Below are 72089 nucleotides of genomic sequence, written 5' to 3'. Positions count from 1 at the left end.
CGGGTCAAATAGCTGTTGCAGAAGCAACGAAAAAGCATGCCAAATATGAAAGGATCCAAAATCCCCAAGACTGGCGAAGTTTTGCAGAAGGTCTAAATATAGCGGCTACTTCAGTGTGAGATGCTCTTAATAATTTCCGCAACAAAACTCTGTTTCGAAATCTGGCGAAAAACCCAAAGACATTCCGGTCATACATGAAGTACACCAATGTCAATACGCAATGAGAACCTTCACTGCGCGAAAATAATGGTGAAGTCACTGATGACAGTGCCACTAAAATAGAGTTACGAAGCATGGTTTTCCGAAACTCCTTCAGCAAAGAATACGAAGGAAGTATTCCTGAAGTCCAGTCAACAGAAAGTGCCAAGATGAGAAGCATAAAAGTAAATATCCTCGGTGTAGCAAAGCAGCTTAAATCAGTAAAGGCAAGGCTTCCGGTCCATATTGTATACCAGTCAGGTTCCACTGAGTGTGCTGATACAATAGCTCCATATTTAGCAATTATATACAACCGCTCACAGAACGATCCATACCGAAAGACTGTAAAATTGCTCAGGTCACACCAATTTCTTAAAGTACTGCCTTTTGTGATGTTTAACAAAACTGTTTGCAAGCGTACTTGTTATACAAATGGGCACGGCAAAGGCTTCCAGTCGTAAAAAAGATTTCAGCGTTAAACTGGAAATAGTTATAGTAGAGTATCAGAAGTAATAACCTAATGACATCTTTAATTTCTTGTACGTTAGCTTTTTGTGTTGGAGAAGATTCTCTTCAGTAATTTTAATAGTCTCATAAATGTGAATGTTAGTAAGTAAATTAACTACGTTAAAGGATACGAAATTACCATAATCAGGAATGGAAAAGTTTTTAATTTTAGCTGTTAGTTAAAGGGAATTTTTGACAGTGTAGTTTTCTTCAAAAAAATATTATTCTTTAAATGGTGTATCTAATTTTTTGCCGATTTCATAGAAGCGCCGTCTGTATAGTTAACACTGTGCACTGGAAGCGAAGGCGGCATGCAGTGGGAGGCGATGCTGGGTTCGTAGCGGTGGGCACCAATTGTTGGCTACGACGGGACTGCCCGGGGAGGCACACTTACGTTAGAGTAGCCGCACGTGTCACGGTGGATGCAGCAGAAGGTCCGTAGCAGGAGTGACCCTGTCGCGGTTGTGTGCACCACCTGTTCTAGTGTCTCGTGTACACGAAGGACCTCTGCGGACCGAGCTGCTAATTTCTTAGCTCGCTGGACTGTGCAGTTAATGATTTACAGGGGCTGTGTTCGATGCAGCCTGCCTGGCAGAGGTGTGTTGCAGGGTGGCGTCAGCGCCTGACGGCTTCCGCGGCTGGACAAATGAACTGGCGGTAAAAAAAATCACAGCAACAACAACAACATAATGTAGAGTAATGAAATTTCGGGAATTCGTCTGTCTATATAGGATATTTGAGTGATTAACATTGCAGCATCACAGGGCAATGTAAGTGCGAAATAAGCAGTTGCAAAAGTGACATGCTGGTAAATTAATAACAGATGTAACGATCAGAATGTTGAATGCAAGCATTGAAACGGACACGCATTGTGTTTTAAAGGTGTGCGATGTCAGTTTGTGTCGCAAATGGCGGTGCTTTGGGGGGTCAGTGAAATGCATGCTACTGGGCGCCTGGCTCGGGGCTGTCCCTGAAGTAATCGATTTTTAACATTTCGTTACGTCGCCAACTGCTGTTCAGATTGCGGCTGCAGAAGAAATATGATGCGTCAGAGCCGTACGCCAGACACGATTGCCTTCCCTCTCGGTAGAGCCACGTGACCGGTCGGAGCCCGGGCTTTTTGCAACCGTACATTCTCGTGGTCACCGCTGCCAGTAATCGTGTACAGTGCTACATTTCTGCCGAGTCTTCCTGCGATATCGCTGAAGGAATATCCAGCTTCTCGTGGCCCTGTTAGACGACTTCGTTCAAACTCAGTAAGGTGGTCATAATGGCGTCTTTGCCTCCCCAAAGGCATTCTTGACTAAGATCAAATCTCCACGTCCAATCTAAAAGGTGACTAACGCTCACAACCGTCACAGCGTGTATTTACAGCAAACCTGATTTGCACCCTCATAGTGCCGCTACTAACACCACTCTTATGCGACTGGCGCGAAATTTAAATAGACATTATTTTTCAAATTTAAAAGCACGCCTACCAACTTTCGTTTATCTCGCACAACTGCTTGTAGTGTTGCGATTTTTTCCGTCGATCTATGTTCAAGAATTTTGCAGCAAACGGATGTTAACGATATTGGTCTGTAATTTTGCAGGTCTGTCCTATTACTGTTCTTATACACTACTGGCCATTAAAATTGCTACACCAAGAAGAAATGCAGATGATAAACGGGAATTCATTGGACAAATATATTATACTAGAACTGACATGTGATTATATTTTCACGCAGTTTGCGTGCATAGATCCAGAGAAATCAGTACCCAGAACAACCACCTCTGGCCGTAATAACGGCCTTGATACGCCTGGGCATTAAGTCAAACAGAGCTTGGATGGCGTGTACAGGTGCAGCTGCCCATGCAGCTTCAACACGATACCACAGTTCATCAAGAGTAGTGACTGGCGTATTGTGACGAGCCAGTTGCTCGGCCACCATTGACCAGGCCTTTTCAGTTGGTGAGAGATCTGGAGAATGTGCTGGCCAGGGCAGCCGTCGAAAATTTTCTGTATCCAGAAAGGCCCGTACAGGACCTGCAGCATGCGGTGTCGCATTATCCTGCTGAAATGTAGGGTAGAGCCACGGGTCGTAACACATCTGAAATGTAACGTCCACTGTTCAAAGTGCCGTCAATGCGGACAAGAGGTGACCGAGACGTGTAACGAATGGCACCCCATACCATCACGCCGGGTGATACACCAGTATGGCGATGACGAATACTCGCTTTCAGTGGGCATTCACCGCGATGTCGCCAAACACGGATGCGACCATCATGATGCTATAAACAGAACCTGCATTCATCTGAAAAAAATGACGTTTTCCCATTCGTGCACCAAGGTTCGTCGTCGAGTACACCATAGCACGCGCTCTTGACTGTGATGCAGCGTCAAGGGTAACCGAACTGATAGTCCATGCTGCTGCAAACGTCATCAAACTGTTCGTGCAGATGGTTGTTGTCTTGCAAACGTTCCCACCTGTTGACTCAGGGATCGAGACGTGGCTGCACGGTCCGTTACAGCCATGCGGATAAGATGCCTGTCATCTAGACTGCTAGTGATACGAGGTCGTTGGGATCCAGCACGGCGTTCCGTATTACCCTCCTGAACCCACCGATTCCATATTCTGCTAACAGTCATTGGATCTCGACTAACGCGAGCAGCAATGTCGCGATACGATAAACCGCAATCGCGATAGGCTACAATCCGACCTTTATCAAAGTCGGAAAAGTGATGGTACGCATTTCTCCTCCTTACACGTGGCATCACAACAACGTTTCACCAGACAACGCCGGTCAACTGCTGTTTGTGTATGAGAAATCTGTTGGAAACTTTCCTCATGTCAGCACGTTGTAGATGTCGCCACCGGCGACAATGTTGTGTTAATGCTCTGGAAAGCTAATCATTTGCATATCACAGCATCATCTTCCTGTCGGTTAAATTTCGCGTTTGTAGCGCGTCATCTTCGTAGTGTAGCAGTCTTAATGGCCAGTAGTGTATATAGGAGTCACTTTTTTCCAGTCACTTGGGACTTTGCGTTAGGCGAGAGATTCACGATGAATGCAATCTAAGTAAGGGGCCAATGCCGTAGAGTACTGTTTGTGAAACCGAATCGGTATTCCGTCAGGACCTGGCGACTTATTTGTTACCAAATCTTCCAGCTGCTTATCTAGGCCAGGGATGTCCATTACCATGGTGTCGACACTAGAGTTTAACGACTGTATGTTTCTACGATCCTCCTGCGTGATAAATTTCTTAAACATGAAATTTAAAACCTCAGCATTCCTTTTGTTGTTTTCTACTAGCACACCAGGCTGGTCAACGACTGAGCAGAAGCTTCGCTCTACTTAGCGGTTTTACGTAGGACCAGAATAGTCTCGCGATCTCTTCAAGATAATTTGTTAAGGTATGACGGTGACAGCTGTATGCTCGAGCATCGATCTTCCCACACACACACGAATCCCTACTAACCTTTACTTGTCGTTATCCCGCTCTCTGTTGAAATGAGAGTGCAACAGTCTTTGCTTCCTCATCATTTTCCGCAATGTATCTTTTCCATCCTTCATTCACTTACTAGGCACATACTTTTGCACAGCACGATTTACAATCTGTTTAAACTTCGCCTATAATTACTCTACATCCATCATACTGGAACTAAATAATGTCCATTCACTGTCTGAGATTCTAACAACCGCTTTTCTGCTCTTTCTAGCAAAACTACTCTCCTAGTTTTCTTGATTGATTTAATAACTTAAGTAACCATCGTCGCTACGATGACGTCATTATCACTAACGCCTGTCTCTGTAGTGACACCGTCGGTGAGTCCAGGTATCTTTGTAGCTACATGCTCTAAAATACTCACATCAAAAAATGTTTTCAATCACCTCGGTTCCTAGAGTTCCGCAACCTGTACAGAAAATTGGAATAGAGATCAACATAAACATCGTTTCCGCCCTTTTTATTGCTCATAAAAACCACACATTGTATGTTGTACCACCATACAGCGAGACCTTCAGAGTTGGTTGCCCATATTGGTGTACACACCGGAACCTCTAATACCCACTACCACGTCCTCTTGAATTAATGCACGCCTGTATTCGTCGTGGAATACTATCCACAAGTTCATCAAGCCAGATTGTCTCACTCCTAACGGCGATTCGGCGTAGATCACTCAGTGTGGTTGGAGGGTCACGTCGACCATGAACAGCCCTCTTCAGTCTATCCCAGGCATGTTCGATAGGGTACATGTCTGGAGAAAAATGGTTCAAATGGCTCTGAGCACTAAGCGACTTGACTTCTGAGGTCATGAGTCGCCTAGAACTTAGAACTAATTAAACCTAACTAACCTAAGGACATCACACACATCCATGCCCGAGGCAGGATTCGAACCTGCGACCGTAGCGGTCGCCCAGCTCCAGACTGTAGCGCCTAGAACCGCACGGCCACTCCGGCCGGCACATGTCTGGAGAACATGCTGGCCACACTAGTCGAGCGATGTCGTTATCCTAAAGGAAGTCAGCCACAAGATGTGCACGATGGGGCCGCGAATTGTCGTCCATGAAGACGAATGCCTCGCCAAGCTGCCCCCACGGGGTTATGAATAGGAATGCTTCCTGTAAATTGTGTGTTTTCTCTTTCCGAATCGCTTATTTGTTGGTATGAACTGTACGTAATACTCTCATTACCGTACACGTTCCTAACAAGCGTGCCACACTTGTTAAGCATTTGCAAATGTGCACCCTCGAGTTCAGCAAGCTGCCGATATCGTTGCACTAAAAATAATAATAAGGCCCGGGAAAAGAATAGGACTCCGGTATGTTCTGCCAGTTGTAAAAGGCGATGAAAAGAACAAGCCGCTAATAGGGCTAACCCCCCTTTTAGTGTGATTAGTTGGTTCAGGACAGAACTAAAGAAGCCTCGGACAAGCGCCGTCATGGTCGGGGACGACGCTTGAACCCTATGCCCGCCCACAATGGTAACGACACTGCTATCCAACTGGAAGATGATTTAAATCCAAATAGCGGTGTTTTGCAGGATATGCTTCCTGCAACCACACTAGAAGGAAAACAAAGACAGAGGATGAGATGGTCAGATGAAGTTAATCGACATCTCATGTTCTGTTATTACCAAGCAACAAACCTAGGAACCAACACAACTGGATACAGTTCACAAGTATACACAACATTTATTACCAGATACCCAGAATTAAAATTTTTAACAGAACAACGATTAGCTGATCAGATTCGTGTAATAATCAAAAATAACAGGATACCCCAGTCAGAATTAGAAAACATCAAACAACAAGTACAACAAATACTGGAACAAAATAATGTGCAATCAGAAGAAGAAGAAAATACAGTAATGGACTCAAACATCCCAGAGCAAACAAGCAAAGAACAACACACATCAATTAAACAATCAGAGGACAACGAAATCTTAAGACAGCCACCAGGACAAGTACAAATAGAACACGAAGTGACACACATGTTAGATATAGAAGAAAAATTTCAGCTGACATATATAGAATACAAAGACACAAATACAGACATTAGACCATTCTTGCATAGACCGCCAAATAACCCACAAGTCGAAACAACAATAAAAACTATCAACACAATCATACACAACAAAATAAATGAAAACACGACTATGGAAGAGTTACAACTACTGGTTTATATAGGAGCACTCACTACACTAAATATACACACTAGGCAGAGATCAGAACCAACCAACACACAGAAGAAACCCACAAAACCAGCATGGCAACACAGGTTACAGATCAGAATAGAAAAACTGAGAAAAGACATCGGACAGCTAACACAATTTATAAGAAATGAAATGTCAGAAAAAAACGAAAAAGGTTAGGTAAAATCTCACAAGAAGCAGCGATAGAGCAATTAGATGAAAAGAAGCAGAAATTACAAGCATTGGCCAAACGACTTAGAAGATACAAAAAAAGTGAAAATAGAAGGAAACAAAACCAAACATTCAACACAAACCAAAAGAAATTTTACCAGACAATAGATAACACACACATTAAAATAGACAATCCACCAAACATAACAGACGTGGAACACTTCTGGAGCAACATATGGTCAAACCCGGTACAACATAACAGGCATGCACGGTGGATACAAGCAGAAACAGACACATACAAGATGATACCACAAATGCCTGAAGTGATAATTTTGCAACATGAAGTCACCCGAGCAATTAATTCTACTCACAATTGGAAAGCCCCTGGAAAAGATAAAATAGCAAATTTATGGCTAAAGAAGTTCACCTCAACACATTAACATCTAACTAAATTATTTAACAGTTACATTGCAGACCCATACACGTTCCCTGATACACTTACACATGGAATAACTTATCTGAAACCTAAAGATCAAGCAGACACAGCAAACCCAGCTAAATATTGCCCCATAACATGCCTACCAACAATATACAAAATATTAACTTCAGTCATTACACAGAAATTAATGACACATACAACACAGAACAAAAAGGCTGTTGCAAAGGAGCACGAGGATGTAAAGAGCAACTGATAATAGATGCAGAGGTGACATATCAAGCTAAAACTAAACAAAGGTCGCTACACTACGCATACATTGATTACCAAAAAGGTTACTACAAATATTGGAAATATACGAAGTAGATCCTAAATTGATACAGTTCCTAAACATAGTAATGAAAAATTGGAAAACCACACTTAATATCCAAATAAATTCAAATATCATCACATCACAGCCAATACAGATTAAGCGTGGAATATACCAAGGAGACTCATTAAGTCCTTTCTGGCTCTGCCTTGCTCTGAACCCACTATCCAACAAGCTAAATAATACAAATTATAGATACAATATTACTGGAACATACCCACACATTTGCTATACATTGATGATTTAAAACTACTGGCAGCAACAAATCAACAACTCAACCAATTACTAAAGATAACAGAAGTATTCAGCAATGATATAAATATGGCTTTTGGAACAGACAAATGTAAGAAAAATAGCATAGTCAAGGGAAAACACACTAAACAAGAAGATTACATAATGGATAACCGCAGCGACTGCATAGAAGCAATGGAAAAAACAGATGCCTATAAATATCTAGGATACAGACAAAAAATAGGAATAGATAATACAAATATTAAAGAAGAACTAAAAGAAAAATATAGACAAAGACTAATAAAAATACTGAAAACAGAATCGACAGCAAGAAACAAGACAAAAGCTATAAATACTTATGCTATACCAATATTGACCTACTCATTTGGAGTAGTGAAATGGAGTAACACAGACCTAGAAGCACTCAATAAACTTACACGATCACAATGCCACAAATATAGAATACATCACATACATTCAGCAACAGAAAGATTCACATTAAGCAGAAAGGAAGGAGGAAGGGGATTTATCGACATAAAAAACCTACATTATGGACAGGTAGACAATTTAAGAAAATTCTTTCTAGAACGCGCAGAAACTAGCAAAATACACAAAGCAATCACTCATATAAATACATCGGCTACACCACTGCAATTTCATAACCACTTCTACAACCCTTTAGATCACATAACATCAACAGATACGAAGAAAGTAAACTGGAAAAAGAAAACACTACACGGCAAGCACCCGTATCATCTAACACAGCCACACATCGATCAAGACGCATCCAACACATGGCTAAGAAAAGGCAATATATACAGTGAGACGGAAGGATTCATGATTGCAATACAGGATCAAACAATAAACACCAGATATTACAGCAAGCATATTATTAAAGATCCCAATACCACAACAGATAAATGCAGACTTTGCAAACAACAAATAGAAACAGTAGATCACATCACAAGTGGATGTACAATACTAGCAAATACAGAATACCCCAGAAGACATGACAATGTAGCAAAAATAATACATCAGCAACTTGCCATACAACATAAAGTAGTAAAACAACATGTTCCCACATACAAGTATGCACCACAAAATGTACTGGAGAATGATGAATACAAATTATACTGGAACAGAACCATTATAAAAGATAAAACAACACCACATAACAAACCTGACATCATACTCACCAATAAAAAGAAGAAATTAACACAACTAATCGAAATATCCATACCCAATACAACAAATATACAAAAGAAAACAGGAGAAAAAATTGAAAAATACATCCAACTGGCTGAGGAAGTCAAAGACATGTGGCATCAGGATAAAGCTGACATCATACTAATTATACTGTCAACTACAGGAGTCATACCATACAATATCCACCAATACATCAATGCAATACAACTACATCCAAACATATATATATACAACTACAGAAATCTGTAATTATTGATACATGTTCAATTACCCGAAAGTTCCTAAATGCAATATAATATATACCGTACAGTTAAAAGGAAGTGACGCTTGATAAAGGTCCGCGTCACTCCATTCTTAACCAGACGTAACGTCTGAGAAAGTAAAGATAATAATAATAATAATAAAAATCGGTCGGAGGATGGCATTCACGCATCGTACAGTCGTTACGGCGCCTTCCATGACCACCAGAGAGTACATCGGCCCCATATAATGCCACCCCAAAACAGCAGGGAACCTGCATCTTGCTGCACTCGCTGGACAGTGTGTTTAAGGCGTTCAGCCTGACCGGGTTGCCTCCAAGCACGTCTCCGACGATTGTCTGGTTGAAGGTAGATATGACACTCATCGGTGAAGAGAACGTGATGCCAATGCTGAGAGGTCCATCCGGCATGTTGTTGGGGCCATCGGTACCGCGCTGCACGGTGTCGTGGTTGCAAAGATGGACCTCGCCATGCACGTCGGGAGTGAAGACGTGCATCGTGCAGGTTACTGTGCACAGTTTGAGTCGTAACAGGACGTCCTGTGGCTGCACGAAAAGCATTATTCAACATGTTGGCGTTGCTGTCAGGGTTCCTCCGAGCCATAATCCGTAGGCAGCGGTCATCCATTGCCGTAGTAGCCCCCGGGCGGCCTGAGCGAGACATGTCATCGACAGTTCCCGTGTCTCTGTATGTATTCTATATCCGAACAGCATCGCTTTCGTTTACTCCGAGTCGCCTTGACACTTCCCTTGTTGAGAGCCCTTCCTGGCACAAACTACCAATGTGGACTGCTGTATTGACGGTCTAGGCACGGTTGAACTACAGACAACACGAGCCGTGTACCTCCTTTGTGGTGGAATGACTGGAACGGATCGGCTGTCGGACCCCGTCTGTCTAATAGGCGCTGCTCATGCACGGTTGCTCACATCTTTGGTCGGTTTTAGTGATATCTTTAAACAGTCAAAGGGACTGTGTATGTGATACGATATCCACAGTCAACGTTTATCTCCAGGAGTTCTGGGAACAGGGGTCACGCAAATTTTTTTTATGTGTGTATTTCCATTGTATGTGCGCTCTCGAACTAGCTGCTCAAGACAGTTTTCGGAAAAAACGTGTTCAACAGTACTTCGCTAGGCTACTTATGTGGAAACCTTGTAATGAATCCATAGGTGTTCTAGTCTACGCTCGGAACTAATACTGCACGGTTTGGGTACTTCCGCACTACTGAGCGTAGACTTTCTTTGAATAACTCTGTCTCTACGGAATCGGGAGGCCGGTAATAACATCAAACAATTACCTTCTTTTCACCTAGACCTGTCATACATTACCAGATAACTTCACAGCCACACTCAAATCCGACTTCAGTAGAAACATTTTTGTAGCCCTCGGTAAACGCTTACCCTTCAGTGGCGTTTAATGTATCTTTTCGATACACGTTTCATGAACCGCTAAACATTTCAGAGCTTTATACTTCGAGTTTCAGACATTTGAGTGTGACGAATTTCCGAGAGGGCAGTAAAGGCGAAATATTAGGGATACGCGATGTCTGTTCTTTCTGACATGTTTGAATAAACAGACAACACGGCTTCATATAACTGATTCGCCTCTACGAGCAGTGAATCTACCACACTGAGTGCGGACGCACGGTTGCGTTCGACCTGCCGCGGGAATCTCAGAGTAGGGAGAGTGGAGGGCACGGGCGGGGACTGCCGGTAGGGGACGTGGGCGGGCTGGGAGGCGTGCCGAGGCGGGACTCGACGCTGCGTCCGGCTGCCACAGTGGTTAACGCAACGGCTAGTCAGCAGGAGACCCCGGGTTCGAGTCCCAGTGTGGCATACATTTTCCCTCATCGCCGCTGATTCCGCGTAAGGTCCCAGTGCACCTTACCTTAATAGTTCCTTCCGTTTCCTTTCTCCTCGCTTCACCTTCAGGCTACATAAAAAGGCGAAATAGCCTGCGGCTTTTTGGCGTAGCGAAGATGAGCCGGAAGACACAGACAACCTCCTCATACAGGTTGCACGAGAAATATTAGGCGTTGACATACGTAAGGTAGACGTCCAATAGTTGTTAAGTTTGTCTCACATCGAAAAAGAACGCAGATCTTCAGCCACAAGAAAAAAATTAGCAACGACAGGGCTTACAGTAAGACAAGATCTTACAAAGGACCATCTAAGGATTTAAAACAGCGCCACACCCCATTTCGGCCTTTCGAATGTACGGACTCTGGAACGGCAGCGTAATTAAGACCGCCCCTGAAAAGAATGCATTTACAAACATGTCAGAACTGAACAGCATTAAGAGAAACTACGCGAGCCAAAGCGAAAACTCAACACCTCTCACCTTAATTTAATACTAATCTTTTGCAACATCTCTCCTTGTATCTTGAAATTGTACCAACTCTGCAACTATCTCTGTTTCTGTGCCTTTACCTATTGTTCTTGTAACTGTAACTCCGTAATTATCTTCCTGCTAGTGTCTTCGACTGTTACCGTTAACTGTAGTATTACTTAATCTAACACTGTTTGCCTGAAATTCTTTACATTGTATGCTATAGCACAATTGTAGTTATTGTTATTTTCCTGGTTACCTTACTCGCTCACCTACTTGGTTGAAACTGCCAAGAGAAATATCGCAATCACTATTATTGCAGTAATTTCTAACTTGTTAGCATTCTTCGTTAATGTTATAGCGAACTGCTTTTCATCCCCTGACACAGAGGACACGTTGTATCTACAGTCGTCGTTATTCTCAATGGTACCCCTTTACAACGAATACTCTCTGTTCCCCGCTACTCCGTATTGTAACTGGGTTTTCTCTGTTGGTGCTGGTCAACTATCGGGATGAGCATTACTGGAAAGGGTATTTGATTCTGAAGCATTATCTCAGGGTGAAAAACACTAGATAGATTACTTTTCCTCTCTTAACAACATTTGTGCAGGGTGGGTTCTTCCTTGGCTCAGGTATGAGGTAGAATCAAAAAGCATTTTTACATAAGATAACTTTTATCGAAAGTTTTGTACAATGGTTTCCTTACTGGATTGTTCTAGCTGGGATAGCGGCAGCTGTGTCGTTTGCAAAGCCTTCTGCTTGCGTAAGCGGCGGCGTCTGATTACGTGTGGCGGTGTGTATCTCGTGTCGCCGTTTCGTCCAGTTGACTGGAGACGCGCATCGCGCGGTGGCCCGTTTAATTATTGAGAAGTAAGTCGTGAATCGGACGGTGATACCTCGGATGTGGCGTCCCAGTGTTTCTCTTCTCTAAGCGGCCGCGTGTGTCGTGTGTCGGCCAGCGGAGCGGCGCGGCGGGAGAAGGCCAGTGTCCCAGACTCGAACGACGGACTCCCGCTTGCCAGTCTTCGGCTGTCAGATCTTCGTCCCAGGTCACACGTGACTGCTGATGTGAGGCCGTCTCCTTCCCGTCCTCACGAGTCACCTGGGTACATAAAAATCAGGCCTCAAATACCTTCTGACGTCTGTCTTCTGGCGCCGAGGCTGCTGCTTGCTATTCCATTACAGCAGCGGACTCGGTGCTTCTGTGTACGATGTACTCTCTTTCTGCATGACGGTCTTCAGCACCGACTGTACCGGAACTGAACTGGAAGCTACTACTGTCAGGCCCACTGCGTCTCGCGTATTTATTCTCTTCAGTTCGCTGGAGGTGAACGACTTCACGGTCATTGCCTCTTCTGTCACGTTGTAAAGCTTCTCGAAGAATCTTCTTAACGTCGGTCATTGGCTCTCGGAATTTAGGCGAGGGCCTTTGATCACATGTGACAATTGAGAAACACGTGAGCCGAACGGGCGATGCCCTGACGGCTGAATCGACAGCTTCTGCTTATGTGGGGAGGGCGATGGCTTCCGAACGTGCTGACTTCACGGTCATTGCCTCTGCTGCTCTGCCCGCTGTTTGCCAGTGTGTAACTCTTCTAAGCTAAACAAAGTTTTTCATTTATTTTCTAATTTCTACTTCACATTGATTTCACTAATTTATTTACCTATCTTAAGTACCACTCAACAGTATTTGCGCTGATCTCCACGCATTGTTCTAGGGAAGCGTAATGCTGTCACTACACGGACGGTCTTGTGAGTGCCAAGTTCAAAGTGCTGCTGAACGCCCTGAAACGATGTGACTCGTGCATACAGCACGTGCGTCTCATTGTGGTACACGCGATCGCAGCGCTCGCCAGCGGCAGCTGTCAGCTGCATCTGGCTCACACATCACCCGGTTGTCCACCCCTGGTAGCTGAGTGGTCAGCGTGACAGACTGTCAATCCTAAGGGTCCGAGTTTGATTCCCGGCTGGGTCGGAGATTTTCTCTGCTCAGGGACTGGGTGTTGTGCTGTCCTAATCGTCATCATTTTATCCCCATCAACGCGCAAGTCCCCGAAGTGGCGTCAAGTCGAAAGACTTGGACCAGGTGAGCGGTCGAGAGGCCCTCGTCACACGTTTCTCTCTATCACCCACTTTACAAAATGGATGGGTGTAAAATTCTTAAGCTAGCGCTATTAAAACGCGCCTTTGCTGTCTTGCCCATGTGAGAGTCACGTTGTTCTGCCTATAGTATCCGTGGACATGTTATAAGGCAGAAAGAGAAGTGTCAAGTCCAGTCAGAAAGGACATCGGCTTCTAAAAGTTCCGTAACAAATAGCGCGATTCAAAGTCTTACTTTATAACTGTTCTTATTCAGCAGCAGAATCTTCACAACATGTGAAATAAAACTCCTTCCTCAGATGGAACGTACTGTTACTTATGTAACATCGAATATTAGAGGATATACTTTTATTGCACTGAAAAGAAAGTATCAGATCCTAATAGAAAAAGCGAAGACTGGTAATAAAAATATTCGGATCCACTGAGCCGCAAACAAGAATCACATTCCAGCTACCTTATCATTCTGCGACGATACTCATTTCACTCTACCGACTGTGACTGTTGAATGGCCATACTTTGAATCTGACCGTCTACTGAAAGTTTTGGTAGATACGTTATTAGCTGACATTGAAATATGACAGATTGTATCAACGGCAATGCGTTTCTTATGGATCCTCACTGTGCCCGTTTATAGTCTGTCGGTACACTGAAGAGCGAGCGAGTCCCCACTCTGCCTACCCAGCCAGGTCACACGGCGCCTCCACAGGTTGTTTCACAACGCAGTACCGGCCCTGCCGCGGCGCGCGCTTTAAATCGGTTGCAACGCCGTGTACATATACGGCCCGGCAGCGTTCATTTTTAGACAAATGTTTTAATACCGAAAAGAATCAAAAGGACGATAGCTTCTTCCGAAACACAACGCTATAGAGTAAATAATATTAACATATGAACGTAAGTCATGATTCTACTACGAACATGGAACCGAATGCCTGTAAATGTGAATGTATGCTCCTCTACTGCTACCCCATTAAGCGCAATGATTCTGTAGAATTTAAGAATTATTCTCACCTTGTGTTTCTACTAAAGAATAGAAGTTTTCTTTAAGGACTGCGTTGAAACTTAACAAGTCTTGCAACACGATGAATGTTTAAAAAGTAACAAGAAATTTACAATTTCGTGTGTTGTACTAGTCCGATTTGCACTACATTTTTTGTCACTGCCTTCGTAAATGTGTCTGAAAAGTATGTGTGCAATGTTATACACATTGGCTATTTGCTCTGTTGTCAGCTATCAAAAAGGATACATGTGTTTTGGTAGCATCAACGATTATTTATTTTGTGTAAAAACAGATTATCTAATCTTTATTAAATTTTGTTTTAAGAATAAAGTGTATGGAATTTTAGAAAAGTTAAATATTCCTTTTGGTGAGTCTGTTATGAGTGAAACTGGTGTAAACATGGAAAATGGATTTTTTTGTTTCACGGCAATAAGTAGTTTCCGTTATGTCGGCACTATCTTTTGGTTTATGTAAAAGTCCTCCATCGTTTGTGGAAGGATCTATTTTATGAAATTGTCTACGACGACGGGTTTCCTCCCAAAATTACTAGTTTTCCTTCGTGGCGATCCCTGTAAACCACGCGGTTTATTTTCGCGTTCCGTCCTTAAGTGTCCTATTGTGGTGAGGCTGACGTTTCCATAAACTGGAGCCCTTTGCTTAGAACGGTTAACAGTAGCCAACAGTTCTCTTCGTGTCACCTCCTTAACACACGCTGTAACATAACATTACAGACGATCGAACGCTCGTTACATCTACATCCATACTCCGCAAGCCACCTGACGGTGTGTGGCGGAGGATACCTTGAGTACCTCTACCAGTTCTCCCTTCTGTTCCAGTCTCGTATTGTTCGTGGAAAGAAGGATTGTCAGTATGCCTCTGTGTGGGCTCTAATCTCTCTGATTTTATCCTCACGGTCTCTTCGCGAGATATACGTAGGAGGGAGCAGCATACTGCTTGACTCCTCGGTGAAGGTATGTTCTCGAAACTTCAACAAAAGCCCGTACCGAGCTATTGAGCGTCTCTCCTGCAAAGTCTTCGAGTTTATCTGTCATCTCCGTAACGCTTTCGCGATTACTAAATCATCCTGTAACGAAGCGCGCTGCTCTCCGTTGGATCTTCTCTGTCTCTTCTATCAACCCTATCTGGTACGGATCCCACACTGCTGAGCAGTATTCAAGCAGTGGGGGAACAAGCGTACTGTAACCTACTTCCTTTGTCTTCGGATTGCGTTTCCTTAGCAATCTTCCAATGAATCTCCGTCTGGCATCTGCTTTACTGACGATCAACTTCATATGATCATTCCATTTTAAATCACTCCTAATGCGTACTCCCAGATAAGTGATGGAATTTGCTGCTTTCAGTTGCTGACCTGCTATATTCTAGCTAAATGATAAGGGATCTTTCTTTCTATGTATTCGCAGCACATTACACTTGTCTACATTGAGATTCAATTGCCATTCCCTGCACCATGCTTCAATTCGCTGCAGATCCTCCTGCATTTCAGTTCAGTTTTCCATTGTTACAACCTATCGATATAGCACAGCATCATCCGCAAAAAGCCTCAGTGAACTTCCGATGTCATCCACATGGTCATTTATGTACATTGTGAATAGCAACGGCCCTATGACACTACCCTGCGGCACAACTGAAATCACTCTTACTTCGGAAGACTTCTCTCCATTGAGAATGACATGCTGCGTTCTGTTATCTAGGAAATCTTCAATCCAATCACACAATTGGTCTGATAGTCCATATGCTCTTACTTTGTTCATTAAACGACTGTGGGGAACTGTATCAAACGCCTGGCGGAAGTCAAGAAACATGGCATCTACCTGGGAACCTGTGTCTATGGCCATCTGACTCTCGTCGACGAATAGCGCTACCTGGATTTCACACCATCGTCTTTTACGAAACCCATGCTGATTCCTACAGAGTAGATTTCTAGTCTCCAGAAAATTCATTATGCTCAAACATAATACGTGTTCCAAAATTCTTCAACTGATCGACGTTAGAGATATAGGTCTATAGTTCTGCACATCTGTTCGACGTCCCTTCTTGAAATCGGGTATGACCTGTGCCCTTTTCCAATCGTTTGGAACGCTACGCTCTTCTAGAGACCTACGGTACACTGCTGCAAGAAGGGGGGCAAGTTCCTTCGCGTACTCTGTGTAAAATCTAACTGGTATCCCATCAGGTCCAGCGGCCTTTCCTCTTCTGAGCGATTTTAATTGTTTATCTATCGCTCTGTCGTCTATTTCGATATCTACCATTTTGTCATCTGTGCGACAGTCTAGAGAAGGAACTACAGTGCAGTCTTCCTCTGTGAAACAGCTTTGGAAAAAGACATTTAGTATTTCGGCCATTAGTCTGTCATCCTCTGTTTCAGTACCATTTTGGTCACAGAGTGTCTGGACATTTTGTTTTGACCCACCTACCGCTTTGACATAAGACAAAAATTAGGATTTTCTGCCAAGTCAGTACATAGAACTTTACTTTCGAATTCATTCAACGCCTCTCGCATAGCCCTCCTCACACTACATTTCGCCTCGCGTAATTTTTGTTCGTCTGCAAGGCTTTGGCTATGTTTATGTTTGCTGTTAAGTTCCCTTTGCTTCCGCAGCAGTTTTTTTAACTCGGTTGTGGTACCACGGTGGCTCTTTTCCATCTCTTACGATCTTTCTTGGCACATACTCATTTAACGCATATTGTACGATGGTTTTGAACTTTTTCCACTGATCGTCAACACTATCTGTACTTGAGACAAAACTTTTGTGTTGAGCCGTCAGGTACTCTGAAATCTGCTTTTTGTCACTTTTGCTAAACAGAAAATTCTTCCTACCTTTCTTAATATTTCTATTTACGGCTGAAATCATCTATGCAGTAACCGCTTTATGATCGCTGATTCCCTGTTCTTCGTTAACTGTTTCAAATAGTTCGGGTCTGTTTGTAACCAGAAGGTCTAATGTGTTATCGCGCCGGCCGAAGTGGCCGAGCGGTTCTAGGCGCTTCAGTTTGGAACCGTGCGACCGCTACGGTCGCAGGTTCGAATCCCGCCTCGGGCATGGATGTCCTTAGGTTAGTTAGGTTTAAGTACTAAGTTCTAGGGGACTGATGACCTCAGAAGTTAAGTCCCATAGTGCTCAGAGCCATGTTATCGCCACGAGTTGGTTCTCTGTTTAACTGCTCAAGGTAGTTTCCAGATAAAGCAATTTAAAAAAATTTCACAGGATTCTTTGACCGAGCCACCCGTTGTGAACGTTTGGTGTCCCAGTCTACCGGATGAGCTAAAAGTCAGTATAAATTTGAAAACTAATAAGCCACGGAATAATGCAGATAGAGAGGTAAAAATTGACACACATGCTTGGAATGACACGGGGTTTTATTAGAACAAAAAAAGAAAAAAAAGAAAAAGTTCACAAAATGTCCGACAGATCTCTTGCACGCGTCGTTTGGTGACGATCGTGTGCTCAGCCGCCACTTTCGTCATTCTGGGCCTTGCGACTATTGGCTTTGGGGTTACCTGAAGTCACAAGTGTATCGTGATCGACCGACATCTCTAGGGATGCTGAAAGACAACATCCGACGCAAATGGCTCACCATAAACTCCGGACATGCTTTACAGTGCTGTTCACAACATTATTCCTCAACTACAGCTATTGTTGAGGAATGATGGCGGACATATTGAGCATTTCCTGTAAAGAACATCATCTTTGCTTTGTCTTACTTTGTTATGCTAATTATTGCTATTCTGTTGAGATGAAGCGCCGTCTGTCGGACATTTTTTGAACTTTTGTATTTTTTTTTTTTTTTGGTCCTAATGAAACCCCATGCCATTCCAAGCATGTGTGTCAATTTGTACCTATCTACATTATTCCGTGATATATTCAGTTTTCAAATTTATACTGACCTCTTGATCACCCAGTATATCTGGCAAATTAAAATCTCCACCCAGAACTATAACAAGGTGGGGAAATGTACTCTGTAAATAGCTCCTCTTCGTTTTCTGCATCGCAAGGCAGTTATCCAGCACTTCCGGATACTGGAGTATATCAGTGAGTAGGGTCTACACAAAGTTAACTGACTGACACTGGTAACTAAGATCTCACGAACAGAAACAACGTATTGTACATCACTGCACGCCGATCTACGCCGCGAGACAGGTAATGGGCAACTGATTTTGGGTGCCCCTGTAGGGCAGTGGCAGGGTTCTTCCGGAAAAGGCCACTTGCCCCACCAAAAGCGCTGTTCGCTCTTGGGTTTACAGACGGACTATACCTTGAAACCAACATCAACTGAAAGCCAGTATGACGTATGGCGAGTCTGTACTGAAGAAAGATGGCGTGCATGTGACGTACACAGCGTTCTTCCATCTCGTTGGTCAACGATCAAACACACTTCCAGAATATCTGTCTTGCTAGATATTGCTCCGCACGTTTGGAAATACTCCCCAGCGTGCGTTTACCAAGCTATGACGATAGAAACTCGGCATTGTGAACGCTCTACGTTCGAATGAACAGTCTGTGTGCCGACGGCATAACCGACACGTGCCCTTAGCGCCAGGATTTCACCCGGAACAAGTCTGGCCCAAAGGGCCTCCCCTAAACGACCGCCAGTTCCGCAAACTGGAAGCTATATCAAAGTTGTTTCCGTATTGTCACAGTCCAACACGTTAGACTGTGTTGAAATTCAGTAATGATAAGAAATTCAAGTTTTTCTGGATATTAATATAATATGAATGTGCTTGAAGGTCTCTCGGGCATGCAGCTATGATTAAGTTATGCTCTGTGCAAAATTCTACCAGGCGGCTTCCTCTTTCATTTCTTAACCCCAATCCATATGCACTTACTACGTTTCCTTCCCTTCCTTTTCCTACTATCGTGTTCCAGACATGGCGTAGCGTGCCATCATCATCAGGTTAATCCTGTTGACTGACGTCCTAAGCCGGCGGATGGTGTGGTACATACAGGGTGAGTCACCTAACATTACCACTGGATATATTTCGTAAACCACATCAAATACTGACGAATCGATTCCACAGACCGAACGTGAGGAGAGGGGCTAGTGTAGTTGGTTAATACAAACCGTAAAAAAATGCACGGAAATATGTTTTTTAACACAAACCTACGTTTTCTTAAATGGAACCCCGTTAGTTTTGTTAGCACATCTGAACATATAAACAAATACGTAATCAGTGCCGTTTGTTGCATTGTAAAATGTTAATTACATCCGGAGATATTGTAACCTAAAGTTGACGCTTGAGTACCACTCCTCTGCTGTTCGATCGTGTGTATCGGAGAGCACCGAATTACGTAGGGATCCAAAGGGAATGGTGATGGACCTTAGGTACAGAAGAGACTGGAACAGCACATTACGTCCACATGCTAATACCTATTTATTAGTCTTTTTCACTGACGCACATGTACATTACCATGAGGAGTGAGGTACACGTACACACGTGGTTTCCGTTTTCAATTACGGAGTGGAATAGAGTGTGTCCCGACATGTCAGGCCAATAGATGTTCAATGTGGTGGCCATCATTTGCTGCACACAATTGCAAAAAAAATGGTTCAAATGGCTCTGAGCACTATGGGACTCAACATCTTAGGTCATAAGTCCCCTAGAACTTAGAACTACTTAAACCTAACTAACCTAAGGACATCACACACACCCATGCCCGAGGCAGGATTCGAACCTGCGACCGTAGCAGTCCCGCGGTTCCGGACTGCAGCGCCAGAACCGCTAGACCACCGCGGCCGGCACACAATTGCAATCTCTATCGTAATGAATGTCGTACACGCCGCAGTACATCTGGTGTAATGTCGGCGCAGGCTGCCACAATACGTTGTTTCATATCCTCTGGGGTTGTAGGCACATCACAGTACACATTCTCCTTTAATGTACCCCACAGAAAGAAGTCCAGAGGTGTAAGATCAGGAGAACGGGCTGGCCTCCACGTCCTATGAAACGCCCGTCGAACATCCTGTCAAGGGTCAGCCTAATGTTAATTGCGGAATGTGCAGGTGCACCATCATGCTGATACCACATACGTCGACGTGTTTCCAGTGGGACATTTTCGAGCAACGTTGGCAGATCATTCTGTAGAAACGCGATGTATGTTGCAGCTGTTTGGGCCCCTGCAATGAAGTGAGGACCAGTGAGGTGGTCGCCAATGATTCCGCACCATACATTTACAGTCCACGGTCGCTGTCGCTCTACCTGTCTGAGCCAGCGAGGATTGTCCACGGACCAGTAATGCATGTTCCGTAGATACACTGCCCCGTGGTTTGTGAAACCCGCTTCATCGGTAAACAGGTAGAACTGCAACGCATTCTCTGTCAATGCCCATTGGCAGAATTGCACTCGATGGTTAAAGTCATCACCATGTAATTGCTGATGTAGAGACACATGAAACGGGTGAAAGCGATGACGATGCAGTAAGCGCATGAGACTACTTTGACTCAGTCCACCGGCTCTCGCAATGACCCGTGTACTCGTGTGGGCTCATGGCAACAGCAGTTAACACACCAACTGCACCCGCTTCTCCTGTGACGGGCCTGTTGCGGGCCCGTTTGCGTGCTACGACCATAGCTGTTGCATACAGTTGGCGGTAGATGTTTTGCAATGTGCGGCACGTTGGATGCTCTCTGTCCGGGTACCGTTCTGCATACACCCTGCAGGCTTCAGCTGCATTTCGTCGATACTCGCCATAGATGAGTATCATCTCCGCCTTTTCAGAGTTCGAATACACCATGGTCACAATTCCTACAACACTACACTATCACAGATGCCTGGTAACATGGTGTACTGCAGTTGGTCTGCGTGCGGAGACGGATGCAGAATAACAATAGCAGCAAGCGCTACATGCGGACACTGCGACAGCTAGACCAAACCACAACAGTGCACTACAGCCACACTCGTAAACACGGTCGTCATCGTAAACATGTCCCTGCAGATGTTGCTCGCCGACCGTGGCCCGTGATTGTTACAACACGCAACTGAACGTCGGAGATTTCAAGCGTCAACTTTAGGTTACAATATCTCCGGATGTAATTAACATTTTACAATGCAACAAACGCACTGATTACGTATTTGATTATATGTTCAGATGTGCTAACAAAACTAACGTGGTTCCATTTAAAAAAGCGTAGGTTTGTGTTAAAAAACATACTTCCGTGCATTTTTGTATGGTTTGTATTAAACAATTACACTAGCCCCTCTCCTCACGTTCGGTCTGTGGAATCGGTTCGTCAGTATTTGATGTGGTTTACGAAATATATCCAGCGGTAACGTTAGGTGACTCACCCTGTATACCTGTCGCCTCTCCGCTCCACTGACTCCTCGTATGGACCGAGGGATGTGCAGGCCGCGGTGGTCTTTCAAATTTCAAAGCTTTTTGGTTCAGCTTTCATCAAAAGTGCAACAATGAAAACCGCTATTAAAGGTTTCGAAGCTACTGGAGTATGGCCCACAGACCCATCCGTATTCACCAATACAGATTTCCTCCCGGCAGACAAAACTGACATCGGACTTGATAGGCCGTCAGATAAAGAGGTTATTATATCTGGAGCTGAACGATTGGAATTGCCTTCACCTAGCACACTAGCTAAAAAAGACGACGCCAACAGGTTGGATGATCAAGCTGGAAGGTTTCAGCGAATTGTAACAATGAACTGCTGCCTAAGAATGACAAAGTTATTGAGGCTAATTGTCCTAGTCCGGCAACCGCTAGATCGTACATTTATGGGTGCACTTAAGACTCACTACAGCGAGAATATTTGGCAGTGGATGCTCCGTGAAAGCAAACCTGTTGGATCCTATGATATACTGTGTCTTTTTGGCAAGGGAAGGAAATACAGTAGAAGAAGAATGGGTAGCTTTGAAGGATGAAGTAGTGAAGGTAGCAGAGGATTAAATAGGTAAAAAGACGATGACTATTAGAAATCTTTGGGTAACAGAAGAGATATTGAATTTAATTGATGAAAGGAGAAAATATAAAAATGCAGTAAATGAAGCAGGCAACAAGGAACACAAACGTCCAAAAATGAGATCGACAGGAAGTGCAAAACAGCTAAGCACGCATGGCTAGAGGACAAATGTAAGGATGTAGAAGCTTATCTCACTAGGGGTCTTTGGCAAAGTTCTTTTCGTCTTTTTTCTTAATAATGGCTTCTAACTCTTTTTGTACAGCAAATCAGTTGAAACAATGGTCTTCCCCCTCTTCCGTTCCCGGGAATATGAACATCAGGGCAACATAAGAACCTCCTGCACTCAGCAAACAGATGATCATTACTAGAGACCCACACTCTGCAGCAATCAGAGAACAAATTTGGCGTTTACCTCTGCTTGCAATTACTTGTGGTATCTTAGTCTGAACTACACTAAGGCCTGTTTTGTCAACGTTCCATACACGATCTTCTGGATATTTATGTTTCCAGTATTCAGCTTGTAGCAAGTCGTAGAATGAGTTAACTCTCTCGAGGGAAAAGCCTTTTGCCCGAGCATATGATGTTCCAGTTGGCTTTCTAATTGAAAGCTTATCTTGATGACGTCGTAGAAAATGGTCAAGACAAGCCCTTCCAGAAATTTCATTTCTGAAGTTTGTTGCAATTCCATTCCTAACTGCAAGTTGGTAGGCCATTTTCTAACATCCATACTTGTAAAAGCATAGAATTTGGCCTCCATATACTGTAAGTAATCCACTAAATCACTTTCTAGGGCTGCTGGTAGAGCTGGTATTCTTCCAAGATTTTTAGTTTCAACACCTGCCATCTGTGAGGTATTAGCCTCATACACATAGTGGCGCAGAGTTGTTTTTGGGACAGTAAAATGTTTCGATGCTTGCTTTTTTAACTCCCATCATTTTTCCTACAACAGCAGACACTGCCTCTCGCATTTTGGTATTATCCCACACCTGCCTTTTGGGGGTTCATTTAGGTGCCAGATTAGTCCTAGGCATCTGAAAACAGAAATAAAAACATTTTACGGACTGCTTAAAATATGGACCCTGGGGTCCACATTACAAGCACCAATGGGGGCCATATTACAGTCACTTACACCTAGTAAACTAGTGTAAATAGCTTAAAAATGCAATAATACCACACCTTTTAATCTATTTGCAACTGTTGCCAATATTTACTAGGTTGTATGCATGGTGCTTGCGTCTAAGTATTAACCAATAATGGTACGTTAATAAAGTGAAATTCACATACCTCTCAAAGATTTGACCAGGAGCTTGTAAAATATAACCTCACTGTCACTCAGCCACTGTACTGACCTGCTTCCAGTGCTCCTACAGGCCAGTGAGGATACTAGTACACTAGTTCCAGCTATCACCACTAAAGTTCAGTCAAATGTTATTAGGATATTAAGGGGGGGGGGGGCATATTACCACCACTTCCTCTACATGGTAATGCAAAGCTGGTGAAACATTTGGATAAAAGTATATTTGCATTCACGTTGCTTGTAACAGCAAATCTGTTTGACAGGCTCATTGTCATTGTGAAAGAAAAACTAACAAGTAAAATGAAAAACATTCGCCGTAAGCACAAATCCAGTATTTTGATGAATAAGGACTCAACTAGAAAGGTAGGCAGAGGTTGGGAAGTACCAGCCACAAAATCACTTGAAGTTTGCCTTGTGGAAGAAAATATTATCCACTGTAACTCCAAATTAGTGTGCACTGACTGTAAAGTAAGCATTCATAGATATTACTACACATGTATTGATTATAGCATTAAGTTAAATATGTGCAAGCATATACATAATGTTTGCCAAGTAGAGAGTACAGAAGAAAATCCGTTTGAAATTTCTGAATTACCAGATGTACTAGTTACAAATGTTGGAGGCATTTCTTTCATTAATGAGAGAGAAGAAAATTCTGAAGCCAGTCAGTTCCTGTGACACAGAGGTACTGGCAGAAATTGTTTCTGGTATGTCAGTTACTGAAGTTCAGCTGGCCAACAAAATGGTAACTTCATTGAAGGCTAGTGTAGGTGCTGTTCTTGCCAGTAGTGGTATCTCTTTCATTAGCCCACAAAGGAGTCGCAAGAGAAAACTTGCACCACTGAGGAGACTGTTTTCAGCAAAGAAAACAAATTCCTCAAGCTGCCTACCCATGGCAGTTCCTGATACAGAAGAAACAAAGTTACTGAGAACACTTCTGGATGAAGGTTTACACCACATTAGCTAGTGTGTTGATCTCATATTCAGGAACATGATGGCTTTATTCCGTGTTCTGCCATCCAGTTTTAGGTTTTCCATTATTTCCCTAAATCAGTCAAGGCAAATGATGGGATGGTTCCTTTGAAAGGCCAAGCCCGATTTTCTTCTCCATCCTTGAAACCATCAGAGCTTATGCTCTGTCTGTGTCGACCTCACTGTTGACAGACTGTCAAATATCGATATTCCTTACTTCTTCACCAGCCTCTGGTGCGGCAGTTCTGCTGACACGTGGGATCACCAGGAACTGATGCGGCTTGTGCCACCAGCCTAGAATGCTAGCATCGCTGGGTCAATCCCCTCCCAAGACGTGCTGGGCAGTGATTGAGGGTTAGTACACCGCTGGTGATGACCTCACATTTTACAACCATCCCAAAATTACAACAGAGTGAGTTGCAATCATCAACTTGTAATATATATTTATTTTTGATCTAGCTAGATGAGTAACACTAGTACAACTGTTAAACAGATTAAATATTTTCATATTCTAGCAAGGAATATACTAACATCTGATTGTTCACAATCAATTTTCCTGATAATGTAACTCATTCACCAAAAATAAATTTTGTGAATAAATAATAATTTCAGTATCAGTATAAACACATGCAGTTGGAATTAGGAATGAGTAATTCTGAATGTAGCAATATAACTCAACTGAAAGCCTTTTTGGTTCCAATTTGCAGTATAATTTTACTTTTTTTTTTTAAAATCCCCCTATTTCAAAAGTTATCTGTAACCAAACCTGTTTTTAACTGGTCATTATTTCCTAAATTTAGGCATATAGTTTTGTAGTTCTAATTTATCAGGGAACAAAAATGCCTGTTTGTATTTGGAAACATGTAATAATTTCAAACTTGTCATTAATGCAAGTAACACCCTGAGACAGATGCTAACAGAGCAGATACTGAGTCTCACTGCTTGCCTGCTGGCTGCAGATGTTGATTGATTGTCTGAATGCGGAGAGGGGCCAAACAGTGACATAATTAGTCCCAACATCCAAAGTGGCAGAGACTGTGGGAGCAGCAAACCAACAGCACAATCTAGTCGATGGCAAAGCAAAACAGGCAATTGAAGATGCAGACAGGACACTGGGGTGGCAGGAAGAGTAAAGAACTGGAGGGAGGAAGGGGGAGATCATAAGACACCCCAATAGTGCTATGTGTGACATGATGCTGCAATCACTGCTAACCCGCCCCAGTTCCCACTTCATACCAGGACTGCGACACAATGGGGACAGGACACGAGAAGAGGGGGTGGGGACGAAACAGCACAAAATACAAAACAAAATGGAGAGGAAAACCTGACCAGCATGAAAGCAATGATGGAGGCCTTCCAAACTGAGGGCCTCCAATTATGGAAGAGAATTCAGGTACTTAAATCTAGGGGACAAACCACTTTTATGATGAAAACCAAAGACAGATGTAAGGTTGTCTGCTACCATCTGTGACAATGGAGAATGGAAGAGCGTATTTAGTGTAAAAGGCCAAATGATAGGGGAGTCTCATAAAATATGGTTGACAGTGAGGGTACAGATCATTATGGAGTAAGAGGCTATGATTCAACCTTGTATGACCAATACAAAGATAGCAGAGGATGGTAGATCCCCAGTGGGCCATGCGGCGAGAGTCCCCTTATCGCAGTAAGTTTATTAGGCAGGGGGTTGGCCTCCAAGAGTCAGCTCAAGGCTGAGCAAAAAGGAATTTGACATGAAGCTGCAAACCCAGCACCAGAGAGGTCACAGAGAAGGGCTACACGCCCAAGCCACAGGATCAGCAGCTCATTACCTGGGGTATCCACATGAGTGGGAACCCAAAGAAAGTCAACTGAACAACCAGCGTGGTCAAGATCGGTGAGGTGGTCTTAGATGTCATAGACCAAGAAGAGGGAGGGAAAACCACTGTCTGATAGCCTCAAGGGCACTTATCGAGTATGCACATAACATGGGTGAGAGAGGACTGTTTAACATACTAAAGAGTCTGGTAAATGGTCATTAGCTATGCAGTACATATGCAACATGTTGCAGGTAAGAGATGGTGTTACTTGCCAGCAGAAGGCATGAAGGCACATCCCTTGCGATTAGCAGATTTAGAGCCTAGAGCCATTACATTAAAACACAACAGCAGCCTCAAACTCCCATAAAAGCTGGCAGAACAAACAATGAAACACAGACCCCCCAGGAGAGATCCCTCTGAATCTGGGATTAAGGAACTAACCAAGGGGGAGGAGGTGTTTGGAGAGAATGGGGAACAGGACAAAGAGGGAAGATAAAAATCATGGCAAAGAGCAGCAAGGTGGAGCCCAACTGTTAAACTCACCTGAAGGGTGGGCAATGTCCTGGAGCTCCTAAAATATAAAATAGAAGGGGTGTGTGGGGAAAGAGAAGATGGTGATGGCATAGGAAACAAGAAGCTTAGACTGTTGAACCAAAAGGGCAGTGACTGGGGGCCAACCCCAGCTTCAACCAGGAAACAATAGGGCTAGTGCAAAAGGTACTGATGATCAGACAGATACCACAATGGTGGACCTGATCCAGGAGGTTCAGTATGGAAGGAGCAGCTGAGCCATACATTTGGCAACCATGGACCAGAAGGGACAAAACTAAGGCCCAACAAAGATGGTGAGGAGTCAAACAATCCGCAGCACCCTCCCATCCCCCGGGGTGTGGGAAAGGAAGTGGAGGACATTGAGTTTATGGAGACAGCCAATCTCCAGAAGGCGGATATGGGGTGACCAAGTAAATTTCTTGTCGAAAAGAAGACCCAAGAAATGGAACTGGGGGACCACAATCAGAAATTGGGTCTCAAGATAGCACTCCAGTAGGTATCGAACACAATATGGTGACAGAAATGCACCACCCACAATTTAAGAGGAGAAAACTGAAAACTGTGTGAGAAGGTCCATGCAGAAGCATACCACATGGCACCCTGGAACTGTCATTTCACAAAGGCCACCAAGTGTTAAATAACTCAGACACAGAAGTCATCCACATGCAGAGCAGGGGTGACCAACAGTTTGATGGAGGTCACAAGTCCTTTAATAGTGATGAGGAAAAGGATACTTAACACTGTACCCCATGGAATTCCATCCTCCTGGGCAATGGAGTGTCCTCATCCCAGGACTTATGTTCCTTCTTTTCTTTCGTAAGTAGAGGAGGACAGAGGCAAGAGGATGGGGAGAGAGACTCAGAGTGTCCACTTTGCCAAACTTGTCTTTGATAGTTTCTACCAAAAATAATGGGTTTGTGGTGGGAAGGTGTCCTTGTCAGTCTTGATGCAGACCAGGTAATGGGGAAAAGATTTCACCCGAAGCCAGCGAGTCTGACCCTCCTCCCATGAGGGGAAAGTTGTTGAAAAGGGGTGCCATGAAAAGTCGTTCTTGACTAAAGGGGCAGCCAAAGAACGGCTGTTTTTTTTTCTTTTTAAGTCTGATGCGTTTGATACACAAAATGTTCACCCTGATAGCACCAAAACCAATCAGGGGCTCTCCCCTTGTGCACTACTCAGCCACACCAAGGGCCACCTGGCATAGAGGCTGTTGCTGGAAGTTCCAATGCTCCAGAATGACAAGCCACTACTCCTACGCATACACAGAGAGGTAACAGCTCATGTATCAGAACTGTCATCCCTGTGTTTTCAGAGGACTCCATGAAAAGAGTACATAACACCCCAAGCACACGAAATGACTACTGTGCTAGCTATATAGCACAAAAACGACAATGGCTGCAGGTAAAAAATGGAAGAGGTGGTAAGGCCACATGCCAAAGACTTCATGTATGGTGTTGTACCCCAGCTGGCTCACACCAAGGAGACAAAATTTAGAAGAGTTAAATCCCCAAAGAGGGACCAAAAACTCCAAAAAGGGAAGTGTAAAGCAAGAGGAATAATACTGTAAGGGATAGCAACAAAAAGAAAAAAGATAGTCAGGCCAATGTAAGCAAGGAAACAGAGATGTAAAGAAGGGGAAGGATTGAGGACAAGGATGGACGATCATGGGAAAGTTAATGCAGATTTGAAAAGTAGAAAGGACCCAATTACTAGGAGCCTCATGTGCTCCATGCACAAACTCACAAAATAATTGTGACCCCCTTCCACTGGGGAGTGGGGAGGGGGGATGGAGCAGATATAGAAACATGATTCCGTGATGTTAAAGATAAACAAATCTTCATATCTGACTATTACTGGATTTGCTCCGAATACCCACTGGCCAACATGTAAAGCTGTGGTTCTGAGGTCAGACTGGCCATCGTGACAACTCTATTTCTCATGCACCACCCAGTGCTGTTGACACCGTTACAGTTGCATGCTGTATTGCCATGGTAGGTGTCACGACAATGCACCTTAGTGCACACAACTACACACTGCTTACTCTAGAGCCCTGCAGATTAATATTAAACTGACTGAGCGTATACTAATTCAGAGATGACTCACAATGCATTTCAATAATGTGCATAAGAGAGAATCAGTTTCATACCTAGTGTGAAATGAAATGACAGTATGGCATTTCTGGCCAGGAGATCGTATGCAGGAGCAATCGCCCGCCTACTGCAAGTCTACATCAGTTGTTACTGCTTTTTTTGCATCTAAAGAAAAGGTAAAATGGTGATAAGTGCAACACAACACCCATCCTCTGAGATAATAAATTCTCCAAATCGGCCAGGAATTGCACCAGGGCCCCTGCATAGCTGTCGGTCTCTCTAACCAACGGCCACAGCGATGGACGGAGCTAGCCTCCAACACAATCATTCACTGACAGTCCTGTAAGGCATTGTGTATCAGAACAGGAAAGCAACATTGGGCATATGAATATAGGGATGACTCACAAGGCATTTCAGTATTGTGCGTAACACAGAATTAATTGCATATCTGGTGTGCTGTGTGGATGCTCTTGCTGCCATGGTATGCCAAAAGCTTGTCCCTCACACGCAGTGATAGGTCCTGTAAGCAAATAAGTAAACACGAAATCAGAATGTAGGCATTGTGTATTGGAACAGGAAAGTAACATTGAGCATATTCGAATTTATAGACGTCTCGCAAGGCATTTCAGTATAGTGCATAATACATAATTAATCTCATACCTGGTGTACTGTGTGGAAGCTCCTGCTACCTTTGTATGCTAATAACTTACCCTTCACGCTCAGTGACAGGCCTTGTAAGTAAACAAACATTGAAACAGACAGGAAGACAAGATGTCTGGCAAGTGAGATCACAGATGTTTTCTTCGTCCACTAAAAGAACTTATTTGAGAGGAAATAGTGTCAAACTTAAATTTCCTTTGTTTTGTATATTTGCCGTAGTGTCCATTCTTGTCACACAACTGAATATTTGTGTCCCCATAGAGCTTATTCTCGGGGAAAAAAAAAAAAAAAACTTCGTGTAACCTGAAGTCCTGATAATTGCGACATAACGTGAAATTTTGCATCCCAAAACACAAAAAATTCTATTCAAGTTTTCTTGATAGTGCAAAATTCATTTAAGAAAGACAGCTACTAGTTTCATCAGTGTCTATTGTCACAATAAAAGTATAATTAAAAATTTTTAAATTGTATTTAACTAACACATTTCATATTGTTTACTAGTTAGAGGTGATCTAGGCATAAATTTTGGAGTTATAAACATTTAAAACCTGACCAAAATTCTCTAAAAGCAAAGTAATTACTAATACATTCTTCTGTCATTGTATCTCTAAATCAGTACAAAAACAACAACAATGGCACCTAAGACCTTTGTGTTGTTTTTGTTTACATATAGCCAATCTCGTGCCCTTGACAAATTTAAAACTTAATTATTCTTTCGAAACTGACCATGAGTGAGAAATGTGGAAGCTGTTATAGCGTTGTGAGTAGAGGGATTTGTTGCTAATCTTGTAGGAAATATTTTCACTGGGGGAGGGAGAGGTGGGGGGAGATGCAGTGGGGAGAATGTTGGGAGAACAGAAGAGGCTCTCTCCTGGAACTGCAGAGCATGCAAGGAACATTTTGATTGGGGTACAGGAAAGGAAAATCTGTGCCCTTGAGGCACAGTTGAAGGAAGGAACTGATAAGGGTCAAGAGAGCTAGGGAGTAGGAGGACGGTGGTTGTGAACTGGCAGCTTGTAGGAGGATAGGAAGAAAGAGAACATGATCTGATAGTTTTATCATCAACCTCAAAAACATGTGTCTACCACTGCCAGAGCCTCTGGTAGAAAGAGGAACAAGAAATGTGCAGCACACTTCAACTGAGGCCAAGAAGCTTAGAAATATACAAAATGTTACGAAGAAGAAAGTGCTGCTGCTAGGTAGTAGCCATGGGTGAGTTGTAGGCCCCGAGTTACAGAAAAGTTTAGGGGCAGCATACCAGGCAACCAGTATCTTCCAGCCAAATTCAGGGCTAAGTCATGCGATAGAGGACTTAGGGTCTTTATGTAAGGACTTTACAAAAGAAGACCATGTATTGATAGTGGGTGGGGTGGGAAACAGTTTGGACAGGGATGGGGCATATGGCATAGGTGGTGACCTGGGCAAGATAGCTTCCCTGACTCGTGGCACCAACGTACAATTTGTTGAGCTGTTGTGTCACGATTGGCCACACCTTGATGGAGATGTGGGGTTAGGGATTGCTCTGAGGGTAGCCAACTTTGCTCATGTTTCTCTGGTGCCCGTCGGGACTATCGACAGATGGGGTTTCACTAGGCATGGCCTATACCTAAACAGGACTGGCAAGGGAAGATTGGTACAGCTGATTCGTAAAAGTATAGGGGGTGGATCTCGGGCCACACATGGCCAAATACGTGTTGTCATCAGTATGAGAAGTAGGTCTTTTTTAGGATAAATCCAGACAACAGGTTCCCCTGCCTAAGGAGTATCTCCAGCAGTTTGAATTAACAGGGCTTGATATCACCTAGATATTAATAATTTTGTGTGTGTATACATCTCCCAGTGATAGTGTGGACACTGTTTTTTAATAAATTAATAGAATTTCTAAATAAAGTCTCAAGTACAAAGCTCAGCACAATTCTGTGTGGGGACATTAAAATCAACACGAATATCATAAATGAATCCAGCAGCACCCTCATAAATATACTTCAAAGTTTTGGCCTGTCTCTATTGGTCAATAGTGCAACAAGGGTTACTACAATGACTTCATCAGTAATTGACCATGTGGCCACAAATATGGACAGGGAAAAATGTGATGTAGCTGTACAAGATCTCTGATTATCAGACCATCTCTGTCAAATAACAACAATAAAATGAGACATCAAGTCATTCCCTAAACTACAAGCCTACAAACGACATCCATCAGAAATGAAAATAAAAGGTTTTACAAAGGAACTAGCAAAACAACGCTGGGATGAAGTGTATGAGGAAACCAATGTGAATAAGAATCCACATTATTTAAATTGAACTTTGAAAAGCCATTTCCAAAAGTATGCATGTCTGTATCAACGTCACACAAAAGTAGATGGATAACAGCAAGTATTAAGAAGTCCTCCCAAACACTTAAATACCTCACTTCCATGAAAAAGAGTCACAATGATCCAGAATTCTTAAATTTCTGTCAAAGATACAAAAAGATCCGTAGGAAGGTGCTGATAGCTGCAAAAAAAGTCGTTTAATGACACAGTAATATATAATGCAGGGAATAAAAGCAAAGCAGCCTGGGATGTTATAAAATCGGGAACAGGGAGCGGCAAAGAAACAGAGAATAACTTAGTGCTAAGGGAGGGGGATAAGGTAATCAATAAGCCAAAAGACTTGTCAAACTATGTAAATGAGCATTTTTCAAGTATGGCAGGGAAGTTACAACTAGAATTCCCCAAAACAAATATAACCCCTGTAAATAATGTTGCACTAAATACAATGATGTTACTTCAAATCACAGATAATGAAGACAGTAAAACTGTTCAAAAACTAAAAAATAAAAAGTCAGTAGGCTTAGATGAAGTACCAATGTGTGTACTAAAACAATACATAGAGGTTATACAAGGTCCCTTAACACACATAAATGAATCCTTTACATCAGGGAGATTTCCAGAGCAGTTAAAACAGGAAAGAGTTGTGCCTTTGGTTAAGAAAGGTAATGCAGAAAATTACCAGCCAATTTTCCTGCTGTCACCATTCTCAAAAATAATAGAAGCAACTATGAAAAATAGATTAATGAATTACCTGAATAAATACAATCTTTTAAGTGAATCACAATTTCATTTCTGATGTGTCAAAAATACGGAGTCAGCTGTGGTAGAATGCACAAAAGTTGTACCTGATGCTCTTGATATAGAAGAGTCTGTCAGAGGGTTCCTTTATGATCTTTCTAAGTCCTTTGATACAGTCGACCACAAGACTCTATTAAATAAATTAGAAGCATTAGCAATAAGAGTGGTAGCTAAGGACTGGTTTCGATCATACCTAGCAGATAGGGTACAAAGAATAGTGGTAACACATACTTCAAATAGATCTAAACATTTAGTAAAACACTTATGAGAACAAACCTAAGGACTTCACACACATCCATGCCCAAGGCAGGATTCGAACCTGCGACCGTAGCAGTCATGTGGTTCCGGACTGAAGTGCCTAGAACCGCTCGGCCACCGCGGCCAGCCAAAAATACATTAATATGGGGTTTCCACAAGGTATCAAATTAGGACCAATACTATTCCTGACTTTCCCAGTAGTGTTTCTCATGGGGAAAAACTTCTCTTAGCTGATGACAGCAATATTATAATCACTGAGCAAACAAGAGAACTCCTCTCAGAGAAAGCAAATGAAACTCTCAAGGAAGTTTACAATTGATTGATTTTTATTGTTGTAGAGACCTCAGAGATCATCTGAGGCATTACAAAAGTCAATATTACATAGTATAAATGTTACACAAATAATTGCAAAAACAAGAAAAATATTACACAAATAATCATGGTACCTTCACACAAAAACAAAACAGAGAAACTTATGGTTACAGGTTACAAATTGATATTGCATAGTAAATTTAGCCAATTACAGACTTACTCATATATAGAAGCATATAAAAACTGATCACAAAGTGTAGTCATACCATACTCTTTGCCTCCCTTAAAAATTCATTAGTTTCATAAATGCTGAGCTCAAGAAGAAATTCTTTTGCTTTTTTTTTTTTAAATTGTAAGATCCCTGATATGTTGGGGTATGGCATTAATAAATTTTATGGACTTGTGTAAGAAGCACTTTTGTGTTTTGTTATAGTTACATCGAAAAGAAACTAGGTCCTGCTTGTTTCTTGTGTTATAATTATGTCGCATGTCATACTGTTGATAATTCGGATAGTTTTCCTTAATATGCATTACACACTGTAGTGTAAATATTGACGGCAGGATCATAATCTGTAATTTTTTAAAGCTTGGCCTACAGTGAGCTCTGGGTGCCAAGCTACATATCAGTCTTATTGCCTTCTTTTGTAGTTTGAAGACATTAGCTGCCTTGCTTTGATGTCCCAGCAGTATTGTACCATAGGAAATGTGACTGTGTATTAAAGCAAAATAAACCACTTTTAAGTACTGGCACGTTTAGACAAAGACGCAGCTTCCTTAGAACAAATATTCCTTTGCTAATGCTGCTTCCCACTTTTTCTATATGGCTACCCCCAGGATAATTTTGAATCAATTGAGATTCCAAGGAAATTAACAGCATTTGAGCTCTGCTCAAGTTCAGTGTTATTATTCCACGATACGCACAGATTTTGTATTTTTTTTTGGTTGACGCAAAGGGAATTAGCTTTACACCAATTTTAAACTTTGACAGTGCACTGGTCTGTTTCATATTTCACCTTCTGTGCTGTTTCTTCAGTTATACAGACGGCAAGATCATCTGTAAATAAGTAAGTCCTAGTTGACGGCTCAACTATGTTACATGGTAAGTCATTTATATAAATAATAAATAGAATTGGGCCAAGCACAGAACATGCCCACAGGTAAGTAATCTGATTCTGCACCATTAAAAACCACCTTCTGCACTCTATTACTTAGATAAGATTTTATCAATTCCAGAGCACTTCCTGTAAAGCCATAGAATTGCAGTTTGTTCAATAAGATTTCATGAGACTCAGTGTCGAAAGCTTTTGATAAATCAAAAAGTTTATTCTGAACCACTAGCTTGCTTTCTACTTGCTTCACACACTGTGTTAAAAGTAATAAGTCAGATTTAACAGTTCCTAACCCCGATCTCAATCCCAAAGAAAGCAGGTGTTGACAGATGTGAGAATTACCGAACAATCAATTTAATAAGTCACAGCTGCAAAATACTAACACGAATTCCTTACAGACAAATGGAAAAACTAGTAGAAGCCGACCTCGGGGAAGATCAGTTTGGATTCCGTAGAAATACTGGAACACGTGAGGCAATACTGACCTTACGACTTATCTTAGAAGAAAGATTAAGGAAAGGTAAACCTACATTTCTAGCATTTGTAGACCTAGAGAAAGCTTTTGACAATGTTGACTGGAATACTCTCTTTCAAATTCTAAAGGTGGCAGGGAGCGAAAGGCTATTTACAATTTGTACAGAAACCAGATGGAAGTTATAAGAGTCGAGGCAAATGAAAGGGAAGCAGTGGTTGGGAAAGGAGTGAGAAAGGGTTGTAGCCTGTCCCCGATGTTATTCAATCTTATATTGAGCAAGCAGTAAAGGAAACAAAAGAAAAATTCGGAGTAGGTATTAAAATTCATGGAGAAGAAGTAAAAACTTTGAGGTTTGCCGATGACATTGTAATTCTGTCAGAGACAGCAAAGGACTTGGAAGAGCAGTTGAATGGAATGGAAGGTGTCTTGAAGGGAGGATATAAGATGAACATCAACAAAAGCAAAACGAAGATAATGGAATGTAGTCGAATTAAGTCGGGTGATGTTGAGGGTATTAGATTAGGAAATGAGACACTTAAAGTAATAAAGGAGTTTTGCTATTTGGGGAGCAAAATAACTGATGATGGTCGAAGTAGAGAGGATATAAAATGTAGACTGGCAATGGCAAGGAAAGCGTTTCTGAAGAAGAGAAAATTGTTAACATCGAGTATAGATTTGTGTCAGGAAGTCATTTCTGAAAGTAATTGTATGGAGTGTAGCCATGTATGGAAGTGAAACATGGACGGTAAATAGTTTGGACAAGAAGAGAATAGAAGCTTTCAAAATGTGGTGCTACAGAAGAATGCTGAAGATTAGATGGGTAGATCACATAACTAATGAGGAGGTACTGAATAGGATTGGGGAGAAGAGGAGTTTGTGGCACAACTTGACCAGAAGAAGGGATCGGTTGGTAGGACATGTTCTGAGGCATCAAGGGATCACCAATTTAGTATTGGAGGGCAGCGCGGAGGGTAAAAATCGTAGGGGGAGACCAAGAGATGAATACACTAAGCAGATTCAGAAGGATGTAGGTTGCAGTAGGTACTGGGAGATGAAGAAGCTTGCACAGGATAGAGTAGCATGGAGAGTTGCATCAAACCAGTCTCAGGACTGAAGACCACAACAACAACAACAACAACAACAACAACAACAACAACCCCGATCTGAAGCCAAATCGACTATGAGTGAAGACTTTGTTTTCTTTAAAGTATTTTACTATTTGATTATTTAATATAGCTTCTATCACTTTAGACAGGATTGGCACAATTGAAACAGGCCTAAAATTATGACATCTTGAGAGGCTGCCTTTATTGTGTATTGGAGTGACTTTAACAAACTTCAGTGCCTTTGGGAACTGAGCCTCCAAAATACATGTATTTACTACATGTGTTATCAATTCTGGCAGTTGAACTGAATCACACTTTAACCATAAACGTCATTACTAAAACTGTTCTTCAATTTCCTCAGTATATTAGTAACATCCTGTACCTTGACCAGTTTAAAGCTAAATGTACTTTCAGGCTTTGTGGTGATTCTCAGGTAGTATTTATGGTCATTGGCTATATTGGAAGTGCCAATCACCTTTATTATTTCTTGCACCTTCTCAGTGAAGAATGTATTTAACTGTGCAGCATTCAGATTACTGCCTTCAGCCTGTGAAGTCATTTTCCTGTTGCAATGACTGTTAATGATATGCCACATTGCAGGTGTCTTATTTTCAGATGTTAGTATTATACCTTAATTTTTTTTTTTTTTTTACACCTAGCTTCCTTTAAGGCCTGTCTTAATCTTTTCTTTTTCACTGTGAGTATGTCTTTAAATACTTGAGAACCTCTACTTCTATACCAGTCATAATATTGATCACACTCCCTCTTGATCTTCAACACCTTATTTACTCTTAGTGCCTTTTTATTATTTAGTAACTTAATGGGAAATGACATCTTAGCATATACAGAAAGAGTAGATATGAGTTCTTCCACCTTTCTATCTATTACATGTTCTTGATAAACCTGCAACCAGTTACTTTTATCGATATGAGACTTAAACATATTTAGATTATCATAATTGACCACACATACTTTCTTTCCTGCCATGTGCACTGAGTCAATGTTACAATTTCTTGTTATATCTGTTCTAAGAAGTAGTGGCCAGTGGTCAGATACCCAGGTCTTAATTACCTATGACTTGAAATGCATTAACTCATTTGATACAAATATATTGTCAATACAGGTACCAGCATCTTTACAATGTGGCCTTGTTATTTCAGTGGTTGTAATATAAAGACCAAAAGAATTTAATAAATTATTTACATATGAGTTATAGATAGTGGACAACTGAAAATTCAAATTGAAATCTCCACAGATTAGTATCCTACACTTATACTTACAGGCTGTCCCACATAAAGACACTAACTTGTTAACAAAATCATCTATTGAATTGCCTCCAGTCTTAGTTGAGTACAAAGCTACAACTATTAAATTTAAATCTGTTAACCTAACAGCTGCAATTTCACATAACATTTCTAGAGTTAATACTTTAACCTTTGCTATTGGTTCATATTTAATCCCTCTTTTTTAGAAATATAACACACCCACCATGATTTTTATTAGTTCTACAATATTTGTCAGCTAGGGTGTAGCCCTCAGGGCAGTATAGATCTATTTCATTATGCTTTAACCAATGCTCTACGAGACAGATTACATCTAAGTGATAACTCTCTATGACATCCTCCACTACTTCCAACTTATTAGATAAACACTGTACATTCCAGTGAAGGACATTAAAATTGTCTGATCTGTGCCTTGGACAATAAGCGACAAAGTGACATTTAACATACCAAAAATTAATGCCATGAGTTTCAGTTTGAAGAGGGAAAATGACAATGTTAAATTAAATGTAGATTTCACTTCTATAGACTGTCTAACAAATGCAAAATTTCTAGGAATGAATATTGATTCTCAGTTGAAGTGATGGGAACACATAAAGATACTTGCAAACACAATGTCATGCCCTTAGAATCCCATCATCAGTGTATAACATGCCAAGACTTCTAGTTACATACTATTCATATGTACAGTCAGTTATTAGCTATGGCATTCTGTTTTGAGGAAAAAATGCACAAAATATGAACACAATTTTTGAACTTCAGAGAAGAGCCATAAGAATGACAACCAAAAATAGTAGTTCAGCTCATTGTAAAGATCTGTTCTAAGCTCTGTGGATTCTAACTGCACCATGTGAACAACTTTACCAGTCAGTTGTACATATAAAAAATAACATTGGTAATTACTGCACAAACCTTTCTGTCCGTGACGATGGAACAAAAGCAAGACACAAATTGCATTTATCAAGAAAATATAAACATAAAACATAAAATAGCATTCAATTAAACGTAAATCAAAATGCAGTCATTGTGAATTGGAACAGAAAGGTGACACTGAGGATATTTGAATTCGTAGATGTATCACAAGGCATTTCAGTTTTGTGCATAACACTGAATTAATCTCATACCTGGTGGGCTGTGTGTAAGCTGTTGCTGCCATTGATTCCAGTTGTTTTGCAACACCTAAAATATTTGCTTTTATGTCACTCATACTAACAGCTTCTCTGTTTTCAAATTCTGGAATATTTACTTTGTCTTCTTTCGTGAAGGAATGACTGAAAACTGTATTTAGTAACTCCGCTTTAGTGGCACCATCATTGGTAACATTTCCATCACTATCACGCAATGATGGTATTGTCTGTTTTTTGCCACTGGTGTAATTTACATACGACCAGAATCTCTTTGGGTTTGCTACCATATTTTGAGACAATGTTTCATTGTGGAAACTATTAAAAGCATCTCACAATGATGTCCACACTAAAGTTCAAGCTTCTGTGAAACTTAGCCAGTCTTGGGGATTTTGCATTCTTCTGAATTTGGCATGCTTTATTCATTGCTTCTGTAACAGTGTTCTGATGTGTTTGGTCTACCACGGTGGATCAGTCCCGTCTCTTATTAACTTATGTGGTATGAATCTATCTATTGCTGTTGATACTGTATCTTTGAATCTGGTCTACCCTTACATAATTAGCTTGGAAGGAATGGAGACCCTTTCTTAGGAAGGCATCAAGTGATTTTATTAAATCAGAATGTGACCATTGTCCATATGAACACAAAAGTAACAATGAGCATATTTGGATTTATAGATGTCTCACAAGGTATTACACAATTCTGCATATCACAGAATTAATCTCATACCTGGTGCAGTGTGTGGATGCTCTTACTGGCATTGTATGACAAAATCTTACCCCCTTACACTGAGTGACAGGCCCTTTAAGTAAACAATTAAACATTAAATCAGAGTGCAGGCATTGTGCGTTCGATCAGAAAAGTAACGTTGAGCATATTTAAATTTATAGAGGTCTCACAAGACATTTCAGTATTGTGTGTAACACAGAATTAATCTCATACCTGGTCTACTGCCATGGTAAGTCACAAACTCTTTCTTCAGATTCACTGACAGATGCTGTAAGTAAAGATTAAAACAGTGTGCAGGCATACTGCATCAGAACAGAAAGGTAACTTTCAGCATATGTGAATTTAGGGATGGCTCTCAAGACATTTTAGTGTTGTACGTAAGACAGATTTAATCTCATACCTGGTGTGGTGTGTTGGAGCTGTTGCTGCCTTGGTTGACTCAAAGTTTGTTGCACACGTGTACTGACACTTATAGGTTTTTAAATCATGTTCCATACATAGAACAGAAACATGGCACTGTGTATGTGTGAAATAAAAGATAAATTACATGCAGTGTGGTCCACTTCACAGAATTACATTCACATACCAGGTGATAAATGTTGCATATCTCACTGCCGTGTATGCAACTGAGTTTTCACCCAGTAATTCTATCAGTTCTGCTGGAACCTGCAAATACTTAATCTGCCATACTTAGAAAGCACTTGATTCTCTAAGCATTCACTCAATATGCTGAGTTGTGATAGGCACAACAAAAAGATTCACACAATTATAGCTTTCGGCCAATGAGGCCTTTGTCAGCAGTAGATACACATACACACGCACACACACTCATGCAAACGCAACTTGCACACACGCCTGCAGTCTCAGAAAACTGAAACCACACTGCGAGCAGCAGCACCAGTGGCAACTGGGTGCTGGTAAGGAGGAGGCTGGGGTGGGGAGGGAGAGGGATATTATGGTGGGAGTGGCGCGAGCGTGGAGGGGGTAAGTACCGCAAAGGAGAGAAATTAAAAGAGACTGTCAAACAGCTTTGCTGTTACAAGAAACATGAATGCAGGTATACCTTTATCCAAATGTTTTACCTGCTTTGCATTACCATGTATGTATTTCAGTATCTTATGCATACTCTCCAGGTGCATGTCTGTGTTGAGCCGGTTCGCATCCTATGACAATATGCCCAACACTTCACATCTTTTTCATAATACATCTGGAAGTAGTGACCATATTGTGATGTCTCTGAATCACTGTTGAGTTTCTGAAGTGCTTTTATCAACGATTCCTGAAACACGGCATTCTCCAGATGAATTCAGAAGTACACATGCATACAAAAAAATATGTAACTCATCTAGAAAAAATTATAACTGCATGATTTCATTTACTTCAAAGTGTAGAAGCTCTTTACATGAAGGGAGACTCAAGTACTTAACGAGATATGTATTTGAGAAATTATACTCAAATAGTATCTCAAATATGACCCAACATAGAATTGTACTTGTCATTCTGGAGTAAACATACGTATTTTCAGTTTTTATATGTTAATTTTAATTGTTAGTTAATCAAAAAATGATCCTAAACAACGCCGCAGATTGTTTGTGATTGTTTGGAATTTATACATAGGGGTAGACATATTGGCATAGGGGGTCAGCGCTTTGTGTGTATTTGGACAGAAATTATGTTGCTTGTTGAGCATGTTTCATTTCATTATTGTAAGTATGTTACAACTTATTTTAGATTTGTCAAGATGGTTTTATTTACTTTGAGATGATGATAAATATTCAGCTGAAACATTATACTAGATTAAAAATTCATTTGACTTTATGGTTAAATCCTACAGTCGCTGTTTTCTGGGACTTCTGCTGCGACAGATCACCAGCAATGGTGAGTACTTTAATTTAAATCAAAATTAATTCATAGTAATGTTTTAGAGATGTGATAGGAATGGAACCTATGTCAGTGAAGAATGTGCAGGACAATTGTCTGACTCGTACCACTTCCTCTTGCGATTCTGTAGGAACTAATGTGCAGATCAACTGCAAACAGTAGCAAGAATATTAATTGCCCCATCTTCTGTCCTAATTTGTTTATTTCCATTACAATGTTTAGGTGTTACGCTACCACTTTTAGTAACTCATTGAAGATTATAAATAATTGCCAAGATGGTCAATATCTATTGGGATATCTTGCCTCATACACTGTACAAGAATTAACTACACTCTTATGAAACTCTTTGTACATCATGAGTGTGTCTGCTTTTTAGGCATTAGTAAATCCCGTCAACCACTCATGACCTGTCACATATCAACTGATTAGCAAGTCTTTATGCACTCAAGAAACATACAAGCACACTGTAAGCAAACATAAGAAGATTGTACCTAGCAACTATGCAGGTTTAATGGCACAAACAAGTGTCAGTGTGGAAAATGTGTACAATATTATAATGTATAAATGACTCGTACTAGATTCCTGCAACAAACCCCACTGACATTCTGTGGTATACCACTTTTAGTTTCTTAATGTCAATAGGCATTATTCCATTTAAAAAATTGTATGTTTGCACAAGCAAAACACTTTCTAAGTATTATTATGATCTGTTTCTTGGCTAACAATATGAGCTCCTGACTACCAATTCATTTTGTGAAAACCACACCTGTTCCCATTTCTACAAGATTTGCTGTGAGAGTTTTAGATGAGTCACCCTGTCTTTACTTGCAGAATCTCTTCTACTTCTTTACAGTAATTTCGTTTTTACATCCAGTTTAGCATTCTGATATTAGGCTCATTATTTCCACCTATATCCTTTCTGTAGGATGGGAAACATGCAGCTCGCACATCATCAGGTTCCAACTTGTGTTTCAGAGGAAGATTCAATAGTTTGCTTGTCAAATCCTATGCATAAACCATGCAAAGCATTACCAAGTGAAAGTGAATCATTATGTTTATAAGCTTTTTAATCATTTTTGTTTGTTGTAATTGTTCTTAGGAAATATATGATGCTTAACTCCTCATTTTTATGATGTCTGCAGTGGTTAGTACAAATTGTGATCAGACCATTGTTTTTCACTGAAAACTCTCAGAATCTCTCAAAATACTGCTAACTGTAGCATGACTCTGCATTAAAATATCGTTTGTGAGTAATCACTCAAACTCATGTAAAGAATCTTTGAGGTACCCAACAACATCAACACAGTAGTTTATGGCAGTGAAATGCTCAGCTGCTACATCAGCATTGCATCTTGCCATCATCGAGGTGCTGTAATAGGTGTTCCTAGTTCATCTTACTATTCCTGCATGCTACCCATTTGTATTATTGATGCTGCTTGTCTTCCATTTATTACAGTCTGCGTATTTGCTTCTTGCGGATACCAGTTCCTCTTTTAACCCTCCATTGCTTGTGCGGGAGACACCTGTCCCACATGATTTTCCCATCTACATTTTGTCTCAGATTGATGGAGTTCATGCCCTTAACACTCTATCTGTAAGCTTCAGCCATCATTGGCTTTCAGTTACATTGGGTTGAACTGTTTATGAAACATAATTATAGTTAGGAGGACACTTGTCATCTGCACGAGCACAAGTGCTACAATCTGAAACAAAGTGTACATTACTTCACTGGTTTCCTACATTCACTTGAACTTTTATGTACATTACTTTAGATATATCAAAACTAATTACAGTTAATTTGCTTTTTACATAGAATACTTACCTAAGAGATAATGCTCTCTAAACCTTTAGTTTGTGGAATTAGCATCTTAGATAAAAGAAAACTAGGACAGAGTTTAGCAGCAATCTTAATGTCTGACTGGAATAGTTCCATGAGCTGAGTGATGAAGTTCCTGACAATGAAGAGAACGAGAATTTTGTACATTAAATTGGTCATATTTGAGCAATGGAACAAAAAGTATCAGAAAATCATGATTATCACAGGAAAAAGTAAATCAAGAGGGCGTATTTCTTTTACGAAAAATTGGAATGGCTAAATGGAAGAAAACTAAATATTCTACAAATACTATAAAAAGATCTTAGAATTCTATTACACATTTATCAGGATCCAGAAATGAAGCCCATATACGAGGGCAGTCCCATGAGTACCTGAACTGACTGAGAGATGGCAATTGTTGTTGAAAAATACCTCTGAATTAGAAAGTATATGATCTATGAAGCATATGTTTCAAAACTGAAGATGCCACATTGTTAGTATGCCACCAGTAATGAATGTTGTGTGAACTTGGTAAAATGGAGAAAATTGGTCATTGTTACCTGATGCAGTATATTTTTTGAAACGCTTCAGTGCAACTAATATTAAAGCTTCTACTTTGAGAGAGTCTGCTCCTCTGTTGACAACAGTAAAATATTGGGTGCCTGAGTTTAAGCAAGGCCATATGAGCTGCCAAGATGAGCATCGCAGTGGTTGACCAAATGAGGTGATGACTCCAGAAATGGTGAAAAAAATCCACAAAGCAGTACTGGATGATCGTCTACTGTAAGTGCATTTCAGAATGTGTGGTACATCACATATTGTCTGAAAACTTGGACAAGAGAAAACTGTGTGCAAGGTTTATGCCGCATTTGCCCACACTCAAGGAGAAACAATGTCATAAAGATGTTTCAGTTGAGTGTTTAGACAAGTTTCAAAGCTGATTTTTTGCATCTTTTCATAACCATGGGTCCACCACTACGCTCCTGAGACAAAAAAAAAAAGAATCAAAGCAATGGTCACAAATTGGAGAACAGACTCCAAAGACTGTTTCATCTGCAGGCAAGGTCATGGTGTGGGTTTTTTTGGGATAGTTTTCATTGACTACACTGAAAAAGGAGAAAGTATCAGTGGCGAGTATCATGCAAACTTACTGCAACATCTGGGTGAAGAAATCAAGCAAAAACGGCCACATTTGGCCAAGAAGAAAGTGTTGTTTCCTCAGGACAATGCACCAACTCACAAGTCCGTTATTGCAATGGCCAAAATTAATGAATTAAAGTTTCACTTGCTACCTCATGCACTCTATTCACCAGATTTAGCTGCATTGGATTATTTTCTGTTCTCAAACTTGAAAAATAAAAGACTTGGTGGTCGAAAATTTTCTACAAATGAAGACATGATGTCGGCAGTTAATGGCTATTTTGAGGAGTTAGGCAGTTCTCATTATAAAAAGGGTATCGAACATCTTTTAAAAGATGTGCCACTACGAACCTCACACATTATTCTAACCACTTTCTTTTGAGCAATGAATCCTTTTTGTCTAAATGTTGAGTTACCCCAAAATATTATTCTGCATGACATCAGAGAGTGAAAGTATGCAAACTTACTAATTTCTATATCCTCAAAATTGGCAATTATTCTGAGTGCAAAAGTTGTTGAATCTAGTCACTTTAGAAGATCCAAAATACGAATTTTCCAATTAAGATTCTCATCTATATGTACACTCACTCTTAGTGTGCTCTACCCTGTCTACTGTCTTCTGTTGATGTGTTATATTTATTGAAGGAACTGTACTTTCTGCAGCAGAAAATTGGATGTACTGTGTTTCTTCAAAGTTTAGAGCAAGCCCATTTGCAGAAAACCAATTAATGACTTTTCCAAAGACCTTATTTGTTTCATTTTCAATTGGACTTTCTTCTACTGGATTAATAATGATGCTTGTATTATCAGCAAACAGTGTCAGTTCAGCTTCCTGTTTCAGATAAGAAGGGATGTTGTTCACATATATCAAGAACAGAAGGGGACCGATGATTGAATCCTGTTGAACACCTAATGTAATTTAACACTAGTTAGATGAAGTGGTAAACTTATTTCAATCACTTGACCCATATAAGGAAACTTTTTGGTTCCTGTTCTGTAGGTGACTTAAACCACTCATATGCTATTCCATTTATACCATAGAATTGTAATTCCTATAACATAATGCTTTGGACAAGTCCCAGAAAATTCCTATTGGCGATGTTTTACTATTTAAAGACTCTATAATGTGGACAGTGAAATTGTATATTGCTGCCTCCGTGAAACAGTGTTTTTGAAATCCAAACTGTGATTTACTAAGTATCCCATTACTGTTGAGATGGCTAACCATGATTGAGTACCTTACTTTCAAGGATTTTTGAAAATGCTGTAAGCAAGGATACTGGCCAATGATTACTGATATCTGAGGTGTCCCCCTTTTTGTAGAGTGTCATGACAGTGGCATATTTTAACCTGTCTGTGTTGCATATGCATGAGTGAGTGATTTCTTTTATTTTTTGGAGAAGGCTTTGGCCAAAAGCTCAGTGTAAAACAATCTATTTCATGTGCCTGTCTGCAACTCAATGTGTCATCTTTACAGTGAGTAGCAATCTACCCTCTTCATAATTGTTAATAAACGAAAGTTGTTAATACTTATTTCTGTCTTATAGAGGACAGAAATTTTCATTTCTGCTAAAACTTCCTGTTTAGCACAAGCTTTTGCCTAGCCAGTACATAATATAGGTGCTTCATTTTTTCTCCTTTCCAGCTATGATGTATGTAAATTGGCTGTCAAAGTTGACTGGTAGATTTTTAAAACCAATCATTCTTGTACAAGGTATGAAACAGTGCTAATTCTAGTTGTTCTGTGCAATTATATTCATAACACTGACTGCATCACAGCATTTAATTGTACTAATGAATGCCTGGTTACATTATAATGCTTTTACGTGCATGGTCATTCTTACAGCTGTTGTATTGCTTTATGTGCAATAGTTTTTGTTTTAACTCTTCAAATAGTTCAGCACTGTTCATGGAACAGACATGCACTCAGTCACCATCAGCTATAGTCAACAGCTGCAGTAGGTCTGATTCACAATTGTTGTTAATCGGCATTTTCAGTACAGTAATAATTTTGTCCATATATTTATGCAACAGAGGAATGGTGAATTTTCTTTTGTCATTATACAACCTACTCACCAATGTTATAAACTGAAATGAGTAGCTGTAGTTTAATATCAAATGTATTTCCTTCTTCTCTTGTTTTTTCTTAATTACATTACTTTATTTCATTCTTTCCTGAATGATAAAGAACTCTTGACATTGACTGTCAGTTCGTTTTTCTTCTGGTGGACCAATATATCTTTCAAGTATCAAATGGTATATCCAAATGACTAGGCAACTTGATTCTAAAGTAGCATAACAATTTGATGTAGGTGGCAAGAATTTTATTATTTATGCATTTACTTTCATATGATATAATGATATGAGAAGCTGTGACAGACAGGTTCACTTACAGCCTTATGTTTGTTGTACTGTTACACAAGTTTTGTCATTTTATTCGATTGGTGCTACCAGGGGGATGAAACTTAAGTAGGGACTTTGGGCAACATCACCTTGGTTTGCTGCCAAACCATGTGAAGCACACATCATTTTCTTGTTAAGTAATTTAAAGTATTCAATATTGTTTTTGTTTCATAGTAAACAGAAGCTGGTTTCATTCCATTGTGTTCCTGGTTATTACTTCTTGTTTGTATTGCACTCTTTGTGGCGTCGATAGGTCATAGACAACAGTAATCTTTGGAACTCGGGTCACTCATTTGAGCCACCATGGACGATATACTAATTTTCAGCATGTCAGCTGAGGAACATGAAAATCATTTATCCAACGGCATTGAGGTCAACAAAGAAAAATTACAGTTGCGTCAGCCTTCCGTCACTTTGTTGGGTCACACCATCTCCACTGACATAATACAGCCTCCCAAATCTCGTGTGCAAGCCGTCACTTCACTGCCACCCCCGGCTACTTACAAAGAACTCTGATGTTTCCTGGGCACAATAAGTTACTGCCGTCGTCACCTGCCTTCTGCCGCTGCCGTGCTGGCCCCACTGACAGACGCGCTGTTGGGTAAACAGACTTCAGGACTCAAACCCGTTCACTGGACTGCAACTACGCTGGAGGCTTTCAATGCATTAAGGACTTCTTTAGCTCATGCCGTGACACTCGCCCACCCTGACCTCTTGGCTGAGCTGTTCATCACTACGGACGCCAGTGACATTGGAGTGGGAGCGGTACTACAGCAACGCAAGATAGACATGGTTTCCCCTCTTCATTTATTCTCTAAAAAGCTATAAACAGCTCAGAAGAAATTCTCCACTTTCAATAGGGATCTCCTTGTGGTCGACAAGGCTGTCAAACACTCCTGCCCCAACGTGGAGGGTCACTCGTTCTTCATCCTCACAGACGCTTTCTGCAAACCCCCTGCCCCCCGCCCACCCCGAGGACCTACCCTGTCGCTTTGATCTAGTCTCCCAATTCATAACTGATGTTCGCTATATCAAATGTCGCTGCAGATCTATACTATTTCACGCATCATTGACTTATCCAACCTGGCCACTCTACAAGCCTCTGACGAGGAATCTCAAGCTCTCCTCATGGACTCTCAAACACCCCTTGTGTTTACTAAAGCTAAATTCCCCAGCAATGTGTGGTGCGACTCTTCTACCACTACCTTACGCCCGTTACTCCCCTCACCCCCCCCCCCTCCCCTCCCCTCCCTGCGACAGCAGGCCTTCGAACCTCACTCACCCTGGTGTCTGCTCCAGTACACGGCTCATCTCTGAGCGTTTCATTTGGAAAAATATAAAATGGGACTGTCAGACCTGGGCACACAGCTGCATCCCCTGCCAATGCAACAAAGTCAGCCATCATACTGCTCCACCACTGGGCAAGTTCAACATCCCTCCAGGACGATTTCGTCATGTACATATCGATCCTCTTCCACCGTCGCGGAGGGCCACAGATACATTCTATCCACACATCCCGCCGAGTAGAGGCAGTCCCCTTACCTAACATCACTGCCGAGACTGTGGCCGAGGGTTTTATCTCCTCACGGATTGCTAGGTTCGGTCGTCCAACCACCATCACCACTGATGAAGGTCGGCAGTTTGAGTCTTCCCTGTTCACCATTTTGTGTAACATCTGCGGCATAAAGAAAATTCACACCACAGCCTACCACCCACAAAGCAACGGGCTAGTGGAATGGTGGCACCGCACTCTAAAAGCAGAACTCAGGTGCCACAACTGCCTCTGGTCTGAAGCACTTCCATGAGTACTGCTCAGCCTCCATTCAACTTTGAAGCCCAACTTACAGGGAACGATCTCAGAATTCTTTTTTGTGGAGAACCCCATCCTAACAGGGGAATTCATTCAGCCTCAAGTACCTGAAGACATCCCCCCTCCCCTGATGTTATAAGTTGCATGCACACCCACTTCAAACATGCATGTATGCACCCACCTACCAGCCACTCCCGCCAGACACTTACTTGCTAACCACTCTCAATACTTGCTCCCGTGTAATGCCGAGAGACAATTCGGTCTGACAACCTCTGCAACCACCTTATCTCGGCCCCTTTAAAGTCCTCCAGCAGGGCGATACAACTTTCGACATCAACGTCAAAGCCAGTCCTCAAACTGTTTCGTTACACCAACTCAAACCAGCATTCATGGACCACGATGTCCCTCTGCTGGCTAAGTCTGATCCTCCTAATGACTCTCTTGCCAGTCTCCCTCCCGCTGTGCAGTCCGACAATGTATCTCCTCGGGCCACCACACTGTTTTATTCACCTGACACCTCCCTGTCACCTTTTGCGGGTTTCTCAGACATGTCACCCTCCACCTTGTGTGCAGGTTTTGCTGCTACCTCGTCGACTATGGAGACACCCTCTCCCATAGTCACCCTGCTCTGCAATGTACCCCCACACCACGTGGACGACATTTCAGTCATCACTCTCGATGTTCGAGTTCTCATTCAACTCACAGACACCACAGCCCCGCCACCCAACAACCAGTTAAACATCAGTGTTGTGCATAGCCTCACCCTCCCTTGTGAGTGTGACCTGATGACAATTCGCACCTTCACCTCACTGGACAGCTCGATCAGCATCCGGGCTTGCCACACCCACACCCCATTATCCAACATTCAACCCACCTGCTCTCAGGCTGGCGGCCGCATCATCCACCCTCGCTGGCTCAACGACTTCAAGGTGGACCTGCCTCCCGTTGCTTTGCCTCCACATTCCACCCCGGTAGGGGTGTAGGTCCTGGTTGTGCGGCTACCAGCAACATCGATGCCCACATCGTCTTCCCTCAAGACTCATATGCAGTACTCCTTACTGCCATGGGGTGGGGGGTGGGGGGGGGGTTGTGTGGCGTCGATAGGTCATATCGACGATAGACAACATTAATCTTTGGGACTCAGGTCGCTCATCCGTGCCGCCATTTTAATTCGGTCCGTTCTTATACCTTGTACTGTGTGCATGTGTATGATAATTGTCGAAATATATGTATGTGCAAATATTACTGGGGGAAGTTTATTCCATACACCGCTACTCGTATCCTGTTCCCATAAATCGTATTGTAAATATGTTACTCCTACTCTGTCTGATTTTTGCTAATACCAGTAATATTGCAGGGGATAAATGATTCCACATTAGGTGGCAGTGGCCACGAGTGTGTGAATATATAAGTGCTTTCTATCTCTGAACACGGCCTTTCAGCCAAGAGCTTAAATGTTTAGTACTCTTTTCATTATACCTGTCTGCAGTTCACTGAGGTGAATAGCAGTCCATCTTTTTCATAATATTGTTCATATTGTATTTTTGTTTCAGATAAAATAGAAGCTACTTTAGTCACATGATTTTCTGCAGGCTCATACATATTTGTTTCTGCTTACAAATCCATGTATGAACTGCTAAATTGTAAGTATATTGCTCATATTCTACCTTATTTTTGTTTGTGTTCATTTCTACACTTTCTTGCATTTAATGTAGAACTCATTGGAGTGGGAGGATGATTCTAGTGCACCAACTTTTGCTAAAATGTATTGTTTTTAGTACTTGTCAATAATGTGTGAAAAAATATTTGTAGCTGCTGCTGAATTTTTTAGTATTTGCGAGGAAGAGTTCTCTAGTCACTGAGACTACAAAACACAGTCTGTGGCAAAAAGCAATAGTATTCAAAGCAGAATTGCATAGTCATTCAATGACAAGATGTAAAAAAGTTAAATAGCAATTTTGTCAAAAGCTTGCTAGCATGAAGTTCTCCATTAAATGTGAGAAAGTACAGAAGAATGGTGTGAACATAAAGTAGAAAATGCGCAACATATTAAAACGTGTTTAAATCAAGTAGTTCACATGCAGATTTGTACGCAGGAACAAATATATGTGAGCCCACAGAAAAGCATGCGGTGAAACCAGCTTCTATTTTATATAAAACAAAAACAAATATGGAATCATTTACCCCATAAAATGTTATGGAACAGTGCAGTACATACAAAAAATTGTAATCAGGAACACAATGTGATGAAACCATCTCTCTTTGTCATGTCAGATGATTGTTGGTTTTTGACATGTGCTAAGGTGCAGTTATTCCCACATGATAATGGGCGCATGATCAAAATTGCAGTAGTGGGATTAACAAATCAACAGTTTTACAGTCAAAAGGCGAACATATTGTCATTTACAAACTCTTTCATGACTGTAGGTCTCAACTACGAGAAGTTAATCTTTGTTTTTTGATTGAGATTTCATGAATATATTACCTTGTACAGTCACAAAAAGACTTCCATGCATGCACTTAATCACTAAACTGCAAAGCCCTCCAATAAAGTATAAATGAAAAATATTATCATGTAATATTCATATTCTGTTTGTTAAATGACTCAGTTTGTGCCCTTTTACAACACGTTGCTCATTTATAATGTGACACTCTGGTCACATCCAATGACAAGGCCATTTCCCTTATTTATATTGTTTCTGTTAACTTTGTCAGTAGACACCTGCAAACAGTCTGTTGTAAAATTGAAATTGTGTGGTTTCAATAAAGAATAGAAACATAAAATTGTGTTTTATCATGATTTTCAAAGAATTACTTACAAATCATCACATCATCAAAATACTGTAGTTGTTGTTGTTGTGGTCTTCAGTCCTGAGACTGGTTTGATGCAGCTCTCCATGCTACTCTATCCTGTGCAAGCTTCTTCATCTCCCAGTACCTACTGCAACCTAAAACCTTCTGAATCTGCTTAGTGTATTCATCTCTTGGTCTCCCTCTATGATTTTTACCTTACACGCTGCCCTCCAATGCTAAATTTGTGATCCCTTGATGCCTCAAAACATGTCCTACCAACCGATCCCTTCTTCTAGTCAAGTTGTGCCACAAACTTCTCTTCTCCCCAATCCTATTCAAAATCTCCTCATTAGTTACGTGATCTACCCACCTTATCTTCAGCATTCTTCTGTAGCACCACATTTCGAAAGCTTCTATTCTCTTCTTGTCCAAACTAGTTATCGTCCATGTTTCACTTCCATACAAATATTTTCAGAAACGACTTCCTGACACTTAAATCTATACTCAATGTTAACAAATTTCTCTTCTTCAGAAACGCTTTCCTTGCCAGTCTACATTTTATATCCTCTCTACTTCGACCATCATCAGTTATTTTGCTCCCTAAATAGCAAAATTCCTATACTACTTTAAGTGTGTCATTTCCTAATCTAATTCCCTCAGCATCACCCGATTTAATTTGACTACATTCCATTATCCTTGTTTTGCTTTTGTTGATGTTCATCTTATATCCTCCTTTCAAGACACTGTCCATTCCATTCAACTGCTCTTCCAAGTCCTTTGCTGTCTCTGACAGAATTACAATGTCATCGGCGAACCTCAAAGTTTTTACTTCTTCTCCATGAATTTTAATACCTACTCCGAATTTTTGTTTTGTTTCCTTTACTGCTTGCTCAATATACAGATTGAATAACATCGGGGACAGGCAACAACCCTGTCTCACTCCCTTCCCAATCACTGCTTCCCTTTCATGCCACTCGACTCTTATAACTATCTTGTTTCTGTACAAATTGTAAATAGCCTTTCACTCCGTGTATTTTACCCCTGCCACCTTCAGAATTTGAAAGAGAGAAAGCTTTTGACAATGTTGACTGGAATACTCTAAGTCTACAAATGCTAGAAACGTAGGTTTGCCTTTCCTTGATCTTTCTTATAAGATAAGTCGTAAGGTTAGTATTGCCTCACGTGTTCCAACATTTCTACGGAATCAAAACTGATCTTCCCCGAGGTCCGCTTCTACCAGTTTTTCCATTCGTCTGTAAAGAATTCGCGTTAGTATTTTGCAGCCGTGACTTATTAAACTGATAGTTCGGTAATTTTCACATCTGTCAACAGCTGCTTTCTTTGGGATTGGAATTATTATATTCTTCTTGAAGTCTGAGGGTATTTTGCCTGTCTCATACATCTTGCTCACCAGATGGTAGAGTTTTGTCAGTACTGGCTCTCCCAAGGCCATCAGTAGTTCTAATGGAATGTTGTCTACTCCCGGGGCCATGTTTCGACTCAGGTCTTTCAGTGCTCTGTCAAACTCTTCACGCAGTATCTTATCTCCCATTTCATCTTCATCTACATCCTCTTCCATTTCCATAATATTGTCCTCAAGCACATCGCCCTTATATAAACCCTCTATATACTCCTTCCACCTTTCTGCCTTCCCTTCTTTGCTTAGAACTGGGTTGCCGTCTGAGCTCTTGATATTCATACAAGTGGTTCTCTTCTCTCCAAAGATCTCTTTAATTTTCCTGTAGGCAGTATCTATCTTACCCCTAGTGAGACAAGCCTCTACATCCTTACATTTGTCCTCTAGCCATCCCTGCTTAGCCATTTTGCACTTCCTGTCGATCTCATTTTTGAGACGTTTGTATTCCTTTTTGCCTGCTTCATTTACTGCATTTTTATATTTTCTCCTTTCATCAATTAAATTCAATATTTCTTCTGTTACCCAAGGATTTCTATTAGCTCTCTTCTTTTTACCTACTTGATCATCTGCTGCCTTCACTACTTCATCCCTCAGAGCGACCCATTCTTCTTCTTCTACTGTATTTCTTTCCCCCGTTCCTGTCAATTGTTCCCTTATGCTCTCCCTCAAACACTCTACAACCTCTGGTTCTTTCAGTTTATCCAGGTCCTATCTCCTTAAATTCCCACCTTTTTGCAGTTTCTTCAGTTTCAATCTGCAGTTCATAACCAATAGATTGTGGTCACATCTGACCCTGGAAATGTCTTACAATTTAAAACCTGGTTCCTAAATCTCTGTCTTACCATTATATAATCTATCTGATACCTTTTAGTATCTCCAGGATTCTTCCAGGTATACTGTAGTTAAGTACTGAATTATTATTCTTTACATTATAACTTATTTATTATTGTAGCTGGGGATGTCTGATTCTGAACTCGAGTAAAATGCTGGGTTGTTACAACTGAAGTGCAGCTGCTCAGGGAGATCCAGTGTGGGCTGTAATTACCTTATGTTGATGAATCTTGGTAGATACACTAATGGGATAATGCTGAACGAACTTAGATTGGGAAAAAATTAATTTCAATTTTGGCCACCAGGTGCAAATCTAATGACATACAGCATTTTGTAGACATCTCCAGTGCTCGTATTGAACAAATTGTGTAAGAATTGCTTAGTAATAAAATGACAATTATTCCCTTCTGTCTTGTTTCAACTTTTTTACTCATGTCCTGTTCCTAATCCACTTCATATGCAAACATGTCTATACATCTATCTTGCATTCACAGTGCCAGATTTGCACTTGGCTGCCAAAATTGGAATATATTTTTTTCCAGAGTAAATCACTTCTGTATTTACGCATTATAATATCCACCAAGTTTTGCTGCCACATGATAAGTACAGCACACACTGGACCTCTGTGAGCAGCTGCATTTTGATTATAATCACCCAGTACTAGGGTGTTAAATTGTTCTTTAAAATCATTTATTTGCAACATACTACACATGAATCTGTAGGATTGGGCCTAATTCCTAGTATGTCCCAACCTTACACTAACTAAATCATCATGAGACAACATGCATTGTAATCGGCTTGTGTTAGCTGCAAATTGCATATAATATTTTGATGTGTGGATTTATGACATGTTGTTAAAAATATAGACTGTAAATATGCTTCATTGGGCATTAAAAAATTGTATGATACACTGTTACATGAAGCAATGAATGTGGATAATAATATGCTTCATGTGCAGACTGTTGTATTACTATACAGTGTTGACGAAGAAGAATGAGGCAGTTGGAAGTAACACCAGTGTGAATGTTTACCACAGTATTGGAGATCTGCATGATTAATTTAATCATAAACAGAAAAGAGCTCAAGATAAGGAGATACATTTAACTCTTAATGCTACAGCAGTCGGTTGGAATTACAGATTGAAGAGCTTTGGGAGAAAGGAGGATCATAGCAAGGAATATGAAAGTAAAGTACAATCAGCAGAACTTTAAAATTCATTTTGTTATGTGTGCATTACAACATATGAAGGGTGACTCAAAAGAAATAAAATTTTAGATAGTAGAAAGTTTGCATACTTGCTTACTTAGAGCAAATCACTTGTTTTTAATTGCCAATTGTCATGGTTTATTGAAGAATTTGTTTGCTCAATCTCCTACATGTAATTAGGCCACACACATTCACATATTAATGTGCCAAATCAGCATTTTTGTAGCAGGAATGTGAATTACGAGGTATTTGACATAACTTGTTGTCAGGTTGCAATAATGTCTTATTTTTTAGTCAAGTACTGTTCCTGCCAGGACACAAGTGAAAAGTTCTCAATTTTCTTTCTGCTAATAAGCTGTCTGTAGCATAAATTAGGCATGGAATTGCTGAAAAACAGAAAAGTTTAAGATTCTGTAGATTTATAACGGTTGTACACTCAATGAAAATTATGCAATCTTCAAAATTAATGGTCATACGAAGAACCTAAGCTTTTGACACTGATGACAAGAACACAGATTTAAAATTCTGAAGCTATGGGGATAAAATACAGGGAGCAAAAGGCAGTGTACAGGTTGTGCACAAAGAGCGTTGCCATTACAAGAGTCAAAGGACATGAAAGGGAAGTGGTAACTGAGAAGGAGGAGAGACAGGGCTGCAGCCTATCCCAAATGTTATTCAGTCTCTACACTGAGCAGGCAGTAAAGGAAACCAAAGACAAATTTGGAGAGGGACTTACAGGTGAGGAAAAAGAAATAAAAAAGAAAAGAAAAAGTATTATGACAGTGAAGACTAAGGATGAAGGGCAGCTGAATGGGATTAGTAATATCTTGAAAAGAGTTTATAAGATAAGCATCAATTAATGTTGTTCTAAAATGAAATGAGACACGAAAAGTAGTAAATGAGCAGTAAAGTAGCTGACAATGGCTGTAGTGGAGAGTATATAAGGGGTGTCCCATGAGGAATGCAGTTTTTAAATTGAGCACCTTTTTCAGTTTGTTAGGTTGCCAGACATGAAATTTAAGCTACTGTTATCTGAAGATATTGCGATTACTGACTGTCATTGTCAACTGGCATTTGTGTATATTGTTATCAGCTAAAATAGAGTGATACGTGATGGATCAACAATCCAGATTTTGAAAGGGCATTTCAAGTACATTGAATGCCATGCAGAGACCATTTGAAGACGTGTAATGTATGGTATCCGAAATGTGCCTAATGTGTCAACAGTGCAGAGACTGGTAAGGAAATTTGAAGATACAGGATTGACAGGAAACATAAAATCACATGGATGTCCTCATTCTTGTCAACTGGTAGGGAATGTCTCGGTCATCGGTGTCCCACTGCTACAAGTGCAGTGAAGTGAATTCACCACCATCCTCAATGGTGAGTCCTTCTGAGAAGGAATTTGCATTCTTTTATGATCCAAACAACACATGAGCTGAGGTCAGTGGACAAGTATTTGCTGATTGGGTATTCACAAAACAAGAATTTCATAAAAAAATAATCTTCTGTGACAAGGCACCTTTCTGGCTTAAAGGTTATGTGAATAAACAAAATTGCCATGTTTGGGGCACAGAGAATCCTTACAAAGTCAGTGAGAAGCGTCTTTATCCAGAACAAGTCACTGTTTTGTGCAGGTTGTGGGCTGGCTGACTCAATGGGCCATACTTTTTTGAAGGCAAGATTGGAAATGCAGTGATAGTGACTGGTGATTGTTATTGCCAGATGATAACACAGTTTTTACGGGTGCAATTGCAAGGGCAAGAATTGAATGTGAAAGACATCCAACAGGATGAGGGCAACCTGCCACAGTGCTTGTTGAAACAACTAGGTTGCTAACAGAAAGATTTCCTGCTTGCCTCATCTTTGCAATGGTGATCTGAACTGGCCACTGGTGTCATGTGATATGACACCATATGACTGTTTTGTGGAGGCATGTCAGATCTTGCATTTAGTTGAACCATACCACACCTCAAGGTAGAAATTAGATATGTCATGGGTCAAATTTATGTGGAACTTTGCTCTAGAGTCTTCCAAAATTTGGTCCAAAGAATGAATGTGTGTGGACAAAGCCATGGATGACATTTGCCCAATATTTTGTTTCGTGTTTAACTGCAGTCTTTGTTAACACAAAACACACAGTAATACTAGTAATTTTAAAATAAATTAGGTGCTTTGTTATTCAATTAGAAATTGTGTGTGAGAATATACACCTGCATTGCCATCAGAGTGTGGTATGCATTGTAGTGATGTGACAGGACACCCTTCACTGTGACACGTGTTTCATTTGACCTGAATTACAATGATGTCACATCATGTGACAAAAAATGACCATTTCTTTGAGGGTGTTGCAGTTTCCTTTTTCAGCAGAGTACATGGTACGCATTTCATTGTAACCTGTCTAGTTTAGTAAATAAATCACCTTCCTTGAGAAGGATCTCAATATTTGCTTATTTTCTGTTTATTGTTGTTACTAAGTTACTAAGATTAAGGAAAGGCAAACCTACACTTCTAGCATTTGTAGACTTAGAGAAAGCTTTTGACAATGTTGACTGGAATACTCTATTTCAAATTCTAAAGGTGTCAGGGGTAAAATACAGGGAGCGAAAGGCTATTTACAATTTGTACAGAAACCAGATGGCAGTTGTAAGAGTCGAGGGACATGAAAGGGAAGCAGTGGTTGGGAAGGGAGTGAGACAGTGTTGTAGTGTCTCCCCAATGTTATTCAATCTGTATATTGAGCAAGCAGTAAAGGAAACAAAAGAAAAGTTCGGAATAGGTATTAAAATCCATGGAGAAGAAATAAAAACTTTGAGGTTCGCCGATGACATTGTACTTCTGTCAGAGACAGCAAAGGACTTGGAAGAGCAGTTGAACGGAATGGACAGTGTCTTGAACGGAAAATATAAGATGAACATCAACAAAAGCAAAATGAGGATAATGGAATATAGTCAAATTAAGTCTGGTGATGTTGAGGGAACTAGATTAGGAAATGAGACACTTAAAGTAGTAAAGGAATTTTGCTATTTGGGGAGCAAAATAACTGATGATGGTCAAAGTAGAGAGGATATAAAATGTAGACTGGCAATGGCAAGGAAAGTGTTTCTGAAGAAGAGAAATTTGTTAACATCGAGTATAGATTTAAGTGTTAGGAAGTCGTTTCTGAAAGTATCTGTATGGAGTGTAGCCATGTATGGAAGTGAAACATGGAGGATAAATAGTTTGGACAAGAAGAGAATAGAAGCTTTCGAAATGTGGTGCTACCGAAGAATGCTGAAGATTAGATGGGTAGATCACATAACTAATGAGGAGGTATTGAATAGAATTAGGGTGAAGAGGAGTTTGTGGCACAACTTGACTAGAAGAAGGGATCGGTTGGTAGGACATGTTCTGAGGCATCAAGGGATCACCAATTTGGTACTGGAGGGCAGCGTGGAGGGTAAAAATCGTAGGGGGAGACCAAGAGATGAATACACTAAGCAGATTCAGAAGGATGTAGGCTGCAGTAAGTACTGGGAGATGAAGAAGCTTGCACAGGATAGTGTAGCATAGAGAGCTGCATCAAACCAGTCTCAGGACTGAAGACAACAACAACAACAACAACAACAACAACAACAACAAGTATATACTACAGGTCAAAAGTATTCGATCACCTATGAAAAAAGCTGTACACTTTATTTTAATTGACAACTACACTCTATAGGCTAACAATACAAATATTTTCTCTCTCTGTCCTGAAGTACCCTTCGTGCTAAGGCTAAGAACAGCTGCACAGACTGTTGGCATTATGGAGATAATATTTTTGCAGGGATTACAGTCCAATACATCAGTAATCAATAGATTTTTCAACATTAGATGACCTCAGTTCTCTGATCTCCCTGCCGTGTTCATCCCAGTGGTTGAGGTGGTGCAGTGGTTAGCACACTGGACTGGCAGTCAGGAGGACAACGGTTCAAACCTGTGTCCAGCCATCTTGATTTAGGTTTTCTGTGATTTCCCTAAATTGCTTCAGGCAAATGTCGTGATGGTTCCTGTGAAAGGGCACAGTTGACTTCCCTCCCCATCCATCCCTAATCCAAGCTTGTGCTCCATCTCTAATAACCTCGTTGTCAACGGGACATTAAACGCTAACCTCCTTCCTTCCTCCCTCCCTCCCTCAAGTTCATCCCATAAGTATTCGATGGGACTTAAGTGAGGTGGCTGACTTCACCAGACCATATTCTTCAGTTTCCCAAATTTCTCTCTTCTATTGACTTACTGTCAGCTCAATTTAGAAGTCTGTTTGGGATCATTGTCTTGCTGCAGAACAACCCACAACTAATATGTCTCTTTGCAGATTGAACTGAATTGTTGATCAGTATCTTGTCATATCCTTCCTTCTTTAATGTTCCATTAATTCTCACTAGAAAACCGATTCTATCACCCACAAAACATGCCCACACAGAGACCGACCCTCCACCACTCTTCGTCATTGGCATTACACACTGATTTCATATGTTCTCCATGAAGTCAATGAGTAAACATTCAGTGAAGGCTTCCAAATTTCAAACTTGATTCATCCATGAACACCACCTTGGACCATTGCTGCGCTCTCTAGTTTTTACGTTGCTGTGCCCGTTGCAATCAGTTCAACTTCTTTCTATCCATCCATTTAAGTCATCGTCACATATATAGCATTGCTATGCCGAGACAAAGGTTGGAGCTTCCCACACATTGTTTACTTTGTTGTTAATTTCAGGTGCAGGAAGAGTCCTCACATTTACTCTGTACATATATGAACTAATCTTTACTTTACAATGTTACTTAGGGTCTTCGAGATTGTCAAGCACTTGTGCTGGCACCAGTCTGCTTGAACTGGAGCAATGTATACACCACTGTAGGCTTGGTTAAGACAAATTTAGTTACTGTTGCCTTGCTAGAATAGCCTTTGTGATGCAGAGCTACAATTACAGCACTTCTTTCAATTCCGACCTCCTCCTTCCATCTTATTAGGGGGCAATAGGGCATGAACTTGATCAAGTATACAAACTCACTACTAGATGCACACAGTGTACAGAGGCAGCAGGAGAAATGAGACCTGTTTAAATGGAACCCTCTTAGGTAAAGGCCATCAGTGTTGTGGACACTCACCAGCACCTCTCTGGGTGAACAATGACTTGGATACATAACAGATGAGTTTAGTTTTTGCATGTTTCTACTTGTTTTACTATCAGAGCAGGTTTATGATAGAATACTCAAAAAACAGGGATTTAATTTTAACACAAATCAATAGCTGTGACTGAAAACTTTTTTCACTTTTGAATCTAAAATTCGCAGACAATGAGTATGATCATCTGGACCCCAAGACAGCAGCAAGCTCATTGAAACCAAACTACCACATGATGACCAAAGCTCTTGGACACCCAAAAAGATCAAAATGCGTCTGACAGCAAGCCGTCTGAGTCATTGGAATGAGTGTTGGCACATCTCGAGGGCCAAGGAACATGTAAGTGGTTTTATAGTGATCCCAACATAAACTGCTTCTAAATCTCAGAAATGGAATTGTGTGATTGCAATTCAACCTCTGTAAGAGATCTGTTTCATATGATGTGAAAGATTAGAATGTATGCCACTTACTACTAGCACAGACATTCTGCTATTTTAAGTGTTCTCTCTGTCAAGATAACTGTAACTGAATTGGTAGAGATGTGTCTAAACACAGGGATCATATTGAGTTACTACAGCAAAATATAAACAAAATCAGGGATCTCCTCTTTATAACAGTATCTAATTTTGTAATAAGTTTCTGCTGCTGAATCGTGTTCCATCTGTGTATTACAGTGCCTATGTAGCGCCAAAATGTTCCATCTTCAAAATTTGAATTCAGAATATTTTCATGTGCTTTTGGAAGGTGTGAAATGTCACAACTGGTATCCCTAAAAGTGTTGGTATTATAATTGCCAGCTCAGAGACATGGTTATTCAGTGCAAATGATGGGGGAAAAAGCCTCCAATTGAATACAAAGCTGAAATATAAATGAGTGAGTGAGCGAGTGAACGTACAATTGCTCATTGAATTACACTGTGTCTGTTATTTTTATACTTCCAATTCTTAATTTTCTGCATTCAGTTACAGTTATCATTGTACAGCGTGCTACATCAAAGCATGGAAATCACCCCAAGACAGTTAAGATCACAGGGAACATGCGATTAGTATCTGAACTGAAATGATTCCAAGCAAGCTACCCTGGGAATTGATTAATACTAAACAGTGTGTACTGCTTGGAGTATCTGACAAATTGTGCAGGGTCAGAAACACAAACCATTTACAGAAAAAGTACAAGATGTGGTGAACATTTTGTCTGCAGTCTAGTATATTGAACTGCTATGGGTGAAATAGAGTACTACACAAAGTAGAGGTTGATTGTGTGTTTGCTTCATTTGCTAGTTCAGGGAGTGCATTTACAGTAACCAGGATGAAATGTTTGTGGCTTTCCTTGCCTGTGTGAGAAGGACTGTTGCTAAAGAAATAATTCATTTTATTTTGCCCAATGTGTTTTAAAGAAAAAAAGATACAAGGGTAACTAATGATAATGGTTGTTCAGACATTCCAGACTACATCTTGGGTACAGTGACAAGAAATGATAGGTGCTGTGAAAAATGGTATTGGCTGCTAAACATTTACATGTAATGCTGTGGTAATTTAGGATCAAGAAACTTCCTTGGAAAAAAATGTTTATGTCTCCTTTTTCTTATATTTTTAAGTTGAAGTGACTGTACGTCTTGTGGCAATAAATCTAAATGAAATGTATATTATTTTTACTGTTCATATAGAAGATAACATGTTTAATAAACAATGCTGTATTTAACAATAGTATAATGAATACTATCCCTTATCTTATGATAACATTAAAATAATATTTAAATATGTAAATGTGTGAGTTGTTATTGCCAGTAGTGCCTGCAACACATCAAACAGAGCTTTTTGTTAGTTACCATTGTACATTTCAGCACCATGTTAACAAGCCTGCCACTCCCATCACACATTTATACAGGGTGTACATAAAGTCCAGGAACACTTTCAAGTAATTATTGCACAAGAACTAAACATTGTACAGATATCATACATATTGCATTTTGAAGAGAAACTCTGTAAAAAAAACTTTCACACAAACGGGGCTCTGCAACATCATGTGGTAGAGGTAGTACATACACCAGATCTTTAATGTGTCCCCACAGAAAAAAAGTCACATGGAGTGAGATGTGGTGATCGGGGAGGCCATTTAGTGAAACACCTGTCCTCTTCTGTAGCAAGGCCGATCCATCGATGCAGCATCTGTGTTCAGATACCCACAAACTTCATGATGAAAATGGGATGGAGCTTCATCCTGCTGAAAGATGAATGAAGAGTCCAATTGCATTTGAGGTATCAGCCATTGCTGCAACACATGAAAGTAGGGATATTCAGTAACAGTGCTCTCGGTGAAGAAGAATTGCCTGTACTGTTTTTGGCATGACAAGGCACAAAAAACATTTGCTTTTGGGGAATCATGCTCAAATTCAATGCATTCGTGTGGATGCTTTGTACCCCAGATATGACAATTATGCCTGTTCACTTTCCCATTAGTGTGAAAAGTGGCTTCCCTGCTAAATATTATGTAATCAAAGCCATTACCATCCTCATTCAGGTTTTGCAACTCTGAACAAAACTCAAAGCGCTTGTCTTTGTCATCATCATTGAGGTCCTGCACTAGCTCCAATTTGAATGATTTCATTGACAGCTTCTGTAGCAGGACTTTCCACAATGTCATTGGAGCCATTTTGAGATCACGGGATGCACGACACACAGATTTTCTTGGACCCCTTATGAATGTCTCTCATATGCACTCCTCATTCACTTCACTCACACTGGGACGTCTGCTTCTCTTTGCCAGGCACAAGCAACCCATCGTAACAAATTTGTTGTGCCAGTGGTAAACGGCCTTCCACGTTGGTGGTTTCTTACCACACTTGATTCTAAACATCCATTGAACAGCTGTAGCACGCTAGTTTTTGTCGAATGCCAACACACAGAAAGCTCGCTCCACACCTGAACTCACCATGTTTGTGACTTTTGCTAACTATCCGCAAGTTACGAAACTACACTGTGGTGGTATACATCTAAAACAAATGAATGTAAAATGATCCATAGAACATGTATCCTACTAACTAACTAACTTTGATTAGATGACTGATGAATTTAATGATGATGACTCACTCTGAAGTCATTTGCCTGCATTCTCTCTGTCGCCAAAAAGTGTATTATTAAGGGAGATAAAACTATTAGTTTGTTCTTTCAGTCATCACTTGAAACTAAAAATAACATTGATACGAATTATCACCAAAAAGAAAAGAAACTTTCTGGTTCCAGGGACCTTTACAAGTCTCAACCAACTGGAGCAATAAATGAAACACTCAAAAGCGTCATTCATTGGTTCTCAATAAATGGTCTAGAACTTCATTTACAAAGAAAAGGCATCTTATTCGGTTTTGTACAAGGAAAGACAAATCATCACTAATAATGAAGCATGATGGAAAAGAAATATATGAAAACTGATTGTTAAAAATACCTGGGGGTACATAGTGATGAGAACCTGAATTATAAATCGCATATTAAGGAACTTTTCAAACAACTGAGTGCAGCAACATTTGCTCTAAATGTGATTGCCATAAGTGGCAATGACAGCATTAGAAAATTTAACTTCCTTCTTTCATTGATGTCATATGAAGAGTGTGGGCCTGTGCCCCCCACCCCTCCCCCTACAGAGACACACACACAAATGCACAGTGCCTATCCTCAAACTTCACATAGATGAAGAAATTAGGTAGCCTCACAACACATACACTCTTACAAAGTTTGTTGTGAAGGATCAGCACCATTTGAAAATAATACTAGCATTCATAAATACAATACTAGGGAGAAAAACAGTGGGACTTAATGTTGTTGTAGCATAGCATGCAGCCATAAAAATATTTGACCACCGCCCTTTAATTAACAAGGTGCTGGCTGATAATGAAAGTTGACAAGTGCTATTCCATAGATGAATTTCTGAGAAGGAACCAACAGGTAAGCCACGAGCATTGATGCGCTGCTTCCTGGACTTGGGCAGGCGCGCGCCTCGGACTGAATCAGCCCAGCAGGTTAACAACAAGGGTCAGTGTGCCGGCAAGCCTGGACGTGGTTTTTAGGCAGTTTTCCACATCCCACAGGATAAATACTGGGCTGGTCCGAATGTATCACGTCAGTTACACAACTTGCAGACATTTGAAAAACATTTGCAGTATTTAATGGCTTACACCAGACGCAGACAGCTAGGGTACGTGATGGCGTCTGGCAGCCCTCTGACACTAACATTGCCAACTCCATAGTAACAGGGTCGACCCCATGTTGAAGTGGGATAGAGGCCCAAGCAAATAATGAGAAGGTGACATCCAAAAATGAACGTATCTACTAAATGCAATTTTTCACAGTCAACATGAAACTTATTTTGGGCATACATAAGAATGAAAATAGCAATGTGAATGCCTTTTACTTTTAGGCCAAAAGGGAGTTCATATCTGTAAATCAAATCTAAAATGAAAATATTCCTTTAAAAAGCACATTTAAATATGGAGATGTTCTCATTACATGAACCATGAGTGATTTTCAAAAGCAAAAATCATCTTCTTCTTCCTTTCAAAATAACTTACCTCTTACTGTATAATGCTTGTTATACCATATCATTTCACATATTTTTATAGTGTAGCATGTGATATCATTGAAAAAAAATTGTAAATTGGCCACTGTAGCACTAATATTAGTTTTCACTGTTTTATTCAAATTTCAGGTTTCATTGTTACTTCACAAGTATTTAAAATGTTTCAGATCACCATACCAGAATAAAATGATGTAACTGTGGCATTAACTATCTTTAGAAATATTCTTTGACATAAGTGTTACATTTAAACATGCAAACCAGAATAATTTTCTTAACAATCACAAGCAACATGGAAATATCATCAGTGATGGTTGTGTTCCAACTTAAGTCCTAGTGATTTCACCAGTCTTCTTAAAAAATAGTTTACTGTAAACCATCGACATCTTTTTTCCTGTTATCTTAGACTGGATGGCTGAAAAGAACTTTGGCTTTTGTAATGGGTCATCTGCTCTTTTACATCTAGCTGGGACTTCTAGAATGCAGTTGCCTCAACATCAGTACGAGTGTTTCCCATAGCTTTGTACGTGTGTATGGAAATGCATTTTATTTCACGTATGTAATGTAGATCTTGTAGGCCCTTAGATAGGGCTTTCACATCGGTCAGCAAGGTTTCTTGGCTCAGTCACTGACTGTAGATCTTATTGTATTCCTCTTTTGTTGTCCTCTTTCTTAGAAGTTTTCCTATTCTATCAAAAATGCAGTCAGTGGATAAGTAACTGTGTCCTTGTAATAATAATTATTAGCACTATGCAACATATTATGAGGGATGACAGAAGCACAAACTGTTGCTCTGCATGAGAACAACAGTGTGACTGGAATGGAAATCACTCGACTGGATCTAATGGATTAGTTATCCTTCACACAAAATGTGTATGTGGACACACATGTATTTCCATAGGCTTGTACCTTGGCAAATGTTTGATTATTTAGGTTCGGCTTATCCTGTTTGTTTTGTTCCATTCTGTGTCTCATTTATTTTAAATTCCGGACATGTTTGCCTTTGCATGTAAGCTCCTCATATGTGGCTGGGTCACACATATAAAATTTTGTTGAAGATTAAGACTGAAACAAAAAGCAACAAAGTTCAGTAAATAGGCAGCATGAACTAATGCTGTGCAATGAGAACCCCAGAAAAGCAGCCGATAATAGCTCTCAGGTTACAATTGTCTTCCTCAACTTCCAGAAAACACTTGGTGGGGGGCAGAGTGCATGGTAAATGCTTGCTATGCCCTCATTATTCTTTATGCCACTTTTGATTTTTGGGTCATGACAAATGCTGAACATCTTGATGAGATCAGTCTCATGGACTGGGTGCACATTTGTCAAACATGGATTTCATGAGCTAGGGACTTGTTAACACAAACAGTCCATTGCTACTCTAAGCTCTGGACATGCTTTTGCCTACCATCCAATGACACAGTAATGGAACATTGTACATAATAGTGCATAGGATTTTTATTTTATTGGCTGAACTGTGAAAATTAGAGGAGAAAAATAATTTTGAAGATGCACCATTTGTCAATAAGGGTTGAGGGGTTTGGCTATTCAAGTGAAACAATCATTACTGAGTAACTGCTATGGAATATGCTGTACTGAGGCAACCAGGGTTCTGTTTGGGTGGGCCCCAATCTCCCTACCTGGGACCAAATAGGCTTGTGATTATCTCACTGTATAAATTTCCAGAGGGATATTGGTTGACCCTACCACCCCATCACCAAGTGAGATCAGCAAACATTGTTTAACAGTAAAAATGTGATACTAATACAGTATCGGGATAATTATTAAAGAATGTTGCACTACTTACAGAACAAAATGCAGGTTAGCATTGCTTAATTTCAGAGAATTTTCTGTTGCAGAGGGAAGGCATAATTTCTTTAACTTGAGCAAAGGTTGGACACAGATTTGAACCATTGCCTCCTGACCCGCATTCATTTGTGTATCTTCTTCTGCTTCTACACAATGAGCACTGATCCAAAAGAATTGCTGAAGAAATGGTCTTGGATGGTTATTGATTCATTCAAGAGATGTACTTGAGGTATAGGGACTTCTGAAATTAAGTTACACATCATCTCATGTTAAGACCATTATGCAACAGGCACGGCACACTGTCGGAAGAGTGTGCATGTTCCCGATTTCCTGCAGAGACAATTCTGCTGCAGTACGGACAACAGGTTCATCGCATTGTGGGAGTGAAATGGCACTCCAAAGTTGAAGTACAAGGAACAGTATGGTTCTTGTTGGCAAAACATCTAAATTGCACACAAATTCGCCATGAAATTCTGGCAGTGTATGGCCCAAATGAGGTGCAATGCGATGTAGCATCCAGTCGTAGTGAAACAGTGCCAACAATTCGATGAAGACCATTCAGTCTTTCCAGCAAGCTGGGTGGATATCTGGCAGGAAATAGATTTTCCATCAAAGAGGAAATTCACACAGCAGTCCTCAAATTGAATTGTTCCATGACTGAGTGGCAGATTTATATTGTCAAGAAACTGAACAGTTGGTGGGATGTTGCAATTGTTGTTTACAGATCTTGGTGACTGTAGTGAAAAGTAGTATCTGCATCACTTTGAATTGTATTGCAGCATACAGTAAAATTTACTCAGTCTGTCATAGTAACAGGTAACTTTCTTTTTCAAGTCTCATAGTTTCTTGCTGCTTCCACACCTTTCTTTGACAATCATCAGATGTCAGGTTACTCCTGGATGCATCGGTGAATGGAATCCTACCCCGCTGATTAAGCACCCATTCTGTGTTTTCCGGTACCCATCTCCACAGACCAGTGCTTTGGGGGGAGGGGTGTTAGAGTCATCTGTAATGGAGGCCACATTGATAGTGTGGAGACTTGGATTCTGTCTTGACCATAGTTGCCTGATATCCCATCCCAAATATCTGGTTGGAAACCCAACACCCACCTGTACTTTGTTGGGATAGATAAAAATGGACAACATTTTATATAATGTTGTGGTCTTCACATCAATTTGTTCATTACTGATTTCCTTCACATCAATTTGTTCATTACTGATTTCAATGAGGGGCAGTCTTGTAAGAGTTACTGACTTTAAACTTCTGCTTTTATTAAGAGTGCTAAGTTGCCATACTTGACTCAATAGCCATTGTTTTCGAGCAGCGCATCAGAGGTCAATCGTGACAGTGCTTTGTAATTCTCTGCTGGAAAAATTGAATAGGGTTGTGCAGTTTCCTTCCCCTGTGGCAGCCTTAGTCGTCTTGATGCCAATAAATGATGATCTTATCAAAACATTCAAAAGAGAAGTTGTGACGAAGGAAGCTGGGATAATTTTTACTTCCCCCTTGTTTTGCCATATGCCTCCTTAAAATTTGTTTTTTCACTTTCAACTAATTACTATTAACATATGTGAATATAATCTGCATTTTCATAAAAGACAAAGGTTGGCCCTCAGTTTTAAAGAATTTAACACCAGGTTGAATTTTGTCTATGTAATTGATTTTCTAATTTATATTGAGTATTCCTAGTTAGTATCTCTTATTATAGGGCAAAATCAGTCATTTTTATGTAACTTGAATTCTATTGTTGACTTATAAACAAATATAAATCTTGTAATAATTGCAAACATTTGGAATATGAAATGCTAGTATTCGTGAAGTATCTATTTGGCTCTAGTTGGAAACATGTTAGCAAAGCCAGCCCTTAGCTTAGAATTAATTAATTAACATATTTGAAAAAGTATTGCTTGCATAACTGTATATGTGAATTTCATGATTAAAACAAATACTTCAGCCTAACTCTTGTAGTAGAAGAAACTGTTAAAAAGACAGCATTTTTAAATGTATTCAGTTAACTGATTAAATTTAATTTAATCACAATTTCTGTACATTTAGCTTTGAACAACGTGTAGTTTCGGTACCTATTATTGTCGTGATACATGAGGCTCATGAGACAGTCAGTCCATGGCCAAGTTTCAGACGAGGTAGCTGTGTTGGTTAGAAGAACCACGATGCATCACCTTAACAGCGATGTAAGTGGTACACGAATAGGCCATGTGTTAAAGCAATGACAGTGTCTGTTCCATACGTACCTGATTATTCCAAAAGAATGGTGAATTATTTGGTTATGTTTTTATTGGTTGTAGATGTTCAACAGTAAACTATTGTAGCAGTATGTGGATGTTTGCCTGGAAACTAGTAATGAGGCTTATGGGAAGTTGTCCACTGCCCATATACACTCCTGGAAATTGAAATAAGAACACCGTGAATTCATTGTCCCAGGAAGGGGAAACTTTATTGACACATTCCTGGGGTCAGATACATCACATGATCACACTGACAGAACCACAGGCACATAGACACAGGCAACAGAGCATGCACAATGTCGGCACTAGTACAGTGTATATCCACCTTTCGCAGCAATGCAGGCTGCTATTCTCCCATGGAGACGATCGTAGAGATGCTGGATGTAGTCCTGTGGAACGGCTTGCCATGCCATTTCCACCTGGCGCCTCAGTTGGACCAGCGTTCGTGCTGGACGTGCAGACCGCGTGAGACGACGCTTCATCCAGTCCCAAACATGCTCAATGGGGGACAGATCCGGAGATCTTGCTGGCCAGGGTAGTTGACTTACACCTTCTAGAGCACGTTGGGTGGCACGGGATACATGCGGACGTGCATTGTCCTGTTGGAACAGCAAGTTCCCTTGCCGGTCTAGGAATGGTAGAACGATGGGTTCGATGACGGTTTGGATGTACCGTGCACTATTCAGTGTCCCCTCGACGATCACCAGTGGTGTACGGCCAGTGTAGGAGATCGCTCCTCACACCATGATGCCGGGTGTTGGCCCTGTGTGCCTCGGTCATATGCAGTCCTGATTGTGGCGCTCACCTGCACGGCGCCAAACACGCATACGACCATCATTGGCACCAAGGCAGAAGCGACTCTCATCGCTGAAGACGATACGTCTCCATTCGTCCCTCCATTCACGCCTGTCGCGACACCACTGGAGGCGGGCTGCACGATGTTGGGGCGTGAGCGGAAGACGGCCTAACGGTGTGCGGGACCGTAGCCCAGCTTCATGGAGACGGTTGCGAATGGTCCTCGCCGATACCCCAGGAGCAACAGTGTCCCTAATTTGCTGGGAAGTGGCGGTGCGGTCCCCTACGGCACTGCGTAGGATCCTACGGTCTTGGCGTGCATCCGTGCGTCGCTGCGGTCCGGTCCCAGGTCGACGGGCACGTGCACCTTCCGCCGACCACTGGCGACAACATCGATGTACTGTGGAGACCTCACGCCCCACGTGTTGAGCAATTCGGCGGTACGTCCACCCGGCCTCCCGCATGCCCACTATACGCCCTCGCTCAAAGTCCGTCAACTGCACATACGGTTCACGTCCATGCTGTCGCGGCATGCTACCAGTGTTAAAGACTGCGATGGAGCTCCGTATGCCATGGCAAACTGGCTGACACTGACGGCGGCGGTGCACAAATGCTGCGCAGCTAGCGCCATTCGACGGCCAACACCGCGGTTCCTGGTGTGTCCGCTGTGCCGTGCGTGTGATCATTGCTTGTACAGCCCTCTCGCAGTGTCCGGAGCAAGTATGGTGGGTCTGACACACCGGTGTCAATGTGTTCTTTTTTCCATTTCCAGGAGTGTATAACTGTGTATTATTGGGATGGTTGTAAAAAGTGAAACGCAACTGTGCATCTGTCGGCTACATCATTTACAGTAGACAGTACTGCACGTCCACCCGCTATGTTTTCAGCCAGTATGTCGACACGGAGGACAACAAAGAAACAAAGTAGGCAAACCACAACAAAATGGCAGTTTACTTGCAGCACAGTATAAAGTACGTTGAAAAATGATTTGACTTTGAAGAAAGTGTCTACAGGACTTCCAAACCATTTTCACTGACAGTGAAACAGAGCTCATTTTCAGAATTTGTAGACGTGATATCTTGTAGATGGGGATTTGATGTTTGAAGAATGTGTGCAGTTAAAGAACTTTTTAAGCTGAAATCTGATAAATGGAAGGTTATTTTTTTCATTGTTATGAAAACTATGACAACTTCTTCAAACTTTTCCGTTTTGCTTCAGATGAGTTTTCAGCCTGATGATGAACACTTGGTAAGCTGAGAGGAACCTTTTCCCAGCAGCAACATTAGAAGCTGAAATAATAATGAAGATGGTTTAGTGATTTACATGTCTGCAGTTTTGTTGCTTTCTTGATGAGAAAGAAGAGGAGATTAAAAAGTGAGCAAAAGTCTCAATATGGTAAAAAAAACAGTGTTTTTTTATATTGAATTTTGAATTGTAGCCTGTGTGTGTTTAATCGTGGTTTTTTAAAAACATCAGTTCAGAAAAAACTGGGTGACTGGTCTTTACTAATACAGCTGCCTTCTAAATGGGCAGTGCACAGCTCTTTTGCATTTTCTTGCGGGTGCCTATGAGCCACAACTCTTATGCTGTAATCAGGTTGTGGACTCCAGGCTACCACTGGAAGATGGTTTGTCTCACAGTAGTGGTTCTCTGTTTGAATGATGTCACTGTGGTGTATGACAAATTGACAGGCAACTTACCATGCTGCCAACCTTCCTGTCAATGTGGATAAGCCTGAAATGATCCTTCAGAGCATGTTTACAGACAACACAGTGCACACAATTGAAGATTTTAATGAATCTGTCTCACAGAGACTTCTGTTCAATAGTAGATTATGATAAGTATTCTGGTTAATGAAGTATCTGATTCCATTCATTTTTCAATAATTGCAAATCTGCTGTTCAAAAATGGAAGCCTTTTGGATTTATATTTTGTTTGAAATTTCTTTCTTTTTTGTTGATGTTTGAGAATATTAATTGCATTTTGTTTTTTCAACTGTAAAATGGCATGTGTTCCACATTTTGAAATTATTTGGTTATGAAAATGCCTCATAGCACTTCTCTATCAAATAAAAACTGTTATAATTTTTCATAAACACCAGAGCAGTTCCTGAAGTTAATGTTGTAAAAATGTGCCTTTGATGCTTTGCACCAGTGAGTTGACTTGTGCTATCTTTGTTAACCTTCTCAATAGTTTTAGTGAGGTTACTGAATGAGAATAGTTGTGCTGGACCAAGTCTTGGACTTGATGTCACATGGAACCAAGTGCAGTTTTATCTGCTGGACTGAGTAATGTGAACTCAGTGTATATCATGAGCTGTAATTTGTTTTTATAACTCGGCAACTTCGAAATCAGTGTCCATTTAAAAGTGACTCTTTTTAGCCAGTTGGCAAAGCTTTAAAAACGTGGTGTTAATTGTTGATTACATTTGGAGGATTGGGCTTAACAAAAACTACAATGTTCTTTCATCTGCAAGTCAAGATATTAACTGAAACTATACGACCTAGAGCCCACAATGAATTGTACTGCTAAATCTATTTGGATGGTGAGCTGAGCCCACAAAATACTCCAAATCATGTTGACGATTGTTGATACTGTTTTCTAGGTTATGCAACAAATGTCATTGGAACGCTATCCTACAGTGTAATATCCCAATGTTACACTTCAGACAGTTCTGACAAAGAAATGTTACAGCTTTAATTACATCATTTCAATAATTTCTTGTTGTTTGGAGTGAGGAACAGGACTCTTAGAAGACACAGGAATTAATGTTCAGAGAGAAGAAATAAAGCTCTTGATATCAGAGGCAGGAAAGGACTTGGAAGATACGTTGAATGGAATGAAAGAAATAAAAATCATACATTGTTGACATTCCTACCTGGAATTTCTGTTGGTTGTTTTAAAAATGGTAAAATTCCACCAACCAACATGTTGTCCCCTGCCAGTGGGGTA

The sequence above is a fragment of the Schistocerca cancellata genome, chromosome 8, assembly GCF_023864275.1.
Source record: "Schistocerca cancellata isolate TAMUIC-IGC-003103 chromosome 8, iqSchCanc2.1, whole genome shotgun sequence".
In the NCBI taxonomy this organism is placed as follows: Eukaryota; Metazoa; Arthropoda; class Insecta; order Orthoptera; family Acrididae; genus Schistocerca; species Schistocerca cancellata.
This window is presented reverse-complemented; position numbering follows the sequence as displayed.